General features: G+C 45.6%; 1 protein-coding gene across 2 annotated transcripts; it reads right to left on the bottom strand.

Moving 5' to 3' along the window:
• Window positions 1–13,559: 13,559 nt before the first annotated feature.
• LOC135915423 (venom allergen 3-like) lies at window positions 13,560–64,817 on the bottom strand. 2 transcript variants are annotated; one of them, XM_065448486.2, is made up of 9 exons: window positions 64,657–64,817; window positions 64,292–64,565; window positions 37,368–37,578; window positions 31,346–31,467; window positions 19,889–19,970; window positions 18,430–18,614; window positions 17,889–17,989; window positions 16,366–16,463; window positions 13,560–15,308 (listed from the first exon to the last, which is right to left on the bottom strand). In XM_065448486.2, the coding sequence occupies exons 3-9, from the start codon at window positions 37,534–37,536 to the stop codon at window positions 15,058–15,060; spliced, it is 1,008 nt and encodes a 335-aa protein (XP_065304558.1). In that variant the 5' UTR covers window positions 37,537–37,578; window positions 64,292–64,565; window positions 64,657–64,817; the 3' UTR covers window positions 13,560–15,057. The 2 variants fall into 2 exon arrangements, with proteins under 2 accessions (XP_065304558.1, XP_065304557.1); XM_065448485.2 differs by lacking the exons at window positions 64,292–64,565; window positions 64,657–64,817 and adding an exon at window positions 41,343–41,483.
• Window positions 64,818–72,089: the final 7,272 nt, after the last annotated feature.

The following is a 72,089-nucleotide window of genomic DNA, read 5'->3' as shown; positions in this document are numbered from 1 at the left end:
CAGGCCTGCTCGTGACGCAGGGAGAAAGGGTTTTCTCCTTCCTCCATGTCACGGCGCAACTCACCCAAGCAAAGTCGTGTGCGTAATGTTGGCTCATTTACGTAGGAGCCATCCTGTAGCTTTTATATATATATATATATATATATATATATATATATATATATATATATATATATATATATATATATATATATAACGAGAAGGAAGGGTTTTAACCGAGGGGCCCGATTTTTATTAATCATGCCATGAGATGCCAACAAAGAACGACAGCAAGGACAAAAGTAGGGGAAATTACTTGTGGTTACTAATTGATTTAAGGAACTGATAAATCTCACGATCCCACGTCTTCGCATTACGCGTGCGAGCATCAAAGGGAAATAGAGTTTGGAAAGGATATTTTTTACCATGTCAATTAACGTGAAAGCATCGGCTAGTTGGTTAATCATACTCAGGCGGGAACAGTGCTAACGATACGGTCAGCGTGTCGTTCTTTTTTTTTTTTTTCTCTGTGCTTTGACCTCAGTGTCTTAGCATTGTTCCCGCGTGAATATTTTGCCAGTCCAAAGTTTAACTTATTGTTGCTCACTGGCGTTCCATTAATATAGCTCTGAGTAAAGAAGCAATGAAAGAAGTGTGGCCTGCGACTGATATTGAAGCATGCTTGCTAGCTCAGGGAGCCGCTACATGTTGACGGCAGCGGGGCGTCAGCGCGGTATGCGATCGCTCCTCGTATATATATTGGGCCTGACCTCGAGTGAACGTGTCAGCGGGCCTGCGGCGCAAGGTGATACCGCGGGAAGGCAACTGTGACATTGCATTTGTAACGTCGTGCGGTGACGTGTCAGCGAAGCGGTGAAGCTTGCGCCGTTATCGTATCGACCACCTTGAGCGCAGATAAGGACGTCACTCCATCTATTTAAAGAAAGCACTCTCGAAATAACCTTTCCTTATTGGCTTATCTGCTGTCCGGGCGTCAGTTACTACAGTGTTACTACAATAACAAGCGCCGGTTGACTACTCCTTTACCGCTGTGAACACATCAATAAACATGCAGCGTCACTAGCGATGCTCTAAGGACTTGTGTGGCCGGCCAGTGATGATAACAGAAGGTGCGTCGGCCTACGGCAAACAACGAAAAGGTTTGTTAATTCGGCCCTGTAGGTTTGAAAAAGAAAAAAGAAAAGTTCTACAAAAAGGAAACGTAGTCTAACATGTGAAATAAACAAGTGAACATCTTACACGCAACATACGGGATGATTATTCTCAAGTTTTCCTGAATAAGGATCGCTTGTTGCAGATAACGGAATTCTAGTCCTTCAGCTAGATTATTCAGAGAGGTGGACAGTACTTGCTCGAGAAATCGAAACACATATTCGACTCATTGCAAACATCGCTAATTATAACGTCTCCTTTAACTACTTTACGGTATATAGTGAAATTTAAGAATTGTAGCCGGTGAGCTTCCAAGACGTATCCACTTGGAATGAATTTGCAAATATGCGCCATCAAACTCCCCGTACAAATGCACTGTTGTTCCACTTACTTTTTTTAACAAAACCCCCATTAATTCATTGAAGCACAAAAGTAACTGAGACGCCCGTGTATTTCGTCCCACATTTTGAGAAATAATGTCTCGAAACTGATGCCATTCGGGAGATTCATTTCAAGTGGCTACGTTTTGTAATATTGCCGGCTACAATTGATAAATTGCTGTATTTGCCGTAAAGTAATTAAGCAAGAAGTTCATTAGTGAATTTTTAGTAATTAGATGAATATGTGTTTTGACTGCTCGTGCTAGTAATGTCCGCCTTTTCGAACAGTCCAGCTCAAAGATAAGAATTATGCCATCTGCCACAGGCAATTTTTTTTTAAATTCCGGAAAACTTAAACGTTATCGCTCCCTTTGCAATGTGGCACCGCTCCTAGACTGTAACCCTGCGTCGCTACAAGTTGCCCTGGTGCCAAGCCTCCACGTACTACCTTAATCTGAATAAGTGCAGTATTTCTCACGCACATGGCCGTACAAAATAGGCGCCCTTGGAAGCGGCCTTGCTCTATGGCTGGAAAGCGCTTATAAGACGCCTCCTTTAAGCTACAGCGTAAGCTTCTGCCTGCGATCAGTTAGACATTGTTTGTACACTTCGCGCGGGAAACCTATTGACGTGCCGTTTGCCGCCGAACTTGCAATACATGCAATTTAGCAGTTGCGGATACATGCTCGTGATCTACAGGAGTACACAAAAAAAAAAGGGGGGGGGGGACATTTCAGTAGGCACCTATCGGCAGCGCGTTTCGGAGATTCCGGAACTACGAGGCCAGAACCGTTTAGAATCGATGTTAACGTAACAGATGTTAACGTAACAGTTATTGTGAAATTACAAGTTTTAACTTTGCTTGTTGGTAGCTGCTGAAGATTGCAGTGTTGCTAACTTTTTTTTTTAATTTGTCGCTGGACAAGGCTGTTGCTAAATTTTCCCTAAATTTCTCTGCAAAGTCGGGTAAGTTGTTGCTAAAACAGTTGACGGAGTGTTAACATAATGCAGCCGTTTTTAATATAGTCTAATGTAGGATAACGTGGTGTAATGCATCTCCAAAAATTGTTCGTGTTCCTCTGAAGCCGTGCAAGTAACGAATCAACAGGAAATAAAAGAACAGGTTGTGGAGGACTTTTGCTTTACTAACGTGCGAAAAGAGAAGAAAACAGTTAATGATAATAGCTGACAACCGGTTTTTACCTTGTATTTTACCATTACAAGTCCAGCGCGGTTCGGAAAGACGACTTACCTTATTTTTCTAGCTCAATGACTCACTTTGTCCACCTTATGCTTGCATATATTTTAGTTCTCAGCGCTCGTGAAAGGAGAAATACTTATGGGGCACTATTTATGCTGCTAAATGGGCATGCCAATTACGTGTATGCAGGTCAAATATTATACGTTGGCTCTTCCTTATTCATCTAAATGCTCTGTGCAGTATTGTTTGCCCAAATGCCGTGACGAACAGAGGGAATTCACGCGTTCAGACGGCGTGAACGTATTCAAGTTCAAGTTTATTCATCAACGATGTCAGATTTACAAGAATTGTATGCAAAATGAGCACTACAGCTGGCCTCGCGTGAACGAGGCCAGCTGCTGCAACGTGTATGTACACCCGTGAGCAAAAGTGTAGGGATCACAGGGTCCCCGAAAAAAAAAAACTAAATTTCTTTGTAATTATCATGCATAAACCGACATTGACGAGCACACTTCAAAGTTCGCAATTCCAAGTTTGGGCTGCAGTCCTCAATTTCAAGTTGCATTCACATGCAGAAGAAAAAAAATCGGCTTTATCGCGCAATTCCTGGTCCGTATACTTTTGCTTACGAGTGTACTTTTCTACAGTTTATTTTCTCCGTTATTCTCAGGATTCGTCCTAAATCTGACCATAAAATTTACTGCAATAAGTTTTGGTAATTTATTTTGCTGCGGCGGTTTCAAACGTCCACCAATCGAACGTATAGGTAGTGAAACTGCAGCACCGGCAGCGTTGACACCAATTCTGATGGGTTTTAGAAAGTGTAAAAGAAAAAAAGAACTCCTGAAATTACGATACTCCCTAATGCAAAATTTGAGCGCAGCTCTAAATGTATTTTCATTTCGCTGGCGCGGGAAATCTGTCCCGTGCGGCACGTTGTAAACGGAGGGAGGTGTGGGGCGACTGCCTTGCTAATCTGCACGGAGGTTGCGAGAGGCAGAACGTGGGTGACGCGTGCACGCGATTCGCAGCAATCGCCGCAGACGGTACTCTCAGACGGCGCGCACTACTCTTGCGCCATCTCTGAGCTATCATCGCCGCGCTGCGCTTTTCTCACGCATTCACCATAACCTCTTCGGCTGCGTTCACACTTGGTCTCGGAGCAGGCGGAAGCGGAAATAACTTGTAAAAATACGCCTGCCTCGGAGGAAAAACGGGCGGAAGAAGAGGCGGCGAAAAAGTCGGTCTCGGATCGATTTGTCGCCACGGCGAAGCGGAAAATGGTTCCGCTTCACCGGAAGCTGCACTAACATGTAAACATCCGGTGGTAAAATTTTACATTTCCCGTTGTTCATTGTCTATTTTTAGGAAAAGCAATTAGCTAAAACTATAGAAACTATGTTTTGTTTATTTTCCACGCTAGACGAAAGTTAAAAACGATACGCGCAGTTGCGCGAAATGATAGCTTTTAGTAACTGATGAGTCAATGATTGAACGTATGTCTTGAAATAGTGTGATGAACAGCTCCATCACGCGGACAAACGTACACAAACTAGATGGATGTGGGCGAAAGCGGCAGTGGTTTCCGCTGCAGTGGCGAAAGATATGTGAACACCTTGTACATGCGCGGTAAAGATTTTCCCGCCGCTTTGGCGTTTCCGCCCGCTTGCCGTTTCCCAAGTGTGAACGTAGCTTTCCTCCGTTTTCCGCCTCATGGTTCCGCTACATCCTCCTCCTCCGCTTTTCTCGTCGCGTCTTTCATCCCCGGCTGCGCTCCGCGTTCGCTCTTCTCGTTCGCTCGGTTACGCGGACGCTCGCCGCAGGAACGGGCACTTAAAAGAGCTGCGCTCTAAAACGTGCATTTGCTACAAATAACGTGCAATAATGTGCTACAAACGTGCATCGAGCTACGAATAGCTCGATGTAAAGACCCGTGAGTGCACACCATCGTTGCTTTATCATGATCACAGAGCCCGCGTGCCTCCGTTTTTATGTAGCGTTTAAATAATAGAGCGTGTCCTAGAAAGACCTTTTCCAAGCGAATTTTACAATTTAGAAGTGGATAAAACGTCGCCAACTATACTGTCATGTCGATAGGATACACTCGCCGGTCGCTAAAAAAGAAAAAAAAAAGAACTTGTCGCTGAACAGATCAGAATGTGTCTAAATCTAGCGACAATATCGCTAAACTGGCCACATTGTTGAAGAATCTGCCTTTGACACTTCCACGCTGAAGCAAGGGCAATTGACAATCTTTAATGCAAATAAGCTTTCTTTTTATATTGATCGCGGCATAGGATATGCGAGCCTTTTCTAGAGCACGTACTAATACCATCTCGTTTTCGCAGATTATACAGCGAGCAGTACATCGGGCGCCGCCCAACCGCAGATTTGCCGAAATGCAAACTTAGGGCGAATTCGGCAAATCGCACCGGTGCGTCCCATTGCGCTGTTTCATCCAATCATCTTCGCCCCAAGGCACCCTGGTGCGCGCCGGTGTGATTTGCAGAAGTTGCTTTTAGAAAATGAAGCCTCTATGCATAAAAAACATACAAGCCAACTCTAGCCAAAAAGCTAGCCAGTCATGGGCACGCATATACGCAACGCATATAGTGGATTGCATCAGAAGTGTAGCCAAGAGAGTAGCTATATAAACAGCAGATGGTCACCACAAGGACCCATACGCTACACTAACATAGTGTCACGGAGTAGTAACGGTCAATAATACAGCTGTAAAACCGTGGTAAAACCGTAAACGACGAAATTGACTTTTTATTGGGCGAACTTGTGCCCACAAGAGCATGTTAGTCAAAGCCCAGCAATAGCGGCGAACACGGTCGGCGATCATCGAAATCTGATCGGCCGGTCAAGCGCGTCGGCTTTTAGATATGAGCCATCGAAGGTCCCAGAGTAATGGCTATTGCCCGCGTGTCTTCCAGAAAGTTTACTCTCCCAAAGCAGACTTAAACCACATCATGTGGGTGTGCCCTAAGCACCCCATTCCCCCTTTCCTCAAGCAATTAATATCTAGTGAGGAGCAGTGGGAGGCTGCCTTGCGCAGCTCCAGGCCCGATCTTCAGGAGGCCATCCTGGAGTGGGCTGAGAGGATAAAGGAGGCCTACTTCAAGTAGTTCCTCCCCCACCCTCTATTCCATTGCCCCCTTCCATTTAAAGATGGATAAATAAAGTTTTTCATCATCATCATCATCCAGAAAGTTCTACACCATTCGCGTCGCATATGCAATCAGATTACACAAGCTTCGGTGACAACAGACAGCAGAAAGAACCATCGATAACATTCGAGAAACTTCCGATACATGCGGGCGCGTGTCGCGCTGAGCGATGACATTTGTTAGACGGTAAAAAGCGGTCACTTGAAAAAGACAAACAAGTACACGTGTCAATATATATAGTGGGTATGAGAGGCGTGTTTGAACGACACCTCTGTATTCATTTTGAGATCACTAAAGCGGGAAACATGGAGTGTAGCCGAGTATGCACATGTCCGCTGACGAAAAAATATTGTGTTATAACCATCTCTCGTTACCTGCATGCAACACCTGATATTGAGCTCTACAGTAGCCCATAAGTTGCCCACTTGTAGAGACGCCGAAATCCTTGTAGCTTAAGGTTCCAAAAACAGCCACTTTGGTACAAAGCAGCCGTACCTGGAAACACTGCTTGTGGGCGCCAACACCTCGTATACTGATTCATCCAACCAAAGAAACAATGTAAAAGAAAGACGCCCACTTTGCTGCTGTAGAGGTGCCGTTTTCTCCGACTCAAATTTCTGTGATCGCCGCACGTGAGTCGAAGGAATAACGGCACCCGCCGATCTCGCCGATGGCGACGTCCCTGGCAAGGGAAGCGTTTTTCGGTCAAGCGCTCCGGCGAGGCCACCACACACGCCCTTGGCTCGGCGCCGCCCTCAACCCCGGCGAAGGTTGACAGCTTCCTCATTCAGGGACCGTGTCTGTGTGAACGCGAGCGTTTGCTCACTTCGGTTCGGAGCATCGGCGTATCAGCTTGGTTCAGCTATATTGTACGGGGCTTCGCGCATGGCATCAAGGAGCCAATAAGCAGCCGAACAATCCAACAAATCATCAAACAAACGAGGCGAGAAGCGAGGGGCCATCACGAAAGGGAGATATAGCCACAAGGTAAAAAGAAAGAAAAGAAGCTGCAGTATGGTAGCTAGTATAATCCCGTTCAAGCGATGCAGCCACTTCATTAAAAAAAGAAAGTGCATTGCCATACGTATTACCATCGGAAGGTATAAACATCAAGAGGCTCGGGCGTGTGGCATACCTTTAATTTTAAGTCACTTACTACACCAAGCACAGCGCGAAAACAACACTTCATTGATTGGCATCTCAGACAGAAAATATTTATATTTCTGAGGGAAACGGCTGAGCGATAGTCACAGACGATGGTATGACAGGTGGGATTAGAGTGGCCAGGGCGATGGCCACTTCTTCAGCCGTCTCGGCAGTAAGGGTAGTGACGCTGGAGGCGTGGTGTAGGACTCCATCGCGTGTGGCGACGGGCACATATTGTGTGCCATGGGAATATTGGGCTGCATCAAAAAACGTAACGCCAGGTACATGAGCAAGGGCTACTTCAACAAAGGCCGTATTTCTCCTCAAGCTCTTCGCATCCTTTGCCAGGCACCACACTCTAAAAACAGCATGATCTCCCTGACATGGATCCCGGCCCATGCGGGCCCTGTCCACCCACACCTCCCCAAAATAAACGAGGTCACCCACTCCATTGCGAGAGGCTATAGTCAACCGCGCCGGAGTCACTGGAGATGAGTTGGACACCACGGACAATTTGAACACTTATAACGATCTCGTTAAGGCCTTTTACCTCAGTCGCCGAACCTTCCCCCCACCTCACCCCAAGTTCAGCCGGGCGCAGGCTACCACCGTGCGTCTGCTACAAACAAACACGTACCCTTCACTCGTCCGCCTCCACCTTATATTCCCAGACGTTTACACATACCCCCAACTGCCGGTGCTGCGGCACTCACTCGGCTACGCTTCCGCATATGCTGTAGGAGTGCCCAGCACTGTACACACACATTAACATCACGACCCTCTCGTCGAGGTTGCGTGAGGCTTTGCGGGGCCCCGCCCTCGACGACCAAACCTGGGCAGCTCAGCACGCCCGCGAGGCGGCGGCTAGGCAAGCCCTCAACGTCCCCTCATGGGAGGCTTAGGCCCGGCCATCACAAAGTGCTGGTTCTATAACAAAAGTTCTATAATAAAAGTTATAGTATCGCGTCCACCCAGTACTTAGCGTCTCTGCGTGGATCGCGTAATTAGCCGCACGGCGAGCTACGCCTGGAAGGTACTTGACAATCCAACTCCCCCCCGCCCCCGCTCTGAGAGAAACGCTGACAGCCACGTCGGCCTCGCTGCGAACGACTGCGCTTCACTTAACCTTGACTTAGCACACGTTTTGCGATGCAGACTATTCTGACTAACCCACGACTTTAAAATTTCGCAATCTGCATTTTGACTATAGAAAAATATTATACATCTCTGTCTCTGTTAGAGGCCCATGACAACGTTTCAAAATGGGCCTTGAGCATGAGGTTACGGACGTGCTAAACTAGCTTCCCTGTAACATTACTAGTTTGCGCTGTAAAACGGATGCTTTCGAGGTTTGATTGCGAGAAGGGTTCATCGTGCACTGCCAGAGCGAAGTGGATTCTCAGTGACAGTGGAATGGCTATGAGTTGCAACGCGCAAGCTGTGGTCGGTGCTCTTTCCGGGTCAAGCTGGTGGCGCCAACGAGCGACGCGCGCCAGAAAATAAGTGGAGAAAGTTTAGCTTGGAGTGAACTATAGAATACGCACATCAACCCCTGTGATTTTTGTTGTCTGCCTTTTCCGAACGCTGTGTCCCTCTATTGTGATGCGTGGTTCAAAACAAGATAGCTACCTGTCAGTGGCCACCTGCGCGGTTTGAGCCGTGACATCATGAAAGGATGCCAAGAGTAATTTGAAAATGCATGCTTTGCGAATGCCCCTTCTAACCTTTACTCTTTTTTACGGGACTTCGCTGCCCAAGGAGCGCAGACTTTTTAATTTGGCGATTTTTATCTGCTTGCATACAATATTCATCTAAACTGCGCTGAGTGACACTGGTCACGGCATGTGACATAGACACACCACACTGGGCGAGAGAGCGCAAACTACCAATTGATGTATTGTCGATGAAACGCTGCCCTTATATGGGCTGATGTCAAAGCTAACAAGACAGCAAAAAGATGTATATAGCTTGGAAGTGGAAGAACACGTTGACAAGTAACCAAGTTTCTGACCTCCGTTGGCTTCTTTCACCCACAGCAACATGGATTTCAAGACGGTCTATCCTGTACGACCCGCTTGCATTATTTATTCATGACATCAGCTCAAGCATCGATCATAATATTCCTTTAGATGCCCTGTTCCTGGACTTCGAGAAAGCCTTTGACAAGGTAGCCCACGAACGGCTATTCCTTAGGATCTCTCACCTAAACCTTAAACCCTCTGGTTGGCTGTGTGACTTCCTCACAAACAGGAACCAGTTTGTCTGTACTAATGGGCATACTTCCTCATTAGCAACTGTTATATCCGGAGTTACTCAAGGCATCGCCCCCCGACTATTACTTTTTTTCTTATTTTCACCCATGACCTACCGACTAACATCTCCTGTATTCACCTTTTCCCTGACCATTGTGTCATCTACCGTCCTATGCATAGTTTGCATGATAGCATTTCTCTTCAAAATGATTTAAAAATGGTTGAAAAGTGTTGTAAGATTTGGTTAATGTCGTTGAATTTCAAGAAAACTTCGCAGATCTCCTTCCACCGCCGAGGTTCTTACGAAGCGTATAAGTACGTCGTTCTTGGCTGCGAATTATCTTCAGCATCATCGTATAAGTACCTTGGCATCACAGTATCTTATGATCTCAACTGGTCCCATCATATAGCAGATGAAACAAACGCAGCTAACCGCGTCCTTGGCTATGTCAAGCGCAACCTTAAGTTCATCCCTTCTCACGTAAAACTGCTAACGTACCAAACATTTATTCGTCCCAAGCTGGAATACGCATGCGCAGTTTGGGACCCGCATCAGAATAGCCTACAAAAAGCTCTTGAACTCATTCAAAACCGCACTATTAGATTTGTTTTCTCAGATTATTCTTACTATTCTAGCGTTACTGAACTAAATCATGCAGTTAATCTTCCCAGTCTTGAGTCGCGCAGAAAAATAGCGCGCCTGTCCCTCTACCATAAGGTTTATCACTCGTTTCTCGCTCGCTCGATTATCATATACCTGCTCATAGCCTTTCGCTCCTCAACAGTCATTCTCAAGCTGTATACCCACCTCCTGCGCGCACCACGGCGCATCTCAACTCATGTATCGTTCGAACAGCGAACGAGTGGAATCATCTCCCGACCGACGCTGCGCACCACTCCAATCCTAGCCACTTCAACTCATTCATCGAAGATCTGGCACAAAATCAATACCCACTCCTCATGTAAAACCCCGCACCAGGGGCATTTGAGGTATAAATAAATAAATAAATAAATAAATAAATAAATAAATAAATAAATAAATAAATAAATAAATAAATAAATAAATAAATAAATAAATAAATAAAAATAAATAAATAAATAAATAAATAAATAAATAAATCAACAGTTGCAGGTAATAAATAACTATCTCTAAGTATTTGACTTTTTGTTTAAGTGGCGTTTTTTGCAGCTCTATCTCGGGTGCTGTGAGCAAGATAGGAGGTTCGCTTCCGCATCTATATTTATCACCCTCTTCCCCTATCTTCAGCACCTCTAGAATTACCCTAGTAGTTCTGTTTTTTTTTTTTTCATTAGAGCTGGTGAATACTGCGAATACAGCAGTTCCTTCAAAATTTGATCCGCAGGAACACACTTTTTGAAGTGCGGAGTGAGGTTGCCAGACACAACCAGCTGTTGGAAGGCGTGTTTCTTTTAATCCTTTATTACTTCAGCAACCAGTTTGTCCGATGTACGCTTTGCCACGTGAAAGTGGGATTCTACATACTACGCCTTTAGAATATTCGACGAAGCTGTCCCTGTGCTTGACGTCGCAACTGTGCTCATGGTTATATATTTGTTTATTTTTGTTGACTTTTTTGCACATGCCCTTGCGCTTTTGAGGGACCGAGAAAAGTACCTTAATGTTATGCCCTGTCGCAATTTTTCCCAGTTTGTGCGAAAAGTTGTGCACGTACGGTACAACGACAGGTTTATTGGTTTTATCTACTTGTGTTTTCTTCTTTTTTTCTTTCCTTTTCATGTCCGTTAGAAGTTCGCTAACCTGCGTAATCATCCCTCCCTTTCGGGTAGCCACTCCTCCGGAGTCTGTTGCTCTGTGCCGCCAAACTGTTGGCAATTCTGTGGTAGCATGGTCTATTTATGGTTTGTTCAATGCACGGAAGAGCAATTCCCTTTTTCATTATTTTAGGGTGCTGAGTCGAAGCGCAGCTGCCCATTATCTCCTCGTACCCTATATTACCAGCACGTGTTGTGTTACTATTAATGAGTGCATTGAAGTCCTTTATGTGCTATTTCAAATAGTTTTGCGATGCTTTCAGGATTGATTATGATGTAGCACGTTTTTTTTCGGTGCAAATCACATAGTCATCTACATGTCTTCAGCATCCTTTCACGCCAACTTCCGTCGAGCGTCTCTTTAGGATCACGCGATTGCCTGCAGCTAAGTATAAATCAAACAGCACGGGCGCCACACAGGATCCGATTGACACACTTTGTTTGTGGAGAAACATATTCCCTCATGCTCGATAAAAGTCAAATTTAAGTAGTAGTCCCCAAAAGGTCAGAAAGACCAACAACCACTTGCGCACGTCCTGGAATTTGGACACGCCAGACGAGCCAGTGGCGCCCTCTACCGTTTGGACGGTCGCCCTTATCGGCATGTAGCAAAGTTCGTCGTCATCTATGGAGAAAGACGCAGCAGGTACGCTGTCTCTGAGGTAATTGATAAATTCCTGCGAATTGTACACTCTGAAAGTATTATTGTTAATTGGAAGAAATATGACAGGCAAACTTGAAGGAATCTTGTAACACACAGCTGCCACATTCCCTCGTCTTCAATGATAGTGCAGAACGGATGGTCTTGTTTATGTGTTCTTACAAAAAAAGAAGAAGAAACGGTCTTTGTGTCAGTTCCTCGCCTCCTTTTATTTGTTTTTCCAATTCCTTGAAGTTTAGTCTCGCGCATGCTTTTAACTGCTTTCCCCCTTTTTTTTTCATACTGTAAAGCGTTTTGAGGTTAACTTCACTTTCTTGAAAATTATTCAGTAGACGCTTTCGATGCCATATTATTATACTCATGTGCCCTCATGACGATGAAGGCGTGTCTTTTCAGAAAACAGAAGTTTCTAGTTTTCTTTCTTTAAGAAACCTTACAACTCCGCCTATTTTCTCCATTGTTTTTTCCATGTGAAGTTTTTTTTTCTGATCCGCCCTCTTCTCAGGTGCGAAAGCTAACAAGAAAAGCACATGATCAACTGACTACCAGCCATATATAAGGGCGATGTTTCAACGACCATAAACCAGTTGGTAGTCTGCGCTCTCTCGTCCTGTGTGGTGCGTCTGTTTGTGTCATTTACCATGATTAGTGTCACTCAGCACAGTTTAACACGAACGACTGGCCCAGTTCATCGTCGAAGCGGCATCAAGTACGCCTTCCCAATTCTACTCAACGTTGAATCCCGGAAAAACCACAGAATTTCCCCATAGTCTTCCGATATGTCTGGAATAGATAGACTCAAGAACGACGTTTGCGAAACATTTTCGAAGCTTCTTCCTCTGGATATACAAGACTGAATAAGGACCCCAGATTGCCGTTGTGGGATTCAAGGTTTACTATCAGATACAATCTTCCTGTAAAAGCCGGGCTGCCGGGCCATGCGCGGGGTGGCTGACAGAAGAAGAAGAGGAAGAAGATTAAGAAACTAGAGCTGTGCACGGGCCGCAATTCTGAGCCCGCGCCCGGCCCGGGCCCTACACTACCACAGGCGGCCCGGCCCAGCCCGGCTCGGCCTTAGGCCGGGTTAAGGCCTTGCCCGGCCCCGGGCCCGGCCCGACCTGCAATAAGGCGACGCCGACACAAAAAGAAACAATATAAAAAAAATCAGTTTATTTAAATGACCTCATAATGTTGAACTCTTGCATCATATATGACAAAATCGTGAATATATACAGATGCTGCGCGCGCACAGAATTGTTATTCTAAGCTAGTGTGCAAAAACAACAAGTTGTCCATTGATGAAGGGTTAAGGCAAGTGCGGCGCTCCTGCATTACGAATCAGGCAGCGCTGAAGTTTCGTTCACTGCTTGAACTGGTGGCCGGAAAGGCTAATGGCCTCTTAGCAAGAAGAGCAAGTTTTGGGTACGTGGCTTCCTTGGCCCGGTGCCGGCCCAAGCCCGAGTAAGAGAATCTCCAAATGGCCCGAGCCCGGCCCGCGGGCCGGGCCGGGTCTGGGCTTTCGGGCTGGCCTGAGCCCGTGCACAGCTCGAGAAGAAGCAGAAGAAGAAGAAATGACCAGAAAGTGAGACGCTTCTAGAACAGGGAGATGTGGGCTCCCTTTGTTCGGTGTCACTAGCACTGCGAGGAAATCCAGTCTCCTATCAATTAATGCAAGGGCGCGCTCCTTGAACGTTTGGACGCTGTGGGGAGAAAAGCAAATGAGGTGTCAGCGTTGGAGTCGCTTGCTTTTCTGGCACGGTGCAAAGTATTGTTTGCCAAACAATAAATACATACAAAAAGTACAAAATATATATATTTTTATTGCGAACGTATATCGTACATGAGCAGAGCGTATACGAATTTACGCGCGCCTATGACTCGGAGAACGGGTGATGCGGGAAATCGTATATTTACACAACATGAGAATGCGGTCGTCACATGACTGTTTCTCGACGAACGTGCGCACGATCCTTCAAAGAAGTGTTGAAGGAAAGAAAATACAAAGAAGTAATATAAAAGAAAAAGAGGCATGAAACTCTTTGTGGGTGCTACAGCGCCGCAATTGCAATGATGTCCACTAACAGTTATTAACGCCTTAATTTTGCGCTAGCGATTTGTTTACCCTGTATAGACCATACAAGAAAAGGCTACCTCTCCTTTTCTCTCTTTATTTTTTTACTCCTGAGGTCACTTGCTTTGTCATTTCATTGAGCCGCTCGTTCCTTTGAGTTGTATCACAGACAAGCAAGGCAGCAAAACGGTTACGACCTTTCGCGAGTTGGATGCTATATACTTGAAGTAAAAAGGAAGTATCGCCTCTGCTTTTCACCGCCATGACTTAAGTTGCTCTTCGCAAATGCTATAACACGGTAATGCTCTTTTTTTTCGCTCTTTCTGGAAGTGAAAGCTGCGACTTGTTTACGCACGGAACACTTGTAATTATCACTGATGCGTGTCGCGAAAGGCTATAGCGGCGCTTGCGCTGCAGACGTGGCGGAATTCAGAAACTTTGTTCACGGAGAAGCAGACTTCCGTAGTTATAGGCAGCGAGTAGCATACTGACATAAGCACTTGCGAAAGCATATCAGATGCCAGCATGCTAGCACCCGTCTAAATAAACTCCGGTCGTTGCCTTTAGTGCCATTAGTGCATAACATTAGTGGACTAATGTAATGAGGAGACAATGACCTACGATCATGGTCGTGCTTTTCGTGAGGCATATAAACATGCATGAACAGTCACATTATATTGTCTTTAGCGCCACTATTATTGAACAGCAGCTCGAAGGCAAACGCTAAGCCATGATTTGAGCTGTGCAGGAGCGCCGGCTCCATCTCGTTGTGCGTATTTTCCGGCTTCTTATGCGCCTTTCGATACAATACCTTTGTTTGTTACTCTCCCCTCGCTCTTGCCTTCGCTTAGAAGGCAAGAAAATGATAAGCTTACAGCGCCAACGTAGAAACTGTGCCGTGCGTTTGCTATGTTATATGAATGTCCTGGTTCGGTGTGTATTATATGCAAGTTCGATGTGTATTGAAGCTCCTGTCAATTCCACTGCACGAGGAAGACGGGCGCGCTTTTTTGAGCAGAGCGATTCGTTTCATTTTCGCGCTATTGCGACGATATAGAAATTAGTTGTACGAAACTTCCTCCGCGTTTCGAGTATTTCTGAGGAACTCGTCCGGTCGTTGCCCTACGTGCGGCATAACTTGCATGCAACGACTGCAGCGCATGCGCAGCTTCGTGGTGCGTAACCTTTTCGCGGAGTGCGGCTGCAAGCGGCAACAAGGAGGATGCCTTAAGCGGAAGTGCTTGTGGAGTTCCGTTTCTGCTTTCCCGGCGAAGTCCTGCGGATGCGGCCCAGCAGGAAATAGTTAGTGGACGACGGCACCGCGCCGGAGATGGAGGGCACAGCGGGGTGGTTCAGCAGGAACGTCTGGTACGACGTCTGGAAGGGGCTGCTGGACACCACGTGGGTCGCGCTGCTCCCGAACGTGCCCTCGAGGTCCTCGTTTTCGTCGTCGTAGCCGACGTAGTATGGGTCCTTGTCTGCACAGTCAACAGTTGATTGATTGATTGATTGATTGATTGATTGATTGATTGATTGATTGATTGATTTCGGCAGGGAATCGAAACTGTGGCCTCGTGCTCAACAGCAGGATGCCATTGCCACTTCACCTATACTTGGCGAGTTCGCATTCAACAGTTGCGCGAGGAGCACGCGCACGAAAAAAATATGAATGCAAACGTCCTCGTTGTCTAGCGCGGGCGTGCGCTTTGAATAATTGTGCAATTGTTAAAGAGTTCTCTTTATTTGTGTAGTTAGCATAATCGAAGCGACGCAAGGCATCGAGAATTAAAGCAGAAATGCTAGCCATCGGTAGAATTCAGTTTCAGCTCCGTGCGCCGGGAAATCAAGGATCTCACGTTGGCCATCGTCGGTGCAGTACATTTGTATAGCTGTAGTTTTGTTTCGTGCATGAGTTAGAACTTTATTTTTACTACTTTTGTCTTCCTTTGTGCTGATGCTTATGCGTTTGAATGTTAATTTGATTCGTTGCGGTTTTTGACCTCGCACTTAAGTGTGACGTCACATCATCCGCCATTTGGTTCTTTTTGCACTTTGTCATGTTTCTCATTTCGTGCCTTTCAATTCTTGCAGCACAAGGATGCTGGAAGAAGCCGATCCTAAAAGCGTGCAGTTAGCTGGTGGCCCTGTGGGCCTAAATCAGGAAGGATGTGGCATCATTAGCTGTCACCCACTGGATTGTTCTGTCTAGGCAAAGTTAAAATGAATTTAAATTGAGTACGCAGGTGAGCGTTGGTTTTAATTTGACTGAATACCACACTCGCCCGACGAAAAAAAAAAAAACACTTTGGTGGTCTTACGTGCCTAAACCACGATTTGATTATGGGGTACGCCGTAGTGGGGAGGGTAAGGGCTCAGGATTAATTTTGACCACCTGGAGTTCCTTAACGCGCACCGAGTGCATGGTAGACGGGCGTTGTTACGTTTCGCCCCCCTCGAAATTCGGCCGCCGCGGCCGACCTGACGTGTTTTCGACGGACATTAGACTGCGTTACGTCTGAGGAGCCTCCCACTTACCGCAGAGTCCGCTGTAGGTGTTGGCTGCTGGCACAAGGCCTGGCCTGCACGTGGGGACAGGCGACTGCTCGTACATGGCACCGCCGATGATGTTACCGCTGCAGTGAAAAAAAAAAAAAAAAACATCGTTAGGCCGATCATTTCGTACGCATTTCGTTTTCATATTCTCTAAGGAAAGACGTGCTGGCGTTGGCGTACTGTGCCATAAAATATCAAAAAGAAGAACTAGTTCGCACTCAATCGGCAAAATTGAGCTCGCAATTACATCTAGCGTAAAAGTTCCAGATGACCTACTGTCTCTTCGTGAAAGCTTAACTTCAGGTTCCATCACACGCCCGAAGATTATTGCTATATCGCAAGCGATCGTCAGCTGATGTCTCTCTCATTCGGCGTTCCCTTTTACACAGCACGTGAGTGAACATCAATAATTGTCTGCGCTTAAGTTTATAGTCATATGGTAGCACCTACCATCGTATGTATTATTCGTTTAACAAAGTCAGAAAGCCTGTTTTACTTGACTGATTCAGTTAAGGGAGCAGATCCATCCTCAAAGATAAATTAATGTTCCAGCAGCATGACGTGAAAGAAACCTTTTATAAGAGCACTGCGGCCGAGAATATTAGGCGTCTGCTGTTGAATGTCTTACTAAATTTCTCATTTACATTTACTTTCGCTACTTTTTTACGCACCCCTATGCCTCCCTTCCCCGGTTTATGGTTAACCGTCTCGGCTAGGTACCGTTTTCAGAGTTCAAAATATTTGGACCGTATACCAACTTGCGTCGCTGGCGCAGAAAACAAAGTGAACACTGCTGCAGTTCCTCAATTCGACAGGTCATCGTGACAGTTTATACAGACTTGCGTAACAGCGCCCGGTTAACTTGCCTGTATTTCCTTTCTGCTATTGAAAGTGCCTGTTTTATTAAATCTTCAGCAAAGCCGTGTTTCTTATGTATTGCAAAAAATTAAAAAAATATTATAGGGTTTTACGTGCCAAAACCACTTTCTGATTATGAGGCACGCCGTAGCGGACGACTCCGGAAATTTTGACCACCTGGAGTTCTTTAACGTGCACTTAACTCTAAGTACACGGGTGTATTCGCCCCCATCGATATGCGGCCGCCGTGGCCGGGGTTCGATCCCGCGACCCCGTGCTCACCAGCGCAACACCATAGCCGCTGAGCAACCACGGCGGGTTGTCTATTGCAACACGTAGCCATACCGTTCATCGGCAGGCAACTCGCCGATATCAATCTCAATGCACGCGTGCTGTTCGCGTGCCGTCTTTTAAAGACGCGGATGTATAAAATGCACTTTGTGCGCAGCAGCTTATGCACACACTTCGCGCCGAGCCATTTGTACGCAGTTATCCGTGTAAGGGAGAGCGATAGCGCGACACAACACCCCGTTGTGTCCACTCGAGCGTGCCTCATCACTGTGTTGACAAAACTCAGAGACGACCCTCGATATGTGGCACGCTCCGTGGCGAGGGCAAGAGCAGACCGAGATAAGGCGGCCACTCACCCTGGTCCGTAGTTGCACACGTAGATCTTGGTCAGGCCCCGGACACTCTGGCGATAGTAGGCGTAGCCGCAACCAACTTTGTACGTGTTGGCCCAGACGAGCTGCGAAGAGGAAAATGAGAAGCAGAAAGTGAAATTTGAGATCCGACAGAGATGCGCATGTCCAGAATAGACTCGCGCGAAAATGCTTATTCGGCCAGTTCCGGTCTCGCTTTGCGCGCGTGTCGTGGTACGTGTGCATATGCAACTCTTTCAGTGAACAGTTCTAGCGTTGGGCAAAGCAAGAGAAGAAACAATTGTGGGTGTTTTACATGCCAAAACCACAATCTTATTGAGGCACTTCGTAGTGGGGGACTCCGGATTAATTTTTACCACCTGGTGCTCTTTAACGTGCTCCTAAATCTAAGTGGACGGGAGAGAAGAAACTGAAATTGGTTTCCAAAATTTTTAGCTTCTGGAAGAAGCTCCCAAGTAGTGTTAAAAATCACTGAACCTGCCATCAAGTTTATTCCGTTGCTGACGTCAGGTGTATGGCAGTATACCTGCGTAAAGTGTCCGAGCTTCTTGCTGAACCTGAAGGGGCTGATGGAGGCCGACTTAAAGTGGAACTCTGTGGCCTCGTTGTACCAGGCGTAGACCTGCGAGTCCCAGTCCGGCTCGTCTTGCAGGTCGTCCTCGAAGTCGTACGTCCAGACTAGCGCCACGTTCTGACCCACGTGGAAGCGGCCTGCGGTAAAGTTCGACGGCAAGCGCACCTTGTCAGCAAGGAATCCTTGTCCAATGGGGGCAGACAAAATTTCATCTCATACCTGGAGTGATGATAATTATAATCATCACCATTCCAGTTTGTGTCCACTGCATAACGAAGGCTTCTTTCAGGCATTATGCTCACCTATAATGTCTCTGCTGTCTTCGACTGCCATTTGCTTTATCGACGCTTAAGATTTTTCTACCGATGCGCCGTAACTGACGTCTGTTAGACTAAGAAAAAGGTATACCTTACCTACCTTAAGCATTGATTCGAATGAACCAGAAATGATTAAATGTTTATCACGGTTATATTTAATATGCAAGAGAGAGAGAGAGAGAGAGATAAAAGGAAGGCAGGGATGTTAACCATGTGAAGAATCCGGTTGGCTACCCTGCTCTGGGGAAGTGAGAAGGGGAATAGAAAGAAGGGATAGAGAGAGTGAGAGATTAGGGTATACGTGCACGTACAACACTACAGAGTCAAAGGCGCTTGCACAAGCCAGGCGTTCTTCGAAAGCTCAGAAGTGCCTTCATTGCCTTCTGAGCCGATGATCGGTGGGTAGCATCAGTCAGGGTCCTCTGTGGCCAGAAGTAGTAGGCAATACTACTGAAAATAGTAGGCAATGCTGCGAACGTGTACTACTGCGGCGTGGTTTCCTTGTCGAACTGCTTCAGCGTTGTTTAATAAAACCGGTCCAATGTGTTACGACTAGGCGCCGGCAAGCCTGGCTGTATCGAAGTCTGCTAAGAGAGCTTTCCGTATAAGTGGTCGCCGTTTTTATGCGCGCTTTCTCAGTATTGTGTGGGACGGCGTTTCGTCGACGCTCTTGTAAAATGCCAAATTTATGAGTATTAGATGCGAAGATTGACTGCGAGGTGCGGCAAGGAATACGTTGCTCGATTAAGAAGAAGAAGAAGAAGAAGAAGAAGAAGAAGAAGAAGAAGAAGAAGAAAAAGAAGAAGAAGAAGAAAAGGAAAAAGAAGAAGAAAAAGAAAAAGAAGAAGAAGAAGAAGAAAAAGAAAAAGAAAAAGAAGAAGAAGAAGAAGAAGAAGAAAAAGAAAAAGAAGAAGAAGAAGAAGAAGAAGAAGAAGAAGAAGAAGAAAAAGAAGAAGAAGAAGAAGAAAAAGAAGAAGAAAAAGAAAAAGAAGAAGAAGAAGAAGAAGGCCTTAAAATATGGCGAATCATTCAAGGAGCGCTTGCCTAGCAATGCTTATTATTGTAAACGTATTTCAAGAAATGATTGTACTCACTGACGCTCCTTTCTTTGTCGTGGCCGTCTGTGCACTGGTCGGCCCAGCGCTGAGCGACAGTCGCCAGTTCATCGTCCCAAGTCTGGAAAAGTATATGCCAGAAAACATGTATATAGGGCACTCATGGTTTATTGCTACAAACTTACGATAAAACGACTGTTGGAATGAGAAAAAAAAGAGCCGTGTTCCACAGCAAACGCACGTTCCCATGCTTAAATATGGTGAGCACCTGCCACTGTGCCACGACCAGAACACAGGACAGACATGAATTATATTGAGAAGGCAGGGTAAATAATAAGAAAGGGGGTCTATAATTATGGTCGCGCAGTGCTCAAAAGCCTTGCAGACACGCACATGACGCTCTTCAGGTCGTAGGCAACGATGACACGTCGGCGATGCGTGCCCGCCACCGGGCCAGGCTCTTGTTATTTTTGACATATATAAACGAATAGATGTTCGCACCAACGGATGGTGACAGCTACTCATCTTCACATGAGTGACACGGAAATGTATCACACAATATCGCAAAGGTAAAAGATAAAAAGAAACAATAGAATTACACGCTGCAGAATGGCACACTTGAACTGTCGCAAACATCGAAGTTACGGTACTGATACATAAACTGTTACAAGAGGGAAAAGTGCATCATAAAATGACACTTTATAAATGCCAGAAACACCACGAGTGCAAAACACACACACACTATGCCACATCAGAGAAAACTGCACATAGCGTCTGCATACATACATTGAACATGTGTTATTCTTACCAGGCAGAAATGGGCCAAGGGTTACACGGGAAAATGCCACTGTTATGGTCATCGTTTAGTTACAGTCGCCTGTGAACAAAACGACCTATATGTATACGTACTGGAGCGGCAAAACTCTACTATAGACAGTGTGAATATACACTAAAGTGCGGCATCGTATTTGTATGCAGTGCGCTCATCGACTCAGCTTTCAACTTTTCATCTGGCGCACCAATTGCCTGTGAACAGGCTGGCATTTCGCGTTTTCATTAAAACTATTAGGCATCTTTTATTTTCCGACCGAAGGTGACGATCAACTCTATCGAGCGTGCACTGCGCTTCCCAGCATCGTTCTCGCTTTCTCTCTCTTTTTTTTTAGTTTCTTTTTCATTTGCCGACGGATTTCGCCTGTGAGTGGTACACGCTTTTGCGCGAGACACATTTTTTTTTTTCTCGCCAAGCCATTTCATTGTGTCACTACACTTGGTTCACCTGCGGTCAGTTTAAGCCTGCGCGTTGTTTGTAACAGCCTTCTCTGACGGCGTCGGTGACCAAAGACTGCTCACGGAGGGGCAGAGGCTGGAATGTATCTATACTAATGTTTCAGTACTCGTTCTCTTCGATACGACTGTAACGGTATAATGTAAGATGGCTCTCTCTGAGAAGCTCGCCGTCTGCTTACTTCGCGCCAAACAGCTGAGCTGCCTTCGAGAGGCAGAACGCCCAGACCGATTATCGGTCCGAGTCAGTCGCCGACGTTCGCGAAGCGAGAAGGCAGCAGATGTGGGTTACCGATTACGAGGGTGAAAGTCCACGGGTGGAACCGGTTCTTACAAGACACTAAACGGCCTGTGGCACCCCGAGGCGACATCCCAGGGCACCAGCCTGTGCGAGCCCTTGCCTGGTGCGCTTGGATTTCGTCGGCGCACTATGGCTAAATATAAGTCAAAAGGAAAATAGCCGGCTCACCGCGCCGCTGATTTTGCATTCGCCACTGTTTGCCTGCATGCGGGGTGTGGTGGCACCTCGAACGCTGAACAGGGCTTGCCTCGACAGACGGTTACGCGCTCTTAACGTGGCCTGCTTGGCGGTGCGTGGTATTCGTCGTTGCGTAATATTACGCCTCTATGCGTCTCTCTTGACTGAGCCAAGCTGAATGTTTGGCTAAATGCTTGTCTGAACTGAATAATATCAACAAAAAATGTGTTTTTCGGCATCGTTGTAGCGCAAGTAGCTCGTTTCCTTGCTTGGCAGCATGTGGCGTTTGAGGGACGTGTTTTCGCGCGCTGCTACTATGGGTCGAGTTTTTTTTTTAAATCTTTCTTTTTGGTCCCATCAGAGCTTTATACGCGAAAACAAAAAGTGTTTTTAAACATGTGTAGCATTTGTACCCGAAATTAGATATATGTATTAGCTTTCGCAAAGATAAAACAAATTTTTCTGTTTATATTTAGAATATAATTTGCATTAAACAACTTGCTTAATGGAATCATTTGTTTTCTGATTATTATCATCGATTCCGCTTGTTCCTATTCGCAGGAGTTCCTATACGTTACTGTCTCCTGTCACCGATACCTCTTCATTGTTTCGTTGGGTCGAGCGCCGATAAATGTGGCGAATAATCAGATGTAAACCGATTAAGAAACGCCTATAATTCTTGATTAATACTTGCGCCAGGTGGCTTTGGCTGTCGGCAATAATCGAAAGCCTCGTTACGTGACGCATGAAGGACTTTGATTGCCTGATCCGCGATGTCGTGCACGAGAGCGTAAAGCGTGAATTCTTGCTTCGAAGTGATTATCGTAGATAAGTTAGCTGCGAGATGGTGCGGAGAGTTTGGAAGCACGCGCTTTCTGCTATTCAAATTTACTTCTATGTGGCCTGAGGCGTTATTAGTTATGAAATTTACTGAAGTCCTGACTGATATGTAAAAATTAAAAAGAAACAAATAGTGGAGGTAGTAATGTCACAGTTAAGCGCGGTCGAGGTCGAAAAAACAAAAACAAACGAAAAAAAAAACCAGATCAAATGCATCGTAAGGTTCGTTACAGCGCAATACAAGACAATGACAAAAGAAGGTATAAAACGACGACACGGTGCTCTTTTGTCCCTTCTTTGTACCTTCTTTTGTCCTTGTCTTGTATTGCGCTGTAACGAACCTTACTATGAATCCCAACCAAACTGGCCAAACTCGCCGTTTTGATCAAATGTGTCCACTCTGTCGCACGAAAAAGAAAAGAAGAAGCGTACGCAGGTTTTTCTGCTACATCGCAGCGGCAATCGATTGCAAAATTCTGTGCTCCATTCAGCATTTGACTAAACTGTACCTGCGGTCATTATACGGGATGGCGCACGTGCATAATACGTTTTGTTGCATTCCGCTTCTACGATCATCCGAACTGCATCGTTCTTTCAGCCTTGAGTATGGGTTTCACGACTTATTGCGATGAAGCCATGATTAACTAAGAAAAATAATTGCACTTTCAGCAAACAAGCTGGAAGAGCTATTTTTGCCTTTCTTTTTTGTGTGTGGATGGATGGATGTATGGAAAAACTGCGTCTGTTGGTCTCAATGAACTGTAGTTGGGAATCTCTCCATGTGTCAGACAGGACGGATGGCTTATTCCGTCGGTTAAGTTTAGAATACTGCGATTTCGCGCATTTTCGCGATTTTCTTAAATTCTCTGCAGTTAACGGCTCCCTGTGGAGCGCAGTAGAATTTCGAGATAATGACGCTACATTGTAGTGAGTCGATTGATTTACTCAAGTTGCGACAAACACCTGACTGATTTTATCTATTTATTTGCATAATGTAGATGTTGACAACTAGTGTTTAAAGCATTCCAATATGCCTGATTGTACTGTCCGCGTACCAGCGTCATGGGACGGCTCCGAGCTTCCAAACATTATGCTAACCAAACAGACGCAGGAACAAACAAACAAAACACAAACAAACAAACAAACGAGAAAGGCTGGTCGCGTAGAAAAAAAAAGCACATCGCGGGGCTATATATGCGTATACATATTATTTAGCTCTCTCTTTAGCGGCGTAGCCTTCTAGCGAAATTTATTTTGAAAATTATCGCGAAATGACAGCGTGAAATGAAATCACGAAACCTTGAGGAGCTCGCGTAGAAAATAAAACGTCCTCCACGGTGTGTCGCTTCACCGGCGCAGTGAAATTTGCATCGGAGGAGCTTCACTGCCCTTGGAATATTCAATGTCAAGGTGCCTCTCGGCCTAGTAGCTCGCGAAAGGACCCAGCGCGCGGATCTGAGAGCGATAGGTGCCCCTCGCAGATCTCTCCGCCGGCCGACTTTTGACTGCGGTCCAAGAAAACAAGCCCGGCGCCGCCTGGCCGAAAGAAGTGGCGGGCGAGAGAAGTTGGGAAATGTTGGGGGGGAGGTGCCGGGCAAGAACGGCGAGCCAAAAGCATGAGTACGTACGGGAGTACTAGCTCTTTTATTGCATGTTAGCGTATATTTAGCAGTGCCAGTCGTCAGACAGCACCCTTTGTACGTCCCGCGCGCCCATGTGCTTTTGGCAGATTGTGACGTGCGGGAAAGACTCTTCTCAGTCTTTGCACCGCTCCGGCTCATCGCTGTTATTTACAGCTCCACATAGTTAGAGTATGGGAAATATGCTTTAAAAAGCGGGCTATTCCAAATTTGTACGCGAAAACAGCGCTCGAAAGTGCAGAAAGACAGGAAGGAAATTCAGTTTAAAAATATTCTGCACCGTCTGTTAAGCAGATTCGGGTAATAAAATACATGTTTGATTTAATGAACGGAAGAATCCGACTCGCAAGCGTTTAGTTTCTTTCTTTTTTCAGCAGGGCGCTAGGTGGCCTTTTCCTCCAAGCTCGCGACGTTGAATAATAATAATAATAATAATAATAATAATAATAATAATAATAATAATAATAATAATAATAATAATAATAATAATAATAATAGACGAAACCGCAGGCACGATATAGTGCGTAGTGCCGTTGAGCTATTGTCTCACCTATCGCGCTCTCTCATTATTCACCTGTCAAGGTACACCTGTTCGTGGAGTACCGAAGACGCGCTCATGCGCAATAGTACACTCGCGAGGGGGCGCATTTGGTGGCTGTCCTAACAGCACCCAGGCTGCGTGCGCAGTGCGCGGGAACCACCTTGTTTGTGTGTTGTTTGCAACATAAATCATTGTCACTGCACAGAACACCCGTATACATACTGCTTGAACAGGTTACGCTGTCCCAATGCCCAATATGTGACGGCTTTTGTGTGAAGGAAGTGCACCGTCATTAATTATCAAATTTCCCAAATTCTCTGATTCGCAACGTAGGCCAACCATGGAAATACGCTTTGTATTGACCATTTTCGCGGAGCAGTTTGCTTCAGCGACAGCGCACGAATACAAAACCATTACCGCCTCTACTTTGCTTCTGGGCGATCAGCTGTCGAAAAGGCCACTGCGTTTTCGCTAACGCACTGTGCTCTAATCATACTGGATTGAATCATGTGGATTGAACACGAGTGCAGTAGTTGGTTGCAAAAATAGTCACTGGCATACTAAGGAATGGAATGAATCTGTGTGGCCAAGTTCGCGGACCGCTGCTGCAACTGTGCGTACGTGTTGCGGGCACTTTGAGATGTACTGCTTCCCTCGAGGATACGGAAATTCGCTCATCCGCCGGCGTTGTATCGCCAACCTTCAAAGAAAGGACTTGAGCCCCGGAACATCGGCAAGAGCGAGTAACGCTTGTTAAACAATAACAAAACGAGTAGCGCCGCTTCCTGTCATAGCAAGTTTCGCGCACAGTATCTGCACACATGTACACCAACTGGCACGGAAACTTACGCCTTTATCACCAACGCATGGGGAATAAGTGAATAGGAGCACACTTGAAGACACACAATAGATCACGGTCTACGCGATAGTGCACGACTGGTCGAAGCTGAATCTTTCGTGATAGTCGATAATAGTAAGCGAATTACTAGTGATAATATCTTTGCTACAAGGTATTAAAATGTACAAAATAGCTACGTTTCAAGCCCTCTGCGTAGCGAAAACAAATCTATTGGAATTCAGAACCCCCGCGAACGATTAGGCAGACAATAATCAGATAGTGAACGCGCCGAGGAACTTTATTGAGCCAGAAGCGTGACAAGCCGCTGCTTCAAAATATTTGCCAAATAAAGTACGAATAGCAAAACACTAATCTTGGTTCAATTCATGCGCGGAAAATTTAGATAGCTTGGAATATTTATCTAGCCCCGATTTTAAAACAAGCACCATATACGCTGCTCGCGCCGTTTGTACATAGGTTAATCAGCTCCGAAAGCGCTTTTGCATCTTCTCTGAAGCGGCCAAACGACGACGAAACCCGGAAGCACGGCGCTCGTGCCAATGTACGGTGCAGAATCTGGGCGACCTGGTAACTTGGCAACTCCCTGCGCGGAGCAGTAGAAAAAGAAGGGGCAGCTAGCGCCGCCTAGTTGAGTTTTGCGTAAGCTTTGGTAAGTCGCTATGGCCTCCAATATTCTGGGTCGAGCGAGGGCGTCAGTCTCAGAGGCCATGAAGCCGTGCAGGGAGGGCCAGTTTTATTGATAAACCTGACATCAGCGCGCGACCAATTAATTAAATTATTCGTTAAATAACTTTTACTGGAATGAAAATAATTTTCAGCGCTTTCCGCCTAACAATCAACTAAGAGACACGCAAAAGTGCATGTGTTGTAACTCGCTTAATTAGGAAAGCAATATTTTTGTAATGATAAAAGGAGACATTATAGTTTTTTCTTACACCCATGAGGAGGTAGCACGACGCCACACCAACTATAGCAAGCCAGCTAGCCTCAAACATTGAAAGTGCATTGTGATGTCATCTGCGGTAGCTTTAGATTACTTAACTTACGATGGCGAATGCGTCAAAGCCACGGTAGGGGTAGGGTCTTTACGGCGTGTTTTTCTTGTGCCATGTGTATGATTTCATGTGCGGTTTGACGTTGATTATTGCGCCATCACATACTTTCTGGCTGCACCTATGTAAAAGCGCTCTTTCCACTATCTGTCAAATGTATATATGTATGACGAGCGTCAAGCGACCGAATAAACGCAAGGTCTGTGTCCGCTTCGTTGTTTACGTGTCAGTGCCCTTGTGTGTGTCGCCTGCGCATCGCAACTTGTACCTTCAGGTGACGTCATGCCAACACACCCCTGTCAGAATCCTCCTAAGCAAAAATGGCGTTAAGTACGGATCACGCAGACGCACCTGCATGAGCAGTTGATAAGATTGCCTTTGTTCAGCGCATTTGCCACACCTAAGGTTTCGCAGGATACTGCTGCGGAAAAGTCGTCAAGAACTTGCGAAATCAATCCGTGGAAATGGGTAATTAGTGTGAATTAAAGTGAATTGAGGTGAATTAGAGGGAAATAAAGTGATTTCAAGTTAGAACAAGTTGGAGTAAGGCGACTTAAGGTGGAGTACAGTGAATGAAGTTGAATTAAAGGGGATTAAGGTGAATTAAAGTGGACTAAGGTGGAAAGCTGCCGGTACAAATGAGAACGAGGTGAATTAAGGTGGATTAAGGCGTAATAAAGTGAATTAAGGTTGATACAAGTCAGACAAAGGTGGATTAATGTGGAATAAAGTGGATTAAGGTAGAGTTGTGAAGGACACGTCACAATGTATGACGTCACGTATCATGGATGTAACCAATTAATTGGATAATTCATTATGCTTTCGAATTCAAATCACGTAAGGGTACTTGAGTGACTGTCAATTTTTACATCGATGTTCTCCTTGTCTCCCAAGCACTTCGAATTTGTGTCCTTATGCTCAATCATTGCAGCTTCAAATACGTTTTCGGGCACATCAACGCTTTCAAACCACGCGCACGGTTGGCTAAAACACCGGTTCGGGCCGGTCTCTTAACTTTTTTTTTATAATAAATATTTCTCCGTCTAACCTTGCCGCGTGCCATTGAAATATAGATAGGTCTTCGTGGCAATGCTGTGTGCATCCGTGAGCCTGTCAGGTTTAAGAGTGAACTGCTATGCTTTTGTGAATGTTTTGTCAGCTTACTTTGTACTTGCCTTCTCCAACAGCCACTCTATAACTTCGCCGTGTCTAATTGTCTATGCGTCGCATCTTCTTACTTGTGACTTCACATATGACACTTGCGTGTTTCATTAGTTTTACTTGTATGATTCCCCTTGTACAATGACGCGCTCACCGATTCTTGTAGTTACACTTTAGTTGCTAACTTGCTCACGTAACATTCCAACTTCTATTTCTCCACGGCTTCTGTAGAAAAAAAAAGAGAATTAATTTTGCGAGCCGTGTGGAAAAAGTGTGCGATCTGCAGTCTTCGCTCGGGTGCAGAACAGACAGAAAGAGAGAAAGAAAAAAGAAAGACATAAGAGAAAGGTCGCCTTCATACATACAGACACTATACTTGCAACCTTGGAAAGAAAGCCATTCCCCCCATAGCCGCACGCTTCGGCAATGTACGTGGTGCGCGTAGCATTCCGACCGCGTCTACCGTTCTTCGTCGGCATCACACCTGCACGGAGCGTCTCGCTGACCTCGCCACGGTCGTCGGACTACTTCTCCGTCTGACAGTATCGGCCCTTTTGTAATCGTGGCAGCGACGTGTGACGCGCCCTGGCGCTTCTACGTGCCTGACGACACAGCGATTCGTGCGCTTTAATACACGCGTGCAGCATGTAGAAAATACAGTCTCGCGGACGTTGTCACGTGTGTTCTTGCTTATTGAAGATGCTGCGCCTCGCTAAAAAAAATTTTTTTTTTTGCTTCGGAAATCTGTTTCTTTTGACATTTGCGAAACGCTTGGCTGTTCTTGGAGGCCGTAAAAAAAAAAAAGAGCTGCACGGGACTTTGATCCCGCTTTCTGACATCTCTCTCTCTCTCTCTCTCTCTCTCTCTCTTATGTTGCCAAGGGCTGTGCTCCGGACATTGCGGACACTCGGCGCTTCTCTCTGGGTGATCAGCGAACGATTTTATAGGTCGCATTTACCCTGTAACGTGCATTTGCCACATTTAGAATACCTGTGAGGCGTTTGTCCACACCAGGGAAAAATAGAAAACGAAAAGAAACCCAGAAAAAATAATGATGGAGTAAAAAAAAAATTAAGAGAAATAAAATGTGCGGTGCACATCACCGGAGGTAAACGTAACGCGCTTTTTAGGCATAAACGCTCTGCAATGACGTCCGTATTCACTAATAATTGTCACTTTGTCAAGACGCTAATGAACCTAGAGCACGATACCAAAGCTGTGAGTTCAGAATGTCTTTTATCCTGGCCGCGGCGGCCGCATTTCGATGAGGACCAAACGCGAAAACACACGTATATATAGATTTAATTATGTGCGCTTGAAGGAACCTAAGGCGGTCAAAATGAATTTGAAGCCCCCCCCCCCCCCCCCTTCCTTTTTTTTTTTGGCATCACTCATAATCAGATCGCGGTTTTGGCACGTAAAGCTCCAGACGTTATTTTTTTACGGAACCTCTTTCATTCCGCGAACTTGTGTTCCAAAAAGGAAAGTAGCAATCTAATCACAACGATAGCGGCGCGCAGTCGTCGGCCGTTGAATCTGAACTGACCACTTCCACTATTTTACATGTATCGACGCACATTCCGGAGCGATCACTGGTCCTTGCGTAAATTTCATAATATTCAGAATATATAAAAAAAATTGCGTTGCACGAGCGATATGAATAAATAACGTCTCTTTCGCTATATTAATGCCGACATTACATAAATTTTCGATTCAGTAGGCGCATCTTACGTTGAGCGATAATTTAATAAGAGTGATAACCCGGTGAAGGATAGCCACTCACCGAAAAGAAAGAAAACCAAAGTTCTCGTGGCATGGTTGTTCTTACGTTTGAACTGTTTGTAAGAGCAGATGTCGACCGATCTTCGAGTTGAACATGTTGCAAGCAATGACGGCCGGTTAACGCCAAACAGCGCTCACGAACAAAATATTTTGAATTCGGTCCTTGGTGAGTGACCATAGTATGTATTGAACGTACATGTTATTCGGCATTTGTCAGGCTTGCTCCTGTGACCAGTATCGATGTTACATTTTTGAGATGCACAGTAAAAAAAAAAAAAGGACACCAAGTGCGTCCCTTATACAAGTTTTGACATTGAGCGACGTCCGGTAAGTTCTACATATATATAGGCTCAGTTTGGCCTGTGATCTCTGCAGATATGTGCCAGCAAGAGCACGCGCCCCTCGCGTTGTATCGGTGTGTTCTGGAGTTAGCTTTTAAGACACTCTCCACGAAGCGTCTATAGCTAATATAAGTGAAAAGGAATAGGGGGAGGAGAAAATGAGGAAAGGGTGGGGTAGTGCGACAAGAAGGCCCACCGATTTTGAAACGGATCCACACTCAGGGCCACGCTGTTCACTGTTGTCAAGCCTCTTTTCCTCTCGGGATCTTTTCCGCGTTAAATTAAATTATGGGGTATTATGTGCCAAAACGACGATTTCATTATGAGGCAGGCCGTAGCGGGGGACTCCGGAATAATTTTGACCACCTGGGGTTCTGTAACGTACGCCTAATGCATGGTACACGGGCGCTTCTTGCATTTCGCGCTTATCGAAATGCGGCCGCCGGGGCCGGGATTGGATCCCGCGACCTCGTGCTCAGCAACGTCTTTTCCTCGTTGTCGACGCGTAAGAGATGTCACCTGTCCGGTTCACTGACTGGAGCGTTTCATTTTCCGAGCAAAGCGCCGAAGCAATTTCTCGCCGTCCGCGTATAGCGTCGTGTTGCCGACTGTGAAGTGTCATAAAGTACGTTCGTGTCGATACGGCAGACAGCGTTGTACTCGATGTACAAGCACGTCGTTCGCTGACAAATCGGCATCGGGCTGCGCACGTGGAACGGAAGAGGCGAATCGATACGAGCTACAACAAGAGACGTCGTCGAAACTAATCAGTTCGGATATATTTTCGCCGCGCCTCCAATTGATTCAAAACAGCCGTGTTAAAGTATATTGATAAGAAGCACGTTTGAGAGAGGGCGGAAAATGTCGCGGCAGCCGCGGTATAGGTGCATCTTTTGTTTCAGTGTTCTCGAATACCTGTACTAAAGGCAGACAACGTGAGAAATAGAAAATCGCACGACGTACAGAAAGCAACCAACCCCTACAAATAAAATAAGGACCATTTTTGAAAGCTAAGCCAACGCTAACTACATGTGTGGGGACTGCGGCCGCGAGGCACGCTATAGGACAATTGCTGTGACCAAGAAAGAGGCTGAAGCGGTGCGCAAGAGTAGCAGGGGCCAGCGAGCCGCAGTTCGGGCTCGGGTCCAGCCAATTTGGCCTCCGAGCAAGGGAAGATTAAACCTTGAATGTTTGTGGTCTTCGCATCTTTCTTGAGGACCACGGCCAAGTGCGAGAAGCCACGTTCCCACATAGTAAATGTAAGCCATAAATTTGTCTCAACCGACGAAGCAGTGGAGCGTGCCGTTGTTCGAATCCTTCCATCAGTCACCCGAAAACAAGCCACCCCCACGCTCACGCAAACAAGTCACCACCACGCTCGAAAGCAGTTTCGGAGTCTTCGTATGCCGTGTGCTCTACATGTATAGGTACCATCCGTGGCAGAGATGTGGCAGCCGACGACAGCCAGAATAGGTGTACGTTTGAAATTGTGATGCGTGGAAACGTTATGCTCACCAGCGCCCTCATGTTAGCAGCAGCGGGAAGGCCGCTCTGGTATCCACCCGCAACCCAGGCCCTTAGCTGGTTGTGCAGGTCCACGATGTGGTCCTGCTGGGCCTTGGTCACTCCTCCCGAACCTGCAAAGCGAGGGAACGCTTAACAATTCAGAAAGGGCTTGCCTTATCTTAGTGTGTATAGTAGTGAATAAACACTCGGCAAAAGAAACGAAGCAGCGGATATTGACGCTTCGGAGACTTGTACTGGTCCCTCGTTGATGCGACATGATTAGAGTGTAACCCTTTCACATGTTGGAGAAATATTTCCTTTTTGTTTCCTTTGACGAGTGGTCGAACAGAGGTGCTTAACGTCTTCGGAAATTGACATTGCGGTAATACGTCCAACTGCTCACAACAGTAGCTTCTGTGATTCAATTACGGCCATGTTCGTAATGACATTTGATGCTTTAGATTGATATAGCTTTTAAACGCTGCAAAACCAACGCCACTTCCTTTGCGACGACACTGTGAAATTTTGGCGCGTTGGCAGATTCTGAGTTGAGGTTAGTAGTCAACGTTTGTCTAAGCAAAGTAAAACGCGATCGGAAATTTGACGCCAGAGCTTGTAGACCGAGCATTTATTCTGGCGTGAAAGCGAAAAGTGGCTTTCTGCTTGGTTAGTTCTCTACAGCGTGTGTCCCAGCTAAGGTTAGCCAAGCTGCGCAACGAAAAATAAAGGACATGAAAAAAATCACGGTGAAACATACAGTTATAGAAGCTACAGAGTTCGGTCGTCAGTGTTCTGAAAAACGAACACCGTAGGTATTAACATCTAATCTTGTACCGTGTTCTTAAATATCTGTTCTTTTTCGCTGGACAGGTTGGCTAAGGTTAGCTGGGACAGACTATGTACACAGCACGCTGTCTCGCTTTGGACTCTGTGACGCGACGAACTTGGGTTTTCCTTTACGAGTATCCGCCGGTAGTTTTCTATGCTGTGGTGTTTTCTCACGCACCTCAGCACCGGCATCTTCATCGCCACTTATTGTACTTAGTACCGTGGTGCGGGCGAAGCACCACAATAAATAAATGTTTTTCTACGTACTTCGCTTTTCTTTCTTTCTTTCTTTCTTTCTTTCTTTCTTTCTTTCTTTCTTTCTTTCTTTCTTTCTTTCTTTCTTTCTTTCTTTCTTTCTTTCTTTCTTTCTTTCTTTCCGCCTGCAACGTAGTTTTGGTGACCACATTTGCCTTAAGGCTGGCGTCTCTAAGCTTTTAAGAAGCGCTTCGTTAGATTTCCTGGTCGGTGGCTGAGAGGGGAAATCATTGGAAAAGCGTGATCCATCAAGGTCCCGAATTAAGAGAGCGCGTGTACACGTGTTTCTACATCTTTATTTTCTCATTCCTGACGTGGGATAAGTGATTGCACGCCTACTTCTTTCCTTTCGCAGGAATGGGCCGGCTGGGGTAAGGCCGTGGCCCTCTGCTTGCACGTCGATGTCGGCCGGTTTAATGCGTTCCCTCGGCGACGAACTTGCGACCGTGCTGTGGCAACAATAATCAACTACCGATGGCCCCACTTTGCCTAACCCAGGCTACGCGGCCGCCGTCAAATTTATACTCCGAACGGATAAGATGCACTTCTTTCAATTTTACTGATAAGATGCAGGCTGTAAGTAGCAGTCCTGCTTGCTTTGATAATTTGTTGAATTGCAGGCCCGAGACGGGAGGAGGGGGAAGGGTACCATTCCTACTGCACTGTAAATAAGAAACAGACGGGAGAGAGAGAGAGAGAGTCCACATTCGCCTGTTAGGGAAATAAGGAAAAAGAAAAGTAGAGGTCCGAATGTTGTTTCGGGTTAAGCCTGACGGCGCTTTACACGACCCCGATCAACAAGCATGCGCTTGGCAGATTTTTGATTTTTTTCGTTGCCTTAGTGGACTTGTTTGCTACGTGCTCAATTTTCAGAGGCTAATGTTCTCGTTCGAATCAGCCATTCGTCCTTCTTTTTTTTTTTTCGCACGTTGGCTGTTCCACTTGCACGAGTCCTTCGAGAGAGAAAATAGAAAGAACGAGGCTGGGCGGTCGCTGCGATGTGTACTGCGGGAAAATTTGACAGGCCACTGTGTGGCCAGCACCGACCGGCGTCAGATACGGCGCCAGAGGTTTCGGACATTGACAAAGTTCACTTACTCAGTAAAATAACTTTCTTGAGTACTTCGCGAACGCAGGCCACTACCGGTGTTAACCGCCGTTAAAGATGGAACTATAGGTTCTGTCTTAGTGCCATTTGATCGCTATTTGTTTACTCTGATCACAGCTGATTTAACACCTAAGCACCAATAGCTTTACAGAGGGTAGTGGAGTGCCAGCAGATGTAAATGAAGATTGAGCAAATGAATTAAATTGGCGTACACGGGAATACGCAATGTTTCGATACTTGTGTAGTAGAAGTGTTGTGAATAGAAGTGCAATATGCCTTTACCATGACTTAGCAGGGCGGCTGATTCGGGCTTGTTCGTGATTCATCTTGTTAAGTGAAAAGCGCAAAGACGGACAAGGACGTATAAGCGAGCGCTTTATGTCTTTGTGGCGCGTTAAACGACCGCTTCAGGATGTATGTCGTTTTATAAGAGTCAAAAAGTGTGCGTGTTCGAGTGAACCATAATAGGACCAAACACAATTTATGCAGATCTAGCGCTCATGTTGGAATCTGTGTGAAGCGAAGTTTTCGCGGAGTGGTTAATTAAACGCTGAACTGTTCACGTTCCGCAACGCGCTTTGCAGCGTAGCCATATTGAGTGCCGGCAAAGAAAAATCAGCAAGACTCGGAGACGCCCGCCATGGGACCCACGCGACCAAAGATTATACTAGCTGGCTCCGTTATAAGCTCAGTTTACTATCGCACCAGCTACAGAATCGGCCCATTGATGTGTATTCGCCGAGAGTGGACCTAGCAACCCCCCCCCCCCCCAAAAAAAAAAAAGAAGAAGAAAGAAAGCGTAGAAAGATTCGCTTTAATAAATTAATTATGCACTTGAAATGCGTATATTGGTTGCAGTGCAGATATTCATGATAACGTTTGCTGTTTCACTGCGCAACTTTCGAAGAGAAGCTGACCCTACAGATGTCATTATGCTAAAAAGAGGTGAGGCGTGCAGACAGGACACAGGAGTAGAGAAGTGGACAACACGAACGCCGACTATCAACTGAAGGAAGCACTGAGGCGGGTGCTCGCCTCAGTGCTCCCTTCAATTGATAGTCGGCGTTCGTGTTGTCCACTTCTCTACTCTTGTGTCCGGTCTGCACGCCTCACCTCTTTTTTGCATAATGAATCCTTACCAACTACCTCAGCTTTCTGTCGTTCTAACTTACAGATGTGCCGGTAAAGAGGAAGCACGAGACAAGTACGATTCGTAAGTGCGAAGTATGCAACGTTAGGCACTTTTCCGGTCGTAAACTGCGATCTTAAGGTCTCATTCATCTACATTTGTGCGCTGGTTTCATGCAGGTGTACTTATTGTTGGCGCATACGCTGCATCGGATGCGTCATTGGCACCCGCTGAAACCACGACACTGTCATCTCTCCTATACTTCTCCTTCTGTACCTGTCTCCTCACGTACCTTTGCATCCGCCTGGACCAGTAGGCCAGAGAATGCGTTATTGTGTACGGGCTTTTATACCATTCTTGACATAAAAGCTCTCTCTCTCTCTCTTCCTTTCATTGTGTTCTTTGTTTCACGTAAGAAGGGCCCCGTGGCACTCAACCTCGTTCACGAGTCGCGTATTCCGCCTTACGAGTCATGCATTCTGTCCACTCGTGGTAGAATGCTCATGCAAGAAATAAATGGCACATAAACTCCAGGCCGCCTTGGAAGTAAATGCGCGCAATTTGTATGCATTGGATAAAAAAAAAAAACACTAAGCTTTCAAGGCGTTATTGCGTTTTTTTTTAAAGATCAACTGGCCTGCGTGATATTTCTTCTGCACGTGTTTAGAGAACCTTCTCTCTCTCTTGGCTTTTTATTTCCTTTCCTTCTTGCGCGGTGTAGTGTAGCTAACCAAACGCTTTTCCGGATAACCTCCCTACGTTCCTTTCTTAATACTAGCTCTCCTTATACGTGTACTCGACCAATCTCATTTGCAAGGCTTATAGTCTTTGCGTGACTCTCGCAAATATCTGAAGTGCCATTGTGTAGCTTGCTGGTCTTGAGATCATTTGTATATCACTTGTTCACTTGCTGTTGTAATGGCTTATAATAATAATAATAATAATAATAATAATAATAATAATAATAATAATAATAATAATAATAATAATAATAATAATAATAATAATAATAATAATAATAATAATAATAATAATAATAATAATAACAATAATAATAATAATAATAATAATAATAATAATAATAATAATAATAATAATAATAATAATAATAATAATAATATCAGTTTATATCCGTTCATCGCACAGAAACCGGGGAAGGAAGGCAATAGGCAGTACACCGATTGACTAAGGCCTCCGCTTCTTATACAACAAAGAAGAAGAATCTGTCAGCCTAACTTAAAATTGCTTTCGAGAGCATTTAGTTACGGTTCCGATCACGGGACGCGCAGTAGCCGGCGCTTTGGGCCTCAGGGCGTCAACACCTCGTTTACATTCTTTACATCCTCGTAATATGAAAGCAGTGGCTTCGGCGCTGTTCTACGCTGCCAACACCACACCATCAGCGGGCGCGCAGGACGTCATTTGACCATTGCCTTTCTCGTCGGCACGTGAATGCATATATGCACAACTCGCCGCCCCAGCGTTTAATATCTTTTGGCAGCAGTTCGTGTGTGTACACAGCATGCCCGCGCGGGTGGCTCGAGTTGTGGGCGGACTTGGTGCGCGGCCCTTTCGACCCTTCGTGATTGGCTCCATGGTGTTGCGGCCGAGCAAAAGGCCTCGGGCGGACAGACACTCGTGCAAGCTGGGGCTAGGGAATCGCTTTGTTAAACCCTGCGGCACCCGAGCGACCTTCGATCGCGTCTCGCTGTGATGCAATCGCCCTGAGTGTACGGGCGTTGCTGTCTTTGTGCCTGTCTGCGTGGCTGCCCCCATACGGGCATCTCTCTGTATGAACGGATGGGACTGAGTCACGTGGCTTTGACCGCTTCTCCTGCCAGCAGCGCTGACAAGGCCTGAGGTGCGTGCCCGCTGCCAGAGAGAAGCAAGACCAGCGGGACGGTGTCAGGCATTGAGCGAATAGCGTCGCCGGTGGCTCTGTTTTGCTTCGCTAGTCGAAGGACGTATACAGAGACGTCGCTGAAATTGCTGTACATCGCGTCGTTTGTACGCAACCCTTAGGTTACTCTCAGGTTATTTCGCGTGTTTGCATTCGTACGGGAACGATCAAGTGCCTATCAGCGAACGTTCTTTGTGTACGTGTCGTCAGCGCGACAGTGTATTCGGCGGAAAGAGAACATGGTATCAACGGGACATCTTGACAGATCGCAAACAAATAGTTGGACGGCACACCGTCGCTGCGAGGCGTTAGCAGATTTGCGGCCCACAAATTTGCCCGCAGTAGCCGATTTCTGAAACATTGCGCTAAAGAGTTCTATTGTTTAACTTGTAGACACTTTTAATTGAACACCCAAAGGAGCGCTCGGTTTCCGCTGGTCAGCACCGAAGCTTTAAACCTACTGAAACCACAACACTCAGTAGACATATATGACTGATATTATCAGCCCAGTAATTTCAGGGTGGCTGCAATTGTGGACGGAAACCAAAATCGTCAAGAGAGAGCTTCAGTTTCAGCTGCAGCTTCTGAGCTGAACTAAGCTGCTACAGGAGACGGACACTTGATGTGTGTCTCGACAATATTGGTTTTGGCCCATGGCGATGGAAGCTGAAGCGGTGTATATAGGTCATTCTACTTCGATTCAGGTAAAACCCCCTTTTTAAGAATACTGACATAAGCCCAGCCTTTAAACCGAGAGCGCTGTGACGTCTTTACGGTAGTGGCGAGGTTGTGTATGTGGCATTATACTCACGTAGCAACTGCTTGCCGGGGCACGCCAGGGCTCTGTAGCGACATATGCTGTGACGGGGGTCATTATAAGCGCAGATCTGAATCGGAAACAACTGCGGCAGCACTCCGGTCACCGTCAGGGAGAGCACCAGCAGCCAGCTGGGCGCGTGGCGCAGTCCGCACAGCTCCATGAAGTCTATCGACGCCGACACGGCTCTCCTGGTTCCGGTGCGCTGCGAAGGAAAAGAGTGATGCTTGTGAGGACTTAGAGTGCCACACTTCCCGTGTCTCGGTCTTATGCAATCTTTTGAGGACTCGTCGGTTGCGTCAGGATGTTTCCTGCTTCTTCGCGGGAAACAAAACGTCGATGACCGTGCGAGGGCGTTGCTTGAGGCGCGCAACGACTGTTGCTGTGTGATCGGGAAGCTACCGGAATTATTATACCGAGGGAGTGAGAACCGTGTGAAACTAACAGAACAGGGAAGCTAAGAAAAGCAAAAGGGTAATCAAGTTTTCTTTTTGAACTCTGTAATGAGAGAGAGAGAGAGAGATGGAGAGAAGCACTTATCTAGAAATAGAGACGCTTTATTTGGAGCAAGCTGTTCTGGAACATTTAAGCTTCTACAACAAAGTTACAACTTGGGGTGGGTAAATTGAATATGCCAAATTGACTCTTTGGAACTGTACAATGTGGAGGGACACTTACGAAAGGAAAAGTTAGCGTCGACTTGAAAGTGCTATTTGAAGCTACAAAGGGAACTCGTGCTGCTAACTCAGAAAGCTTCGCAGTCGGAAGAAATATACTTGTCCTCGTGAATGGCAGCTTTACCTTTCGATGAATTAAATATAGAATAGTACGACAGAAGAGAGCACTGCAGGTACAGTGGAAATAGAAAAAAGAAGAAAAAGAAGAGGGACTTTTTGTTGTAGGAATTTCTCTTCTTTAAGACTATACTTATCCCAGTCGGAATATTGGTAGCGCTTACGTGACGGGTATTCGCTTAAAGCTGCACAAATTTCTCAGCAACGCATGACAGCGACATCAGTGTGGGACGCTCAATGCAAAACACAACTAAATTTGAAACGATATCACCTGCTCGGTATACCCATAGAGTCCACATTGGAGTCCTTAATTTTTTTTTCTCCTTTTTTTTCTCCTCTTCTTCTTCTTTCTCCTTTTATTCCCTTTACCCCTTTCCCCGGCACAGGGTAGCCAGCCGGTACTTACACTGGCTAACCTCCCTGTCTTTCCTCCTCTTTGTCTCTCTCTCTCTCTTGGAGGCGAGGAAGAACAAATCTTCCTGCAGCGCAATTTTCCTTTTGATTAATGTATAACGGCAAGACCTGCGTCACGCGTTTCTTTCTTTCTTTCTTTCTTTCTTTCTTTCTTTCTTTCTTTCTTTCTTTCTTTCTTTCTTTCTTTCTTTCTTTCTTTCTTTCTTTCTTTCTTTCTTTCTTTCTTTCTTTCTTTCCAGGGGTCGCATTCTGTGCGGGCTGAAAAGAGCGAGCGAGTGTAGTCAAGCGTTGGTTGAGGCAAGAGTGGGTTGTCTCTTTCGATGCGAAATTCTGGTGACTCGCCGTCGCAGATTGGCTGACATTACTCGCTGCATGCGGCTGTCGGAAATACGGGCGCAACGCTTATTCCGAGAGCGGGGAGACGGACGCCGACTGGCAACAATAGTTCAGTTCGTCGCGACACTGGGTTCACGATAACAACCGTGTGTCTAGGAGAGATTTCTTGTCCCCGAGAGGCATTATCCCTTTGAGACACCCTGCCTACCAGAGTGCACGCCAAGATAACACCCAATAATCAGAAGAACTAGCAAAAAATTACGCTTAAAATTTTGTTCATAATTCTTGGGTGACTGCTTATCGGTCATGTCCTTCAATATCGGTTGCCAACCACGGTTCGGAGTTGAGGCACGCAGTGCACGTATAGACAGACAGAATAAGGTGCCCATCAAATATTCCCATTTCTTCGTCTCTTCTGCTGCCGCCTGTCTTTAATGATGCCAAATATGCAAACGACAACAACAAACAAACAAAAAGGAATCGATATTAATACATTTTAGCGCGCCGAACTATTTCTTGTTTGAAACGGCTATACTGCTTGTCAGTATTTTTTTTTCTCTTTCTACCCACGTTCTGCGGTGTGCCACCGTTCTTCCTTCAAGCTTCATTTTAATAGAGGAGGATGTAAAAAGGTTAACGTTAGCTGGGCGCCACTAACTTGCCGTACGATTTCTTTCCTCTATTTATTTCTCGTTAGTGTTCTGGTTTACTGGTTTACCGTGGCTTTTATCTTAAGGAAGTTCCGGCGAAAGGTGTGACAGCTGGCAAGACGCGTTAGGCAAAGACACGTTGGGGCAATGATAGTCGTACACCTACCTACAAGTACCTTGCGCTCGGTGCCGTTAACACGTGGCTTGCGGGACGAATGCTAACACGACGACGATGCAGAGACTCTAGAAAACAGGACCATCGGCTCGAGAAGACGGAGGCAGATCGTCGGCGATGCGTGCATTCTTGCTGTCGCGATGTTTTTTCTTTTCTTTTTTTTCCTTCATTTAAATGTTTGTGCCAGGTATGTCACGTTCATTGGAAGTAATTGGGGTGCTGTATGTCTACCATTTTACTGCGCAAAACAGTTATGATATAAGCGCTGAGGTATTGTCTCTGTAACCTCACGTCTAATTGTAACATTAGACACGTCGCGGTGGCTTGGCGTCTATGGCGTTGGGCTGGAAGCAAAATGCGAAATTGAAGGGAAATGCAAGAACGCCCGTGTCCCGGGTATTGGGATCCCGTTAAAGATTCTCGGTTGGTCAAAATTAATACCGAGTCCCCCGCTACTGCTTGTCCCATAATGAGATCGTGGTTTTGGCACGCATAGCTACGTATACTTAACATGCACCATATTAATTCCTCACGTGATCGTGTGAGAGGAAATATTCATTAGTCTTACCGTAGCAGACATACACGTAATGGCGTGGCGAGTCCTTGGCTGCGGCTTATATTCACTCTACCAGACCGCTCACCTATGTGCCTTTGCAATACTATAATTGATTGCTAGGTTACCTTGGAGTCGTCCGCGAGCGTTCTTTATCACAAGCTTGTCCCGCAACCCATCGCTGAGCAGGATCCTGCGCACTAATTGATATTGGGGGAATTAACATGTTTCTGTTTGCAAGGCCCTCGCAGGCGTAACACGCCCCACGTTCACGTCTTTACGAAACTCATGCGAGCTGTTTCTCCTTCGGAATGTTAAGGTCGCGCGGTGGTCACGTTTGTGTGGAACGTGAATGACTCTCCGTGATGGGAATATAAACTGTACAGTTCGAGTGTGTTTTGTGTTTGGTTGTGAAGGAAGCAGAAGAGTGTAAGAGGCATCTTGAATGACAGACTGGTGAGTGAACATCTTGGTCTAAGTGCGAATTTATTTTTTTATCCATATAACGAATCGATTAAGACGCATGGCCCCAACCAACTTAAACCGTGGAAGCCCTCGTATTGAAAACAAGCGCGGTGTGTTACAACACACGGCCATGAGCACCCGGCATCGCTTCCTTTTATACTACGCACGTGGGTCATCGCTCACTGTCGCGGAGTGCGAGCGTGTATAGCGATTCATCGCCGGCTGACGACAGCCAATAGCGTTTAAAACAAGCTAGCGGGCGACCCAGAAAAAGTGAAGAAATAAAAGAAAATTCGCAAGGCAGGGAACATATGGAAGAAACGCTTAGGTATACATTTATATAAAGACATCAGAGTTACGCAACACTTAGCTAATTAACATGCCAAACGTTCTGCGTTTTAATTTGGCGATTATTGCGCGCTGCTCACGCATTTCATTATCAGTTCATGTTCAAGCTGCGCAGTACAGCAGAAACGTTCACCCGAGTGCGAAAGCAGGAAACATTGTAAGATGTGAAGAAACTTGAAAGCTCGCCCATTGGTCGGCAAGCTTTTCACTCGTATAGTTTCCAAATGTACAAACCCTTTTCGAGGAGGAGTTTGCTGCAGAGGAACGAGACGGCGCTACCGGCGGCGTGCCTTGTGTTGCCTCAGGCAAAAGCATGCATAAACGCACGAATGCGAAGCGCTTATACCGCTTCTGCACTACTACTGTGCGATCAGCTGTTGGAAATGCAACTGGGAGTTCGTTAGCGCACTGTGCCCCTTTTATGCTGCAAATTGTGTAACGAGAGAGGGAAGACCTGCGCTATAGTTGGCTGCAAGAATAGTGACTGGCACATAAAATAATGGAATGAATCTGTGGGGCGAAGTTCACGCACAGCTGCTACAAAAGGACTGCCTATGTTGCCGGATTAACCCGCCGTGGTTGCTCAGTGGCTATGGTGTTGGGCTGCTGAGCACGAGGTCGCGGGATCGTATCCCGGCCACGGCGGCCGCATTTCGATGGGGGCGAAATGCAAAAACACCCGTGTGCTTAGATTTAGGTGCACGTTAAAGAACCCCAGGTGGTCAAAATTTCCGGAGTCCTCCACTACGGCGTGCCTCATAATCAGAAAGTGGTTTTGGCACGTAAAACCCCAAATATTATTATTATTATTATTATTATTACGTTGCCGGACCTTCGCGATGCACAGCTTTCCTCGAGGATAAGAAAAGAATCACTCATCCGCCAACGTTGCATCGCTAACCTCTAGAAAAAGGACTTGAACCCCGTAGCGTCGACAAGAGTCAGTACCACTCGTTACACAGTGACAAAGGAGTACCGCCGTTTCCTGGCATAGTAAGTTCTTCGCACGTTATCTACACACGCATCCCAACACACACATAAACTTACGCCCGCTCTATTGCCAACTTATCAAGAATAAGTGAATGTAATCAGCGCGCTGAAGCATAGGTGACGACAACACCAACAACACATGAATGAGACAGCGGCCGCCGCACCGAGGAACGTTACTTAGTCAGAAACATGACAAGCTGCTGCTTCAAAGTGATTGTCAAATTAAAAAAAAAACAAAAAACAAAGAGCGAATGACACTGTAATCCTGATTTAATTCAAAAAGCGAAACGATTGGACAAAATTAAAATACATATATAGCCCCACGTCTAGTACAAGCACCGTATACGCTGCTCGCAACGATTCGACAAGGCGTAATGAGCTCAGAAAGCGCTTACATGTCTTCTAAAGCTCTGTCCAAAGCTTCGTGTCGTGCACCCAGTCACCGCCTACGATATCCGCCGAAGCAGGTTTGCTGTGCCAACGGGCTGCAAGCACATCCATTGCAAACACGGAGGAAGCTGAGGTAACCAATGGACGCGTTGCCACGTGATCAAACATGGCGGCGCCCATGGAATCACCGTGAAAAGAGTCTATAAGAGGGAAATCTTGTTTCTAGCTTTACAGTTAGCAGCAAGAGGTCGAGGCCTGCAGGGGCTTTTGATAAAGCTGGGTGTACTGGGTTCGAATCCCAGTGCTGCAGGAAAGCCACCTGTTTTTCTAAAGAGAATATATGTCCCTCTGCCTGGTGCTCGGCTATAGTTGTAGGGGTTCGCATCTCGAAAAAGGCCCCAAAGATTTTGCTAAGTATGGTCTCTCGGCGCTCTTTGTGCAATCAGAGACAGCCTTGTTGTGTAGCACCCACCGCGGCTGTTGCCGGCAGGCTGGAGCTGACGTCGTTTAGCTACTAATGGAACAGGTACAATAGCGGTCCCGGTCAGGAGCTCGGATTTTACGGCACCTCAATGGGTTGCATCTCCCAAACCCGAGGGCGTCCCCTCCGCGTACAGGTGCTTTGGGATACCACGTGGGAAGATTGCGGCCATGGGAGCTGCGCAGAACCCAGGCTGAGTGTTCTGCAAAATGCTTACGATGCTTCTGCAAAGGCCTACTCACAAATTACCTGTATATTTCAAAGCAGCGTGTAATGCATAAATTTTGTCTTTTATGTCAACCTAGGTGTACTTGTGACATCGGCTTTTACAGCCAAGCTGAAGTGTTGAAAGCGTGTCTCTTCATATTCCTTTCGATTTTGGGAATAAATAATAATGTAAAAAATGATGGACTATGTAAAAAAAAATTTATTGCCTAAAGTCGGTAGGTTTTAACGTTTGCCTTAAAATGCAGTGAACCTAACCAAATCGGCGCAATGGTCGCCGAGAAAAACGAGTTATCCGTTGCCTTGTATTGGTAGGTAAGCTCCTGAGGTAGAGCTTCCTCAGGGGATAGAAATTATTCCGGGACCCTCCACGCTTGTCTTATAACCAACGTGTTGCTTTAAAACTTTAAGCTCTATCAGCCAATTCACTTAGAGTTTATTTGCGCATTACGACAGTTACGGTTGATAAAATGACGCTGCAATGAAGTTTTCTCCGCAACTGAGCCGCGAATGTGCTACTACGAAGACGCAGGTACGAAGACGGTACGTTACTGATGAGCCCAGAAAGAGCAATGAGCAAAAAAAAAAAGAAAAGAAGAAGAAGACAGGAGAAAACCCAGCTAAGCTTTCAGTATTAAGCAATAAACTTGAACTGTTCACGATTAACTAACGTAGCGCGCAGTAAGAGAGTCTCAAACGGTTGCACTCGGCGTATTATCTCGCGCTATAAGCCTGAAGGGAGCAGTCGCGACGTGAATAGAATACTTGCTTGTGCCGGTTACTTAGCCGGCTCACAGTATTATCGGCATTCCGAGACCTGCATGTGGTTGAAGTGATCAAGCACCAGACTGGTTTAGCCTTTGCATGCGCATAGCTATATATGTTCGGAGTGGCTTCATATTTCCTTTTCTCAGTGACCTCAGCGTTTATTGCTGCTTGTAGAATAAGTCATCTCTGTGTGGTGCGACCCGTTAATTTGACTACCATCTTCGGTTTCTGTAATTGCTTCCTAAACGAACAGCTTCCCAAACAGTAAATAGGAGTGTTATGGATTGCTGCACTCAATTGTGACAAAGAACTTAAGTTGATGAGGCGCGAAACTTCAAAATTGTAATTTAGTTCTGCAAGCAAACTTCGTTAAAAGAGCGAATTTAGAATGGTTCGCACGATCACGTGAACTTAATAAAGGGCAACCAAAACAAGAGGTTATTTTATTGAAACGTGCCGTGTCAACCCTGTCTGAATGTGGTTCGTCTTTTCGATGCCTAATACGTGTAAATTTGCGTCACTTTGCTAGCAAGTTTTATGTATTTCATATCGAGCTCACAGTAAAGTTCTGCAAAAAAGAAAACAAAAGAAGAGAGAGAGAGCAGAAATAAGTTTTTTTTTCATTTTTGTTGTTGTACGTACGGTAGCTCGTTTTTCTCTTTGAGAGTGGCTCATTGCAGACGGCGCTTTGTTGCAGATCACATAACCGCAGATTCGATTCCCTGCTGCCGCGGACACATTCCAGTAGGGCGAAACAGAAATGCACTTGTGTAATTGCATTTAGGTGCATATTAAGGTGCTCCATGCAGATTTGATCCGGAACACCCTCCAGCGACGTTTTCCCTAGCCTGTAGTGCGACTTCGCTATGTAAAACTCCGCCAATTTAATTAATTCAATTCACTATAAGTGTAGTTTACTATAGGCGCGCAGCAGTCGCCTGCAGCTGGCAATTTCTTCGAAGATGACTCCCGAAATGACTTCTCTGCACACCAATCGCTTCGTTGTATCTTGTTTCTCCAGCGTGCCACGCTCTGCAGTGCCAAAACAAGACGTCTTGCTTGTCGCATGTAAACATTGAGTTCGTTAATCACCTGCGAAAATTCGTCTTCGTTAACCCTTTACGCTTATTGGCTGCAGCAGTCGCGCCTGGTTTCGCGCTGACAGCTTGACGAGAGTCAAGGCCTCCGATACAAGTTCAATTTGCGCACATTTTCTTTCTTTTTCTTTTCGTCTTCTTTTTAAACCGTTGCTTGCCCTCGGCGAACAACTAAACCCTTTGCTGCCGACGAATTCCGGAGCTAATGCGCATATTCGATCCCCCCTCCCTCTTGTATCTACGCAAGCGCCAATGTAAGATCGAGAAGCGCTAATCTTTTGGACTCGTACCAGCGTGCTCTTTGAGGCCAAGGATTCCACGTGGTTTCTTGTGAAAGTGCCCTCCTGTCAAATGAGAGTATATGTGAATGCCTGTACGCGCGGAGCGCCTCCGGCGGTACGATGAGAGGCCAATAAAGCCAGCGGGGTGTAGACCGGCCAAAAATGGATCGTTGTTTGCTGCTTGGCGCGAAGATTGATCTATTTCATCGAGTGATGCAAACAGAGGCAGAAGGGGCAAAGCCGCTGTGGAAAAAGAATTAACGGCGCCAGTGTCCTTAAATCCCACAGAATGCTGATGAAGAAACATAAAATCTGTCAAAGTAAAACACAACAAAAACAAAGAAAAACAAACAAACAGAGATGGTAAAGCGGCTTCGCAATAACGCGTGCATCGATGGAAGGTATTCCTGAAGATTCACAATGCGTTTACTTGACATAGCAAACTAAAGTAATATCACCGCTGAAAGATCAGGGAGACTATTGAATTCGTTATTCGCGGAGATTAGGCACGAACGCACAAGACGAAAGAAGAAGGAACAGTGACGGGTTCGATTCCCACTTGCTGCACTCGCATTCTGATGGGGACGCAATGCAATAATGTTCGTGTGCTCAGATACAGATGAAGTGAGAGAGATAAACGGGTTGGGAAAAGCAGAGAGGTTAACCGGATAAGTTTGTGGTTCGCTACCCTGCACTGGGGGAAGGGTAAGGGGAAATGAAAGACGGAAAGAACAGCGGAGACAAAAATCAAAGAAACGAGAAAGGAAGGAAGGAAGGAAAAAGTGGAGTAGGAAAGGCAGGGAGGTTAATCAGTTTAGCTTAACCGGTTTGCTACCCTACACATGGGAGAGGGATGGGGGCGATGAAAGATGGGGAAGAGAGAGAGAGAGAGCGCGTACCATGCCAGATTGATGGAGTCTAAATAAACGAGAAAAAAAATGTGATGGGGAAGGTCGTGAACGTCCATGAGAACTACAATCTCTCCAATAGGCCACTCGAACGTAAAAAGTTTAAGAGTGCCTTCGCTGTATTGTAGTGTGACGACTGTATGTAGGTCGGCGATCCAGGACTGTCTACTCCGAAAGCGGCCGGTCGTCAGGACGCGCCAGCCAGGTCGCGAGTGACTGCTTCTGTGCGCTGTATCGGGGGCAATGACGAAGAACGCCTTCGATGGTTTCCTCGTTGCCACAGTGGTCACACGCAGCACTATCCCCCCCCCCCCCATCCGATGCGGAAAGTAAACGACTTCGTAAATACGACGCCAAGCCACAATCGGCAAAGTAGCGCTGTCTTAAATCGGAATAGTCCAGGTGGAGGATGGAGTTGCAGACGAGGGTCCAGTCGATGTAGACGTGTGTGTTGCAAATTAGGTGTGTTCCGCAACGATTGTAAGGCATCATATACAAGGACACGAAGCTTTGCTGCTGCATCTGTTCTCGATAGTGGGATTGGTTCTTGCACGTCGTGTTCATGAGCATATCAAGCAGCTTCATCGCCATGCTCATTGCCCGTTACGCTTATGCCACAGTGGCTAGGAAGCCACTGAAATGTAACATCGTGTTCTTACTCGACGAGGCGATGAAGGAGCTCTCGGACTTCTAGCACTAGTTATTTGTAGGGTCCACGGCGTAAGGCGGAAAGCAAGCAATATAGAGCTGCCTTGGGGTCACTAAAAACGCTCCATTTTTTAGGTGCTTCCTCTCGAATTATGCGAAGTGCGCTACGAAGAGCAACAAGCTCCGCGGCTCTCGATGTAGTCTGATGGAATGTCTTGGACTTGAAGGTGGTGACTTTCGCAGGAAAAATCACAGATCCTGCAGAACCGTCCATGGTGGCTGAATCATGAGTGTATAGATGGGTATGATCGTTCTATTTTTCGTACAGCAAGAGCAGCGAAAATTGCTTGAAAGTTGGTGATGAGAGTTGTGCCTTCGTTCGGAATTTCTGGTACTGTCTGTCGAACTCGTGGCTGAGCCAAACACCAAAGGCGAAGCAAAGCTCTCGCTCCAGCAGTGTAATCTCATGGTAGGTATATACGATAAGACAGTACCGTCTGACAAAAAGAGGCGCGTGGTTAAATAGGTGAAAGTTAAAGAAGCGCTCGTGGTTTAAATTATTGCGGAGCTATTCCATGTAGTCTAGCTTACAACCGCAATGAATATACCGCGTGTTTTTTTATAGCTGCCCCCAAATTAAAGTTACAGCAATATAAACCATGGTGAAGTTATCACTCGAGTGTCCAGATTGGCAACTTTTATATAATAAATAAATTGCGCACTTATATGTGCTTAAGTAACGAAGTTGTGTCAGTTAACTTGTCGATTATTTATTTTAGGCGGCTACAGCAAATGAGCAGTTGGGAGCCCGTTTTAGAGGTTATCTAGCTCAGTGAAGGAATTTTTATTCAACGCGCTGTGGCAAGAGTAATGCTGTCAAACGGGCTAAGCATTTGGAAGCTTTTTCGAACTGCATGCACCGGATGTAATTGCGGAGCCGGAAACACGTCATGGCCACTATATTTCAGACAGCACCTATATAAGCGCGACACAAAGAGAAAATGCAGACGCCACAAGGGCTGGTCATGTGCCAGGTGACATCGCCAGGAGACATTACCTTTTGCAGACACCACCGTTTATGACGTCTGCATCTTCTTTTTCTGCCTCGTTTATACTGCACTAGTAACATGAATTTGGACTTTTGTGAGAACTACGCGAACAAATCTAACCCATTCAAATGCTTTTCCGAAACCGATGCAGACACTGGAAAAAGAGCGCTGAAGAAAACGCGCTTTCGAAGTTCCTGAGGTCTATACCGGACGTACGTAATAGTCTTTGAGAACGTAGCCTGCTACCGCCTGGATTGTGTCATCGGTTTACTGTCTCTCTCTATCGGCTTAACCTCTTATCCTCGGACCAGGTAGCCAACCAGAACTATACCTCTGGTTATACCATCCTGTCTTTCTGTGCATCCTTTCTTCATAGAGCTGTAGTGGGCGGCGTTCTTCTATCTATCGTGAAGTCTATCGTGAAGTCCGTCGTGAAGGCCCGTAGACTGCAGAAAGCCTATAGTAGCGCAAATAAAGCCTTCGTCGCGGAGGTTCTTTGAGAGCACTGGCCTTGAGCTTTTAGTTCTGATATCGGACGATCATCCAATTGGTCCAGCACTCTGCACATCACTTGGCTCTCGGCACTACTATTGGCGGCGAGGAGTTACGGAGTCGCCATCTATCGGAAGCGCCTCGCTGGCGTAGTATGAGGGATCACGTGGCGCGCTCCCCATAGGTTTTGCTGTCAGCGCTCACTGAAAACACCACGCGCGAGCTCTCCCGGACATTTCTGTAAGTACTTTCGAAACGAGAGAAGTTTCTTACTGTCTAAATAATAATCTTGGGCAAACTGAAAGCACACAATCGTTTACAGACGCTATCTCTTTACCGAATACGTACAGCGAACGCCACTGCGCGCAGTCGCCGCGATGGAGTCTCCCGAACCGGCTTCTTGCGTGAAAGGTAGGTAAACGCTGGGAGCAAACTATGTGAATTATGTTCTTGTAGTGTTTGTATAACTAAATGGAGTGTAATAGAACGAAGCCTCAATGAGGCGATCGCGCAGATTCGCAGCGACCGACTGCGCGTCTGCATGCTTGCCCGCGCACTGTGTCGCTTTCTCCGCGCGCGCGTTTTCGCACCGTGCCATGAGCCTTAGGCCGCAGAATATGAGCATTTGACAGTATACAAGCAACCATTGTTGCGTGGGCGCTATCAGAGCTGTTCAAAAATAATTTCATTGTAGAGACTTCGACGCCTACGAGGACTGTGATGTGCCGTCGCGACGATTCAATCTTTTTTTCTTCTAAATTCTTCGACCTTTCAATACTATTTCTCGAGTTGCGTCGCACTGTATGTTTATCGGTGTTCTCAGCGTGCAATTTCCCGCTGCTCCTTTTTTGTAATACAGTGCATTAATTCATAACACACACATGACCATATGCCATGCTTTCTTTAAATGTGCTTCTTACCGCTGCCTTTCCACTCCACTGAACTTGCCAGTATCTATAGCATCGACAAGTTCATAGACCAAACCGTCATGACATTAGTCGGGCAGCGGACTCGGGCGAGCGTCTCAGTGCGGGTTTCAGAACATCGCAGACCCGGCGCCGTAGCAGATGACCATATGACCATATGACACACATGGCCATATGCCATGCTTTCTTTAAATGTGCTTCAGACCGCTGCCTTTCCACTCCACTGAACTTGCCAGTATCTATAGCATCGACAAGTTCATAGACCAAACCGTCATGACATTAGTCGGGCAGCGGACTCGGGCGAGCGTCTCAGTGCGGGTTTCAGAACATCGCAGACCCGGCGCCGTAGCAGAAATCTTCCTCTCGCCTGTGCTTGCTGCATACCCGAGTTGTAGCCGATGACTGTTTGCCGGTTTTATGTTTCGCGAGCCAAGCTTCACGCAACTTCTTGTCCTGCGGCTACGTGTGTCGATATATGTTGCCTCTTACCATAAAGCGACTTATTTATCAAGCTCTCTTCCATGCTCACTTGAACTACTGTGCTTTAATATGGGGAAACACTACATTAACCAATTTGAATAAGCTAAAAATACTTCAGAAACGAGCTATTAGGGCAATAGAGAACATACCATACCTTGAACACACCAGCCATCTTTTTGTGAAACATAAAATTGTTACGGCGAACAATATATACAAATGCAGGCTGCTGCAATCCTACATTAGTGCAACTCGCGGGAAGCTGGACACATTTCTCACACTTGCAAATCTTGAACCTACTCAAAGTATTTACTTCCATCGGTATAAACCCCCCTGGAAAACTCCATTCTCACGCACTATTTACGGAACGCAAAGGCTTAGCTACACATTACCAAGCACTCTTAACGCATATGAGCAGCAAGACATCGAAATCAGAACACTAAATCCCACCAGTGTAGTTAGCTTGTTTTTGTAACTGCGCATTCCTTAAATTGTATTGCATTATATAAATGTTGCATGTATCATTGATGCCAATTTGTCTTCTCTTGCTTTATTATATGCAAAAATGATCCCATATGTACAATTTTTTGTACTGGTGTATAATTATTTGCTTTCGCTTGAGTGTTTACTCTGTCACTTTAAATTATTCACTTTGTGCTTGTGTAATTATCTTTTTACTTGTATATTTACCCTGTCATTGCTACTACAGGGTGGACGGTGCTTAGTCAAGCTGCAGTATCCGCAGCTTTTTCGCCGTCTCCCCTTTTTCACAAATGTTTTTGTTTGGTGAAAATAAAACACTGACTGACTGACTGACTGACTGACTGACACCGGCCTCCGTTACGTGCGTCCGGCCCTGCGGCACCGAGCAGTAGCCTACCATGTTGCGCGCCTTCAAAGGCAGCCACTACATATTGTAGTGCTTTCAACCGTTGTAAAGGAGACACTCGAAGCGGGAAAATGTCGCCACTAAATGAGGACCGCAGCGTACGAGGGAATTTAAACTCGTTTTCAGCTCGCTTCGGCGCGCCCGAAGCAGCCGACGCGGCCGCTATGTCCACGTGATCCCTCCTAGCACGTCACGCCGACGGTGGCGCCAGCTTTTCCAGTGGTGGAGCTCGAGGCCAATAGGTGGGGGGGGGGGGGCGCAGACACAGAGGTGTGAGAGCGTCACATGACAGCTGCATGTATCGCACGGGGAGCTGTTCTCTCTCTCTCTCTCTCAGACATTCAATAAGACCCATAATGTAATTTTAAGGTGACACAAAACAAGATAGCAGAGTGGCAAATAAGAAACGAGCTTTAAATATCCAAGGCCGCTGTTATCTTACATTTGCTAAGCGTGGGCGTTGGTAGTGTTTCTCATAAGATTGCGCACGCATGCCTGACACGGCGAGCGCCTGGTTGTCGCGCTTCCGCACGTTGCGACAGATCGCGCGCGCGCCGTTATCTCCAATCTCTAACTTAACTATTAGCCCCGAGAACGAACACGAGCGGCGCTGCGAGCGCCGCTCGCGTGACGTCAGGGCACGGACTCGCGCCTGTCCTCTGCTACAGTTCGTGCGTTGTACGGGCGCTTTCTGCGGTGTTTTCGTTTGTTCGCCCTCGTTCTCTCTGCTTGTATACTTATGGTGGTCGTCTCAAATATATTTTTATACGTCTTCCTTTGCGAACATTTATTCAAAGAGCTAATTTCTTAGACAACAATGCAGCTCTCGAAGGCAACGCTACAGTGCCAGCCGAAGCGACGCAGACCAGCCCATTGCGGGTTTTTCATACGCGGATAGACAATCGCAAAAGCATAGCCTATAGGAATCCAGTTATGATACCATACCTGCCGCGGTGCAACAAGTATGTCACAAAGCTGGCTATATATGACTTCTACAGCAGTTACGTTGATTTTATTCCGCTAAAACAGGTTTGCTCACGACGAGTAGTTCATGGTATAATATCGAATTTTTGCATTTCTTCACAGAAACGCTCGGCAGTAGCACGGTGACTTAACTAATACTGGAGCTTAGATTCTACACGCTTCACTTGCTTCTTTAACTACTTGTCAACATTAGGCGGTTCTTCACGTGTTTATTTTTATTAAGCGGCGGAAATTTGAAGTACAGTTAATGAAGGCTTACAGCTATTTACAGAGTACAAATAGGAATGTACCAATATATATTCCCTTTTCCGTGCTACACGTTCAACTCACCTCTTTAGAGCGCGTTTGTTAAGGATTAATAATGCATGTTATGTTCATCTTTTTTTGTCTATGTTACCAAGTGTATATCATTTATATATTTAAATGCCGCAGTGTGTTTTGCATTGTTATCGTGGAAATATTTCACTGTGCTTTCATATATTGTATAACTGCAATGTTTTATGGCCACTATATAAATGTAATTTATATGGCGCTTGATGTGTTACCCCATGCAGCCATATTGTACCTAAGAGGGTGAGATTACCTCAAGCCGCGTCTGTGCGGCCTTTTTCCCTCATCCACCTCCATTTACCACTCCTCTGTACATGTGTGTGTGTAAATGGAAATTAATAAATCAAATCAAATCAAACTCACTTGAGAAATTTACTAGTGCTTGTTGCTTGAGGAATATACAGGACGAATCTGTTTGGCAAACTGACACAGGCTGCTCGGCCCAATTTTTTTAGTGAAGTATGCCTGCTGAACCACATAGCTGCAGCCAGAAAGCAGTCGAAGCGTCAATGACTAGTAGTATGGGACATATTGAAGATATCGAAATTCCCCCTGTGGAGGGTCAGAAATCAAGTGAAAGTATATGCAAGGCTTGTGGTGCTTTCTTTATGAATGTTTGCGATTGGATTGGAGCAAACTTAAATTAGCCTGCAAGGTTCTCTTTTAAGTACCGACGAAGCGAATAGTTATCCGTTTGTATAATTAAATAACGCTGGATCGAGACATGGTGAGACAAAAGGTGCTTGAATTTTCCTTTTGTAGGCAATCTAAGCTGCGTAGTAGTAGCTCGAGAATACTTTAGCCACTCCAGCTGGCGCTGTAAAAAAATGCTTTATGGTTTTAATTCGAAGTTGAAGTGAACTGATGGGTTTCGCGAACACAGCGTGCCTCGCTATACGGACAGTCGATTGCTACCGTTACGTGATCAGGGGTGTGCCATATTGTCGATAAAGGCTACTGAGAGCCACTGTGATACATTTCATCACTTTCAATTGAGTGGCTGTCGATCTAAACAACGAAACTTTTCTCTCAGGTGATTGCTACTATGGTGTTTGTGAATTAACTATGTAAATACTCTACATGACACGCCGTCGTGTTAGCAGCCATGAGCAATTCGTTTTTTGGAGGCCTGTTTCAGAGGGGGATGAAAGTAGCAGCAAACATTTTCATAAGAAATGCGCGCCTAACTATTTTTTACGCATTAATGAATGGCCATATTTGAATAGAACAACACACCAGAGTAATAGGAATCATGATGACAGCTTCGCTGGGCAGTGTCTTTCTAACATCGGATAACATGTTGACGCCCATTACCAAATTTTTCTTCCACGTAAAATGCAATACCTCTCATAGCTAAATACTAAAGGAATGTTAAGTGTTTAGCGAAGCATCATACACAATTTCGCGCGTTGAATTTGCAGATATTCTTTTTTTAGTCAAAATTTACCGATAGACACGGCGCATATATGCATTGCAAAAACTTGTAGACCCCTTTAACGCTACTTAGCTTGCGATATCCAAGTCGCAAAGTTTCTCGACTCACACGCTTTTGAAGAAGAAACTGTGGTTAAGGTATTGCAGCTGAAAGAAGCCGACTTATTCTTCAATACGTACGGCTCGAGCCACCTATACCCCAAGCATGCACGAAGGGAACGAGCGCGCGCGGCAGCCGAGTGAGCCGGAGCGAGCGGCGTCCTGGCCGTGACGTCACTCGCGAGAGGGCGCCATTCCTCTTTCTCGGGGCTAATACAATGCGACAGTACAGTCTGCGGCGAGGTTCCCGCCTGGATACTGTCGCCGGGTCTCCGATTAGCATTTTTACACAGCGCGGGCCTTGTGCGGCAGCATGGCGCGACAGCTTCTGGCACAGCACGCGAATGGCCAGTAAAAGGTGCGAGATCGCGGCACATACTGTGCTTCCTAAATAGCCAGTTTCTTTTTTTGTATTCGGTGCCAAGAAAAGAGCAAAAGCAGCAGTCGCCGTCGGCGACAGGTTCTCGATCTCACGTGCTCTCCGTGGGCTGACGCCTGCGTGCGATGGTCAGTATTCCGATCGCGCAGCGCTCGCATGGATACATTTATACACGGCAAGCGGTGCGAGTAGTCGACATGACTGGTCGAGCCTTTATGCGCGGTTGTGCCGTGTTGGGAACCGCGGGATGGCGGCCTGCGATAAGAAGAGAGGGTGACGTGCATGGGCAAGGTGGCGTAACCTTTTCTTTGCACCGCGGGTCGCAACGCCCGGACCTGCGACGACGACGATATCGCGTGATTCCGCGCTCTCGCCTCCCGGCTAATCAGGATTCCACAGCTGCAACGCGGAACACGCAGTTTCTGCCGCTGCCTATTCCATAGGTGTCGCAATCTCGCTGTTTCAAGCGCTGCGGAAATGCGTTGCCCATCGTGTTGTTTCGTTAATTCACCTTCTACGTACCCTATTTGAGAAACTCGTGTTCCTCCCGACCATCGTATCTAATGACTCCATATGACCATATGCATAAACATACGGTTCCTTGCGATCTTGCCGTATCATTGGATATGGATATTATGGGGCGTATGAGTTTTTCCCTCTCTCAATTTTGATGGGCCCATCTTAGGTCGTCTTCGTTGCTTATATAGACATGCAAGCCGCCGTGGTTGCTCAGTGGCTATGGTGTTGGGCTGCTGAGCACGAGGTCGCGGGATCGGATGCCGGCCACGGCGGTCGCATTTCGATGGGGGCGAAATGCGGCCGATTTAGGTGCACGTTAAAAAACTCCAGGTGGTCTAAATTTCCGGAGTCCTCCACTACGGCGTGCCTCGTAATCAGAAAGTGGTTTTGGCACGTAAAACCCCATAATTTTATATAGACATGCATTGCTCTGCACGTAATGCATTACAGCAACCACCGTGGCATGATAACGTATACCAACAATGCCTTCAAGAGAAGTGTATGAAGTATTGCAGGTGACAGTATGTGTTGCAGAAGCACATAGCGCTTCTGTTCGGGGGAAGTTCTCTCGTTAACTTTGGCATTGTCGATGTCGGGCAAAACTGCGTGCTTATTTTGTGCTTTCCGTGCATTGGTCACAGTTCTCTGGCTGGTGTACTCCGCCTTTGGTGTTTCTGAGGTGCAAACGAATTGATTAAATACCCACTGTGGTGGTGCGTATCGCAATTGTATCATATCAGCTGGATTACTTGAACAGTACTGGCCTATAGCTTTTAGTTTTGACAGTGGGTGGTTGTCCAATCGGTCCAGCAATCTGCACATCACTTGTCTCCCGGCAATATAGCGCGGGCAGACGCAACTCCGTCTACACTGTAAAAATGTTTGCACGCTTACCGTTGGGGTGTCACAAAAATGTACATAGGATGACAACAGAGCTACAACTATACGTGCGATAACAAAAGACGTAGTTAAAAACTGTGTAATCATTCTAACAGCCTTGGGTGAACAGAAATTTCCGACAGGATAGGTTCATATCTCCCCCTGTGAAATTCTCTTGTCGGAAATTGCTGTACACCCAAGGCTGTCAGAATGGTTACATAGTTTTCAACTACGTCTTTTGTCAACGCGCGTCTAGTCAGAGCTCCGGTGTCATCCTCTATAAACTTTTTGTAGAGCCCTAACTGTAAGGATGTTACCAGTGCGACAAGAAAACACCCTTAAGGGTGTAAACATTTTTACAGTGTGCCCAGAAACGGATTCATTAAAGAACCGCCGTAGCACATAACGTAATTGCATCACATCAGCCTGGATTACCTGGATTCTGGGTTACCTGAACAGGCTGACATTACCTGTTCGACGGCTCGCCGTGAAATGCTAGTTAATTAAATAACGTTAACTAAGTGTCTTTCATTATTACATTAATTTGCACGTTCTAATTGCGGAACTAAAGCCACTGAGTAATGAAGTGACATGCGATTAGGAGAGATCCTGTGCTTAGCGAGAGCTTCGAGAAATACATCCTCAAATTCTGTCGCGAAGGGCATTGACGTACCAGATAACGCTCAACACCATTGTCGATAAATGTAGTTCTGATAACTGTTAACTGGAACACCATTGTATTTCGCAACAGATTGTCCTGTCTTTTTGTTGTGATACGATTTATGCAGATAATTCACTGTCACAATAGCTGCAAGAATATCAGTCTTCAACTGATCGTAAGATGTGTCGGTTACATTTCAGAAACATGGGACATGTAGTGTCGTGATGCTGATGCTCTACTTACTCGTGTTTCCGAGATAACGACACGTGAGTTAAAACAACTATGTGCCTACATAAACTTCGCACTCCTTCTGATTATTAATTATAAAAGGAATAGGCAAAGCTGTTTATTAAAATATTATTGTTCAATCTCAGATTAATGTTCAATTAATAAGGTTCAATAGCGTTGCAAGGGAACAACAATTCCGGTTCACCAGTTAGCTTCTAGAGTCGGTGCAGCAGTACGTTTATCTAGGTCAGTTACTCACAGGGGACCTTGATCATGAGAAGGAAATTTACCGAAGAAGAAAAATGGGTTTGAGCGCATACTGCAGACGTTACAATATCATGACCGACAGCATACCGCTATCATTGAAAACAAAGTCTACAATTACTGAATTCTACCGGTGCTAACACATGGGCAGAAACTTGGAGCTTGACAAAGAAGCTTGAGAGCAAGTTAAGGACTGCGCAAAGAGCGATGGAATGAAGAATGTTAGGCGTAACATTAAGAGACAATAAGAGAGCGGTGCGCATAAGAGACTTACGAGGATAGCCGATATTCTAATCGACATTAAGAGAAAAAAAAAAATGGAGCTTGGCAGGTCACGTAATGCGTAGGTTAGACAACCGATGGACCAGTAGGGTTACAGAATGGGTGCCAAAGGAAGGGAAGCGCAGTCGAGGGTGGCAGGAGACTAGGCGGGGTGATGAAATGAGGAAATTCGCAGGCGCTAGTTGGAATCGGTTGGCGCAGGACATGGGTAATTGGAGATCGCAGGGGGAGGGCTTCGTTTTGCAGTGGACATAAATAGGTTGATGATGATGACGGCAATTTGCAACAATCGAAACGTGAAGAGGAGAAAAAATAACTACTGAGAATATCAGTTACGCGCGTAATTACATGGGAGTGTATATGCGCAAGCAAGTATATGTATACCCTGTAGCCCATTGCTGGGCATAGTGTATATTGCTGAACGTGTGTTTTGGATCCTGGTTCAAGCGTCTTCTACAAATGCAGAACCTGCAAACGCAAGGCGGCATTCCAGTCGTTTTCGGCTCGTTGGAGTTTGAATCTATTGAATGTATGCTAATAGAATAGACATATATTTACATTGTCGGGAGTATACAAATGCAGAAGATGACGAACGTATAGGTTGTCATTGTAAACCTGGTAAACTTTACCAAATTAAAATTATGAGGTTTTACGGGCTAAAACCACGATTTGATTATAGTGCACGCCCTAGTGGAGCACTCCGAACTAATTTTGAGCATCTGGGGTTCTTTACCGTGCACCCAATGCGCGGGCGTATTTGCATTTCGACCTCGCCGAAATGCGGCCGCCGCGGCCGGGATTAGCGGAGCAATGACAAAACCACCGCAGCATGTAGGTGAAAAGGAGGAAACATTCTTGATGAGAAGCAAAGGATGAGCCGCCGTTTCGAGAGGAAGCTTATGACATCACGGCATAAAAACAAGGAGTTCAGCGCTTTGCGGTGTTTTGACGGGGCAAGGCCCCAGCATCCGTTTCAATGTCAAGGTCGTTTCGGTAAACTATGCATTCATGCAAGTTGTGCTCAGGCGATTCCGCAACGTCGTGGTTGTCGCAATGTGGGCTCGCAGTTTTGTCATTGCGGTAAAAGAGACTGTTCGCGTATGCGACTTTTTGTCGATGCCTGCAATGAGAGCGTCCCCAAATGCCGCTGTAGATGCAAATGGAAGCCTTAATCCGAGCTTCGGATCAATACTTTATGATAAGTAATGGTGACCAAAGGGTGACTGTACCAGCCTATTATATTTTGTGAGCACTTAAATCTTCGCCCAAGCTGCAGGTGTCTCACGTTTAGTGATTGTCGTTACTGATCAGTGAAGGATTTATTTAGATCAAATTCGAAATGTTGGAAACTATAGTGTAGCCTGCTTCTCCACAAACAATAAGTTGTTCAGTTGTCAAAGGATGATAACACGAAATCATAAGAAATACATTCCGGTGATTAAGCACATCCCATAAACGTGCCATAAGCGGGCTTAAACACTCAATATTAAAAAAAGAAAGAAGCAGAAAAAAAAGCGGCACAATATAGTTTCTGCAATCAACCAAAGTCACTCAATCACGATAATTTAATTACACGAAATAAACGAATAAACGATTCTTCTACCTATTTTTTAGCTGTGATTAAAGGAGTTCCCTTGTCTGGCAAACTTGGATGTTACTTATGAATTCGTTACATGCGCAACTGCCTTCGACTTCTGCCTCAGACCTCTCACATGCGAGTAAGACGAGGAGCAGGACCAGAGAGAATGGAAAATACACGCGCTTCGTTATATGATGGACGACCTTAAAACATACGGTTATGCCTCCTCTTGAAGCATGAGTAAGTACATGCCCGAAGTAATGACCTTTCTTTTTTTCCACGCCCGTGTGCGACGAGAACACGGAGTATAAAGCGACACTGGATGCTCGAGCGTCCACGCTACAAAAGCATCCTCGGCACATCGAGAGCCGAGAAGTTTCGCGTAATTGTTACGTAATAGCGCGAACGCGATCTTGCACTCGTACTCGCCCGGCCCCGCGAGCCCTGGATGCTGTGATTGAGCGTGCTTCTTGAATTCGGATAGGGCTGCGCCGTCGACGCTTTGGGAAACATTGCTCTGGTTGGCCGGGCTAGAAGAATATTGTTTTATGGCACCCTCGATTTCTTTCTTTCTTTCTTTCTTTCTTTCTTTCTTTCTTTCTTTCTTTCTTTCTTTCTTTCTTTCTTTCTTTCTTTCTTTCTTTCTTTCTTTCTTTCTTTCTTTCTTTCTTTCTTTCTTTTAGCTTCACCTGAGGGGCTTTTCAGATAAAGCACCACGGACGGCAGAAATAAATCTGGGCGTGGCGTCGACAAGTGCCGGGTTATTGCAAAAGCGCCTATAGCTGCGCCCGTTTGTCGATGGAAATATTCGATACGGTTGCTTCAGCTACTCCACCTGGCGTTGGAGAGGCCTGTGCAAGAAAAAAATATGGCTTTGGCATGCACTTCGTCATGCGTAACGGTGGACAGCACTGGTTGTTTAGGTCCATAAAATGCCGGAAGCATGCGGGGATTAGCTAAATCAACGGAGCGTGGAAGGAGCCTCGACACTTGCGGGATTCTTGTAGAAGAGCGAGAGAGAGAGAGAGAGAGAGAGAGAGAGAGAGAGAGAGAGAGAGAGAGGTGGGGGAATGGCTGAATAGCTATAATCAGAAATGCACCCAGCTCCACCCTTGTGAAAAGGTATTCGGGTTATACAAATGTGATGAAAAAAGCGAACGCTTGGCGTACACGTGCGCAAGAAGTAATAATAAAGGAAGAATAACAAAATGCCCCATAGCGAAAAGCGTTCGCGCAAACCAGACCAATTGAAACAACAAAGCAGCTTCCACGATGCAGTGCCAAAAAAGGGCTGAAATGATTGCTAGTCAGAAAAAAAAAGAAAGAAGCAAAGTTTCGTATTTAAGGCAAGTTGGCGATTATCGAAGGTCACGACATATAGCCTACATGCATTTTGCAAAGTTTCAGAGCGCGCAGTAACCGAAATCTTGTTCTCGCGTCACACGTATGAAAATCTGTTTAAATGCCGCTTATTGTCGCAGGCTCATGGTATGCTTTATTATAATATACGTATGAGGGCCCGTATTAAAAAAAAAGTTATCGCGCTAGAATTATTCGTAAGAGCAGATTGCAGCCAATCCTGATGCTGGACGTACTACATGCGAAGGCGGCTGGCACATGCAAACAGCACTTACGAACGAAATGCTTTGTGAATTCAGCCCGAGATATTATATATAGCTGTAGTTCTGAAGCAATTCGATCTAAGCGTACACGTGGCTGTTGATATGCTCTGAAGCACTGGCGCGAAAATGTAATGCAATCGTTCAGGTAAAGCGGTACTAGCGACGGGCTTTTGACGTAATCGGATTTAGGCAATATAAAGCAGCGCCACTGAAGCCGTCCGTTGAACATTGACGGGCAATTCGTTGGCGAAGATATTGCTCAACATTTAGGATGCGGTGGTGTGCACCTGTCAAATAGTGCGCGCATTTGAATTTTGTGTATAAGTAATTATATACAAAAATCTAGGGCGGGAGATGGAAATTCAAGACGATGAGCAAAACGAGAACATGGTGAAAGCAGGAGCCAACGTTTCGACTAGTGGACTTGTCGAAACGACAGGAGCCAACGTTTCGACTAGTGGACTTGTCGAAACGACAGGTAGCCTTGAAGAAAACAAGCCCACTTGTCGAAACGTTGGTTCCTGCTTTCACCTTGTTCTCGTTTTGCTCAATTACATGAAAAATAATGTTACGTGTTCTACAGCATGTGCACTTTTGCGCAATCGTTACTCCACGTGCAGCCGCTTCGTGCTCCTATCCGAAGCGGCCAAGTCTATCCCGCGGCTTTTCGTCTCACGACGCGTTGATGAATGAGGCTCCCGCGCAGACAAATTCGCAGCCAATCCGAAATTTGTAATGAGCCAAGATTTTTCTTCTTCTTTGTTTCTTAGGCTCAGAGCCATATTCGTACAGCCATGAACAAACAGCCTCCGACTCCCTTGTCCATCCGCGCCGCCCGCTCTTTTGCAAACAAATGAACCTATATACCCGCTGATAATTTATGAAGTGTCCGCCCAGCCGATTTGCGTATTGTTGGATCACGCGTAAACACGCGTTGCAAATGAAAGGCCAACTTGTGCGAAACGCGTCGCTGCCGCGTTCGTGCAGCTATGGCGGCTTGCTTCGCCCGATGCCACGCGCAGGCCGTATGTATACCGCAGCTTCGATAGCCCGCAGGAATTTCGCTTCCCGGTCGCGCCGTCCCCACGAGGTGGGGGAGAAGGAAACGGCGGCCCCCCTTGGGCGGCTGGGTTGCCCCTGAGCGAGGGTCAAGTTCGCATCTCGGTTCGACCGAGAGCGAGCGCCCAGCGCCAAGGTCTTTCCGTTCAAGCGCCGTTCATTAGCGGCCGGTGCGGTCGGGCCACACTGGTCACTGAATGGCACGGCCTCATTGAATTTCGCGCTGGCTTCGACTTTCTCTCGCTGCTTTTTTCTTTCTTTCTTTCTTTCTTTCTTTCTTTCTTTCTTTCTTTCTTTCTTTCTTTCTTTCTTTCTTTCTTTCTTTCTTTCTTTCTTTCTTTCTTTCTTTCTTTCTTTCTTTCTTTCTTTCTTTCTTTCTTTCTTTCTTTCCTCCCCTCCGTCGTGTACCGCCTGCGTACTTATCGTTTCCCGTTCGTTTTTCTTTTCTTTTGCAGTTAAGAACGAGTGTTCTCTTGGCGCGGTTATCCTCGGTGCGCCGTTTTTCTCGCTGATTAAATCGTAACGACCGGATAACCAGGCTTTATTTATCGCGTGATTCGGCTTGATGCCCCTTTATATGGTATAATCGCTTGTCTGTAGACGCCGGTTGCTGGCGTTTAGGCTTTGATCCGCCACGCGAATGGGCGTCCTCTGACGGGCATGAACCATTCAGAACCAGCTGCGACCTCAGCGGCAAAGATGCGTTTGCGCACGTTTAAAGAATACTTCGCGCTTAACGTCTTAAGCTGCGCAGGTTGGCATCTGGCGGGTTTTAGGTGTTGGATAAAGTAAAACGGGGGGCGTCAAGAGTCACAACCTCGTGTGTAGTGGCAACATTCGTCACAAAGTTCACGCGGAGTCGTTACGGTTAATTAAACCGCCAGGCTGCAGCACGTTAGGGGCTGTGGAGAACCGTTGATGACGAGACAAGCTTCACTCTGCGCTTTGAGAAAAAATGAAACGAGGATTGGTTTTTGCGTAATCGTACGCCATCGAAGACTCCCACATTGCAGCGCCGGCTGGGATCTGTTGTCGAAAATTACGTTATATTTGAGTAGCTTTGCGGACGTAGACTCTGGTTATGTCACTTCGTTGATTATGTCGTCCGAGACTATAGATGCGCTCGCGACATGAAAAGGTGGCAGCCCACACAACGGGTCATCGTTTAGTCACACACTCGGTCGCACACGACTGCGCCTGGGTTATAAGTGTGTGCATGCGTGTGGGTTCGTTTGCGAAATAGAACGTGGTCAGCAAACGGCGCTGTGTTTTACTATGGGGCTGCTCACTTTGAAGGAAGTATTTGCCTATGGCACGTACTTGTTTTGTAGAGACTCTGTCCAGGCCGTGAGACGTCTCCCGACTATTTTTTTGCAGGCTGTGCTGAAAAGCAAGGTAGCATGTACTTTCCGTTCTACCTAGGGTGAGGGGATTGTGCATTTCGATGTCGAAACACTTTCCAAATTTCGGACGATCTCTTTTGATTGATTGAGTCATAGTGTTTGAAGTCCCATACGCAACAATGTGGCTATGAGAGATCGCCACCTTCACTGAGCTAGCGCGTCAGGGGAGCGATTCCCGTGAAAACATCGTTATAAGACGGGAAGGTATGTTAAGAGCAAGATGAACATGCACGCTTTAGCTCACGTTTTGCCCTTCTTGCTCTGAAAGTCCTTGTAGATTGCTTTAGTTACTTTCGTGAAACAATTTTTGACTCATAAATGCTATATAGCAATAATTAATGCCACTTACCGTGTAGTTTCTGTATGTGTGTATGTATGTATGTTTTAAGCACATTACAAAGGAAGATAACTGTTTAGAATATTAGGGTATGCTTTTTACTTTCTTTCATAGATTCGTTGCTCAATTTAGTAGAGGGAAAATGATTGAATACTGCGACACTGTGTTTCGAGATGTATGTGCGGCGCAGTCAAAATTTTACGACGCAGTGCCCTTCATCTCTTGCATTTTTCTGCCGCAGCATTTGTCTTTCACTTGCTGTCATTGTTCAAAAAGGGTGAAGTATTCGTTTTAGCCGTCAGCGTATGGCTTTTTTTTTTCTCCCAAGCGCGTTGTGGTGATCCCTGACGAATCAAATCAAGCAAAATCAATAAACTTGCAGCGCGGAAATGCAAGAGAAAAGTGAGACATGCACGTGCGTTAAGAGCTACTACATTTGAAAACTACTATATCTGTTAACCTAGTCTTCTATGCTGCTTGTGCGATTCCTCCCCTATATCGAATTTTGAAACTGAGCGATGTAAGATTGCTTGTGTTGGCATCTCCTCTCTAAAAAAACTGAGTTGAGATTTATGTGGTATTGCAGTAAGTGATAAGAAAGTCTTCTCACTTTTGTACGAAGAAGCCACTCCTCTGTTAAGGCATTAAATTTTCAGTCAGCACTGTGTGTATATGTCTCCCTTTGTCCTGTTTCCATGCGGCGTAAGTTTGTGATCATGAAGCGCAAATAATAATAAAAGTAGCTCTAATCTACTTTCTCAGCAAATTCATCTCAAATCCTTGAAGAAGAAAATTGTGTATCAACCATGTCTTATCTAGCTGTGGCCGAGTGGCTGTAGCGCTATATTTCCATCTTGTAATATTCGTATCAAATTTAATGCATCCTAAAGCTCCGAGTGTTGAAGAAGTCGGTACAAAAATAAATGCGAGGACTTTTCTAATAGGCAATAGTAACACGTCTGCAGCGTTTGCGGCTATCGACGTTACGATTTAAACGCGCCTGGAGCTTCATTCAAGTAGCGATAACATTAGAATTCTGTAAAACCTAACCTTGTGTTTTCTCAACAGGAAAATAGCGTAGCTTCTTACAGTAACCACTTATCATGCATAACTAGCTAGTATATAAGACTTTAAAGCCCGTTTGGTACCAAATGATTCTTTCAGTCGTGATGAGGGTTACAAGTGGACTGGTGGCAGCCAGTGCTCTTAGTCTGTATACAGCGTCATAATGATAGTGATACTTTACGATGGATCAATGAGAAGGCCGTACTTCACATCAACGCCCCCCCCCCCCCCCCCCTTTCTTATTTATCCGGCCTAGTGCCAGCGCTCAGCAGTACTCAAAACGCAAGTGGCTACAGTATGCATGTGATCACAAAGAGCCACTTTCAAAACGCGTGTGACGTGAAGCGCGACAAAACGTAAAAAAAAAATGATACTACACTAAACATAAGGAAAGAACAAAAATAAGGAATTAAAATAGATGCAATCACATCACCGTACCTTAAATAAGGTGGACGCCGGTCCAAGGATACGATGCCCGCAGTGGCACGGTTAACCGCTCGGAACACCGACGAGCGGGCGACTGAATGGGATCGGCAGTGGTTCGAGCTCACACTTTGGCGCCGGTGACTGTGAGTAGGCTCGGCGTCGTTGTGTTCCCAGAGTACGGTGCTCAGATGAGGATGGCCACCGGTGCAGCGGCCTCTTTATGCCGTGCGTCTGTGACGAACGCCGCGCGCGCGCCGTATCACCCTTGCCCCGCATACAGCACCTACTGACAAAGGGAGAGAAAAAAAAAACGCAGGCGCCCAATACGGAAATCTCGTAAGAGAGGCGATAAAAATAAAATAAAATAACGCCCTCACCCCTTAAGCGGTATACAGCCAGTGCGCTGGGTGAAGCGAGCTGAGGTGAGGGGCTCTCCCGCCTAAAGCAGGGGGGCGAGTGATGCTGCGCGGCATATCAAGCAAGGCCAGAGGCGCCTCACGGTCTCCCGCCCTCGATGGTGAAAGAGCGTCTTCCCCTCGCCCTCATCCTCGCCTCTTTTTCCTTCCTGTAGACCGCCCTGGTGTTCAGAATGAAAGCGCTTTGCAGGTTGGCCGCTGCCTGGGCGCAATCACTACTTTCTCTCTCTCCCTCCGTTTACGTACGTTTTTTCAATCTTACAGCGAGAGACTCGGGGTTGAGCGACTGATGGAGATTAAACAGAGCGAGGTGGTTGTGCGATTGGAGAAAGGGGTGGAGCTTCTCCGCCTCCCTCCCTCCATTGTGCATCATCGGAAGTGTTTTGTCATTGCAAACGTGTCGCTGTGTGGCTACAAACGTAGCCAACCGGAATCGCACTTCTCCTCTAAGAGAAAAAAAAGAATGAGGAAAAACAAAACGTGAAATCTGATTGTACGATAAACTGAAAACTGTAGAAATGAATTAGTCTATGCACACGGCACGAAAGTACAGTCATCTAGAATGCGGCCTCATAAAAAAAAAAGAATTAATGCAGGACAATTTGGCAAATGTTGGGCTTGAGGCGAGTGAAACTTGAATAAACGACATTTCGGCTGAACGAATCTACTTAGTGGCAATGGTGATCTTACGCTTTACCCTTATCATCGTGCTAAGTGATAACTTGAGGTGTTTCTTCCTTTTATTTTTCTGTGGTGAAAGCTGCTATAGGAGATTTCGCAGCGCTTACGCAGTTTTGGTTTTCAATTCCTTATGCATATTCAGTTGTAGAAGTCGGCGATCCTACACTGATAGGCTGTTCCTTCTCCTTGTGAATAGCAAACAGCACTGTGGATCAAATTTCGATAACAATATTCTGGTACAAAACGTGAAACCTCTCGCATATAAGTTGAGGGGAGTTCTTGGGAGTATGTCGACAGCTTTTGCGAAGCGTTCTTGCAATGAACGAAACCACAAAAGTGGAAAACGATACCAGCTAAATCTATCGGAGAAACCTTGAATGAATCACGCGAGTGCATCTACCTACATTAAGACAGTCCAGTTGTCCTGGAAAAAGAGCAAGCTGTTCTCGAAGTATACTAGTACGATGACCAAAAGCGCGAAAGTGTGACCAGTTCTCGCGCTATTCTCTGGCCTAATGGAGCAGATTAAGCAAGTTTGTTTTGGTAGGTAGGCTGACTGGAGATACTCTCTGGTTAACCTCCCTGTCTTTCCTTTGCATGTCTCCCTCTCTCTCTCGCTCACGTAGACGGAAGGTGCACGGATGTCCAGACAAAATCGCCATCAAAGGAACTGAGCCGCCAAGTTTTACTCTGGCGAAAGAAACTGCGAATGCTAAAAGGTTGCATAAGGTTGTGACATTCGTCTTCTATGGCGAATATTTAATTACGCGGACGTGTTTTCGAGATACGAACGACACAGTCACACTATCTTGTGACTCGTCCCTTTTAAGCGAAGGGAAAAACATCTGTTGAGGAAACTTCGCGGAAATTTGACGAAGGCAATGATTCTTTGCATGGGTGCCTGCGAACTCTGTGTTTCGATTACGTCTTCTAATGTGACCAATAAATATTTTTAGCTATGCGCAACATCGGTGTCGCAAGCTATATTTAGCAAGTAAATGATACTATTTGCGATGTAGATCACAGAAATTCTTCAATGTTGTCAACTTTTCTGCCCATAAAGACGTTCAAGCCAATGCAATCACAATATATTTTTTGCTGTGCCAATATGGATGTTGGAGCACCGACGTTTCTTTAAAAAATAACATTTATCTTTGCAACAATGAGGGTAAATCTTATTCTTATGTGTTTCTTATCTTGCTGTAAGGCTGAAAACATCAGCATCAGGAACATGCCTATGACGGAGGTCGGTTTCGTGTGCTCGCTACATCATAGTTATTTCGACAAGCTGGACAGGGAACTTCCCAAAGGCAGGTTCTCGATTCAAAAGTGCTGTGATTCACCAACCCATCCTACACATGGAAAAATGAAGTAGCCAATGTAATTGAAATCAGGGGTAGTCGAGCATTCCGTATTTCCCCTTACAGCTTACCGTTTGTACTAACTTGAAGGGACATTGAAAAGGAACGCTGAATCAGTTTACACTCACAAAATGCTGATTGAAAATAATTGTTTTGTTAGTTATTTTCGCAATAACAGGTTGATTAGCATTTAAAAAAAAATGAAGGTCGAACTCCCACTCTTTGAAGTTCGCGTTGAAGCCCCGGCGTCCGATTTCAAGACGACGTCATGAATTTCTGATTGGCTTCCGCAGAGCTGATTCTCCATATTTTCTAGTGTTTGGGCCATTATAGCGCTGGAAGTATTCTAGAAACTTGCTATCTTCAGTCTAGCTGCGTTAGAATGTCATGTAGCGCAGTTTTTACAGGTAAAAAATTAACTAGGCCCCAGAAGGCGCCATCGAAGTTCATGACGTCACGAAGAACTGGTGCGGAAACCTGAAGGTGGCTCAGCCACGCCTATTTCGTTAAGGCATCATCTCTCGTATACTGAGCCTCCTGTGAAGGCAAGGTTGTGTTTTTTGATGTAGGAGTGTAATTTACTAATACAGCTCAACTGATTTTTCCCGTAAATGTTCCTTCAAAGTTCGCATAAGTGCTATGAAACGCTGAATTCCGAAAACGTCGACAGCGAATACTGGCAGACGAATATTATCATGTTCATGGTGGCAATGGCAATCCAAGGGATAATTCTTTGCTTTTGGTGAAATCAAGCTCGTCAATTTCAGGACTTGCAACTCAGTGCAGTTTTGGCTGCAGGGCCAGCTTGACGATCAGAAGTAAACACTATTTAAGAAAAAGTACAGAAATGCCCGAACGGGACGTTATGTATACGGTGAGCCTTCTATTACCACGGCAGTAATAGTTCATTCCCTCGCGTGAACTTTGCCCACTAAATATAATGTTGATAAAGCTTTCTGTGAGCGAGAGGTGTTTCCGTGTAGCGCCCTCAAGATATTTGCATGAATATAGCAATGTTTAATGACACTTGCTGTTTGAACAGTACTGAGTACTTTGGAACTTTTTGTTGGGTTAATTAGTTAAGCACGGTATTTACTCTCATCCGAGCGCTAATGAAAACACACATAAATATTCACAATGAAGAATACAACACACACGCGCGCACTACTAACCGTTTTTCTTCTTTTTTTAGGAACCAGTTATACACATTGACCACATCTGCGCATGTGCGAACCTTAAAACGACACTGTGGCAGAGGCTAAATGACCCTACATTACTACAGATGAGATGCATGTGTATATAGAAGCGATTTACTTTTCCGGAAGACGCGCCGTAGTGGTTTGGGCATATAGCGTCCTGCTGCTGAACACGAGGTCGATGGCTCGATTCCTGCTCTCGGCGGCCGCACTTCAATGTGGGCGAAATGTGAAAATGTTCGTGTGCTTTCATCTAGGCGCACGTGGAAGAAGCTGCGCTTGTCAAAGTAATCCGGAGCCCTCCACTATACTTCGTATTGCAGTAGAGCGGCAAGTTGGGCTACTTGGTGGAAGCGTCCTGTCCAGTTCTACTTCTGTTGCCCTTGTGTATATAGCGCAATAACCGCCGCATTACAAGATGAACTACGTCTCTGCCACTCTGCAGTTTCGGGACATTAAAGTTTTCTTATTTCTTATTTTGCCGAGCTATACACTCTAGCGGAAGAGAAGGGACACCACATTACAGTTCAGTGGGTTCCCAGTCACTGTGGCATAAACGGCAATGAACTGGCCGATGCTGAAGCGAAGAAGGCGCTCGAAGAACCAGAATCACTGGTGGCGATTCCTTCTTCAAGAGCGGAAGCCAACTGCCTTCTCTCAAGTTTCATCCGAACAGAGACAGAAAAGTACTGGGATAATTCGGATAATCGCCACAGACGACTCCAAAGATTGGACCCTACCATGAAATTTAGGCTACCACCCATAATTCAACGCAGCTGTGCCAGTCTCATGCACAGACTATCTGACCGTTCATATCGATGACTGATGTAAAAGAGTCAATCGTGGTTAGTTGCGCAATGGTCGACTGCCCTTTTCTAAACCCGTTTTTGAACTTTGTCAATATAGAGTGCTGTTATACAAACTTGTGTATGTCTTTTCGCAATAATATGTTCTGTTAGTTTACAACACGAAGAACTTAGTGAAATCACCCGTTAATTTTGTAATAACAATCTCGTCCTCCAGTCACTTGGCAACTTTCCGGACAACAAAGAAACACATTTATAATGACAAGAAGCATTGCAACAACCTCAGCATATCGCCAAATATTTACTCGAGTAAACATTTTGCAGTGAGTAGTGCTGTAGTGTGCTCCTGTGTTTGTGCTTTACATCTGAGCTCTAATGACTATAAATAGAGTTCTTCGTCCAAGATAGACTTACTTTAAAAGAAAAAAAAATCCAAGTGATCGAGGTCACAAAGCTTTTCGTTCGAAAGTTTTGTTTGCCTATGGCCGGCCGCCATCACTAATAATATGTCCAGCATCAGGATTGGCTGGAATTTTCTCTTACCAAGAATTATAACGTAAGACGTCTTTGTGAATACGGGCCCTGTTTATATTTAAGTTCCTTTCAAGCGTATAACAGAGGCGGAGGAGGAAGTGGTTGAGTGTTGCTCGCCCCAGGCCTTGCAAAATAGCCTGGCAAAATAGCTTTGCAAGAAACTGCGGGCAATTGTTCCGCCCGAGCTCCACTTATCATGTGCGGTAATGTCTGAAGGCCGTCACAATTAATAAATCCAGTAACACAACGACATCTGGTAAGACAAGGACAAGCGGTCTTCACACAAGATACTACTCTGTTAGTTTTAATGGATTTAGATAAGGCCTCTTAAAAAAAGCATTCTCGTTATTTCATAATAATTCGTTTGAAGAATGAGGTAACGAGAAGGCAAACTGAAGAAAAACTGAAGGAAGTAAAAAAAAAGCGCGTGACAGCAATTAGGATAGCCTATTTTAAGTATAAAGGTTCGAATTTCCAACTTCTTCATTTTGTTATACGTAAAAAATCAAAATGAAAAAAATGTTCGTCAGTGGGCACACCTAAGTTAGATTCAAACTTCATTCATTCCTCTAATTGCAGAAGCTTGTCACATGTTGTGACACTGTTTTTGCTTTACTGTCCCGATATGCACAACACTTGCAAATAACGTCTTGTTTGACTTCATACTGGTTGCCTTTGTTTAAGTTGCGTCTGCTATATGGTATTAGCTCTTTATTCAATAAGAAAAAAAAAGAACGCTTATGTAGCATTGCGGCCACTGCAGGAACCTTTCCTACATGACACCGTGCCGATTGAAAATTCGACGTTCGCGTTTTTTTTCTTTTTTTTTAGATATTATGTGTCAGTGTTCACTGCTTGTGCATGCGAAATGTAACATCTACAAATGCACTATAATTACGAACACAAAAATTCATATACTGGGCACATTGCATTGCTCAGAAAGCTTTCAGGATTTAAATGAGAAGGAACCACTTTTATTACGCACATAATTTTCTGCTGAGAGAGGAAGAACACCCGACGACTTGATGAACGTAATTTCACCCCCCGTGTAACTATGTCCACAAACCAGGCTCATATACCTGAGGCGGAGCTTGCCACATTAAGCCAACTCCGATTTATTTTGTACGATATTTTGGTTGCGTTGTCCAACAGGTGGAGTTGGTCAGAAGTGCCCAAAATACATCCGCCAGGACGCAGTGCTTCATCGGGCACAATCACGCCACAGGATTCACTCGAACTCGTCGTACTGCGAAAAAGAAGAAAGAAAAGAAAGTCATGAGCATTCCCGTGTGACGTGAAAAATCACGAAAACCATGCTAGGAAGAGCAAATATTCCAAATTTTGAATACGAATTTAATAATATTTGCTATTCGTTTCACACCTGATTCGATAATTCACTATCCGAAGAGTTAGAATATTCGCATAGTTCGAATATTAAGGGGCAACAAAAGCCTCACTGATTCTGTTGCAGGAGAACCGCGGTTGTTGAAAGGACAATCCAGTTCCTGAACAAACACACCGACTAGGTCCCATATGAGCAGTAATTACCAGCCACTGTGTAAGTATGTCTCGCCTTAGGCAGCTTACAAATTCGCTTTTTCCTTCCCCCAGTGTAAGGTAGCCAAGCGGGCTTAGTCCCGGTTAACCTGCCTGTCTTTCATTTATCACTTTCTCTTTTTCTCGCTGTCTTTATTTAGACAAGGCAATTTATTATTTGGCCAATCTCACCATGTTCGCATTTCTTCAAGTCTTCTTTAACGACCATTACCTTCTACTACGGGCATCTGAGATGGTGCTGCTCTTATTTTTTTTTCGTTACTGTCATTGTCATTGTGCACCAGATATGATTGTACTTTGTTTCTCATTACAAATGTTCTAAGTTGACATGACATGCGATTGTTACCGGCATTGCTTGCATCAAAAAATATAAACAAGCCCTTTCGTGACCAAACAAACTCCACCGAACTTTTCATTTCACTTTATGTAGAAATTAAGAATACTGAACATTTGATTGGGTATTCGAAGGTCTTTTTCTCTCGAATATCTATATTTGATTCGGTTCAATATTTTCACTATTCGAACACTCTTGCACGCTAGCTAAGAAGTTCGTGACCCGGTTCCCATATGTGGTGCGATGGAAAATAATAGGTGCAGGATTATTTTGACGCGTCAGGTTTGCGTCGAACGTGTTTGCACGTTTGCGAAGGATAAACGCTCGGGTGAAAACAGCAGATAGCAAGAACAGTGGTAACATCGCCAAAAATAATGAAGGCAGAGTGAAATAATTAACTGCTTAGTTAAAATGAGGTGCACGTGACTGCCTCAAGGGAAAATGACCGATAGGCAAACGAATAAAAAAAAAAAACAGGAAAAGGTGACATTCAAAAGTCAATACTACCGAAACTTCATTTCACCACGATACAATAACAAAGAACTAGTTGATGCAACTCTCTTTTCGATAAACATGTGGCAATTCTAGCGTTTGCCTTTTTTCACAAATAACGTATAGATGGCAGATCCAAACCACTGGTTCAAATCTACGTTAAGCGATGCGGTGCTGAAACCTTTCAAATAATCAAATTATTAGTTCATTATTTATTTACCTTATTTCTTTTTTATTTGGGAATGTATTAGAGGCCTCAAGCAAGGCATCGAGTAAAGTGAGCCATGCGGTAAAGTTGAGAACAACCCCCACGGTTGCTGCAATACAAAACTTCGGCAAGCAAATAACAAGGATAACACACTTGAAAAAATTCCAGTACCACCCCCGAATGAAGAAGGGCATCATATCTTTGCAACCTAGTTTCGAGCGAAGC

This window comes from Dermacentor albipictus, chromosome 4 (genome assembly GCF_038994185.2).
Source record: "Dermacentor albipictus isolate Rhodes 1998 colony chromosome 4, USDA_Dalb.pri_finalv2, whole genome shotgun sequence".
NCBI lineage: Eukaryota > Metazoa > Arthropoda > Arachnida > Ixodida > Ixodidae > Dermacentor > Dermacentor albipictus.
This window is presented reverse-complemented; position numbering and strand designations above follow the sequence as displayed.

Excerpts from the sequence above, each read along its gene's own strand:
- LOC135915423 (XM_065448485.2), bottom strand. The coding sequence starts at position 41,423 with ATGCTTTTGCCTGAGGCAACACAAGGCACGCCGCCGGTAGCGCCGTCT. Across the intron at positions 19,971-31,345 it reads CTGCTAACATGAGGGCGCTG|ACTTGGGACGATGAACTGGC; the intron begins GTGAGCATAACG and ends ATACTTTTCCAG. Across the intron at positions 17,990-18,429 it reads AGCTCGGACACTTTACGCAG|CTCGTCTGGGCCAACACGTA; the intron begins GTATACTGCCAT and ends TCCTCTTCGCAG.